The sequence below is a fragment of the Magallana gigas genome, chromosome 2 (assembly GCF_963853765.1).
Source record: "Magallana gigas chromosome 2, xbMagGiga1.1, whole genome shotgun sequence".
Lineage (NCBI taxonomy): Eukaryota > Metazoa > Mollusca > Bivalvia > Ostreida > Ostreidae > Magallana > Magallana gigas.
The window spans coordinates 56,114,995-56,176,575 of record NC_088854.1 but is presented as its reverse complement, the minus strand read 5'-3'; the positions used below and the strand labels follow the sequence as shown (position 1 = coordinate 56,176,575).

General features: G+C 34.1%; 2 protein-coding genes across 3 annotated transcripts; one reads left to right on the top strand and one right to left on the bottom strand.

Annotated features, from left to right (window-relative positions):
• The first annotated feature begins 12,530 nt into the window (after positions 1-12,530).
• LOC105326867 (uncharacterized) lies at positions 12,531-54,797 on the top strand. The gene is made up of 8 exons (XM_066077347.1): positions 12,531-12,627; positions 12,770-12,939; positions 45,698-45,886; positions 46,140-46,235; positions 48,390-48,549; positions 48,837-48,912; positions 49,264-49,411; positions 52,758-54,797. The coding sequence occupies exons 2-8, from the start codon at positions 12,790-12,792 to the stop codon at positions 53,499-53,501; spliced, it is 1,563 nt and encodes a 520-aa protein (XP_065933419.1). The 5' UTR covers positions 12,531-12,627; positions 12,770-12,789; the 3' UTR covers positions 53,502-54,797.
• LOC117682793 (brain acid soluble protein 1-like) lies at positions 32,294-35,467 on the bottom strand. 2 transcript variants are annotated; one of them, XM_066077345.1, is made up of 7 exons: positions 34,580-35,458; positions 34,271-34,372; positions 34,018-34,104; positions 33,755-33,835; positions 33,502-33,588; positions 33,238-33,318; positions 32,294-33,071 (listed from the first exon to the last, which is right to left on the bottom strand). In XM_066077345.1, exons 1-7 carry the CDS (start codon positions 34,712-34,714, stop codon positions 32,739-32,741), a joined length of 906 nt encoding a protein of 301 aa, XP_065933417.1. In that variant the 5' UTR covers positions 34,715-35,458; the 3' UTR covers positions 32,294-32,738. The 2 variants fall into 2 exon arrangements, with proteins under 2 accessions (XP_065933417.1, XP_065933418.1); XM_066077346.1 differs by lacking the exons at positions 33,238-33,318; positions 33,502-33,588 and having other exon boundaries at positions 34,580-35,467.
• Positions 54,798-61,581: the final 6,784 nt, after the last annotated feature.

Below are 61,581 nucleotides of genomic sequence, written 5' to 3'. Positions count from 1 at the left end.
TCTTATTCCTAAGGGAACAACATAATCTATGTCATTTTCAAAAGTAGACGTTTATTGTTTTGCTTGCTTACAAATGTGACAACCTCCAAAAGGTAATTGATTTAACTCTACCCCAGGTTTACAGTCATTACAAAGGTTAAAATCATCTGGAATTCTTGACAGGGCTTCTGCGTTTCCATGGTGTATACCTGGCCAATGTTTTTAAAATAATGTTATAATGAGACAATTCCTAAATCCAGCAAGCAAGTTGACCCTCAATATTTTTAAAGTTCAAACGCCAGATTAAACTATTGTGGTCAGTTCTTAAAATGAATGTATTTCCTAACAAAAATGTCTGAATTATTTTGTAAAGGTAATTATTGCTAGGAGTTCTTTCTGGTGGTACACTTTTTCTCTTGGCATATGTCAACAATTTACTTTACATAAAATTTGTTCTTTACCATTCTGAATTTGTGATAATTCCGCACCAACTGAATTTTTGGAGGCATCTGTATCTAAAACAAAAGTATCTTTTGAATTTGGATATGCTAATGTCAATGCGTCAATGAAGCATTGATTAATGATATCAATTGCAATATAATTTTCATCTGTCCACAAATATTTGACTTTTTATATGTTTTCACTAGTTGATACAGTGTATGTGTAATATTAGCAAAACCATTCACATGATTTCTATGGCAATTTGCAAATCCAAGAAAAGACTCCAATTGTTTTGTATCTTTTGGTCACTTCTTAATGAGGATTGACTGATATTAAGACTGACTAACTTCCCTAGAAATTTTATCTCTTTCTAATCAAGTTTTTATTAGAGCTTTTAATTTCAATTTGAACTTTTTCAAATCTAGAAATGACAGAAGATAAAGTTCTAGCATGAGAAAAATTGTCCCTACCGAGAATAATGACATCAACTAAGTAAGCCAAATATTCATTCCAAGTTATACTGCTTAGACCTCTTGATAAACTCTACTGAAAGTGGCTGGACTATTACATAGTCCAAATGGTAATCTAAAATGTACATATAAACAATATTTGGTGGTAAATGCAGTTTTGTGCCTATCTCTTTCAGCGACTTAAATTTGCAAATATCGCGAGGCCATATCCGATGAACTTAAAAATGTATTTTTCCGTACTGTTTCTATGCAATCCTGTATGATTGGAATGGGAATTGTATCTTTGTGTTTACTTTATCGAGGGCCCTATAATCAATACAAAATCTCATTTTAATATCTTTTTTCTCAGCGATACAGAAGAAGAAGTTAATTATGAAATTGAGGGTTGAATAATACCCTTTTCAAGCATTTAGTCAATGTAACTCTTTTTTTCTTTCTCAAAACCAATTGGTGTTATTCGAAGCTTTTGTTTGATAGGTCTTTCTTCATCAATGTCTATCTTATGAGTTATCTCCCCATTAAGTAGCCTGAAATCAAAGTCATCTTTGGCAAAACGTGTTGGAATCAATTAAACAATGAGAAAACTTCATGATAATTTTTCATCAGTGTGTATCTTATGAGTCTCCTCCCCCTCATTAAATAGCTCTAAATCAAAGTCATCTTTGGCAAAAACATGTTGGAATCTATTAAGCAAAGAGAAAAATTCAGGATAATCTTTCTTATCTAGATTGTTAATTGATCTCGCATATAAATCTTGCATGTGAAGAAATAATTGAGATCTTAAATTGTCTAATGATGGGATTTTAGCAGATTTATCTACCCAATTTTAGTGACAAAATAATTTTCCATAGAGATTAACTCATTTACTGTAGAAGCGCATATTTTCGTTTGGTCAAAGTTCGTTGTTTCTGAACCAAATAAAATACCGTTGGCATTTAATTTCGTCGTATCGTAATCTCTTTGTATTCATTAATACTTTCGTTAAAAATTCATCACGGATTTTATTTCGTTGATTTATACTGCCAACGAAAATAACGAAATTAAATCCTCAGCGAATATTTCTGTTTCCACAGTATCTTCATACCTAAACCTATATTCTTACCCTTTGAATGTTATGAACCTGGATTTTGTGGTTATAGCCCATTTGAAAATTTTTGTCTGTTTCAAAAAAAGCAAATCTGTGAAGGGTTTGTCAATCTAAACGGTGGAAAATTTAACTGAGTTAACTTGTGGTGGTATAACAGTTCTTTCTGCAACGATCAGGAAGATCGTGGAGGTTTGTGTGTGGGCGGCGCTTCTTCCCCATGACAACGGACCCCTGGTGTGTAAGGGATACATACTTGCGGAGGAGAGGAATCGCCATTGATAGAGATATAAAATGAAGTCTATATATACTTTTGATCGCTTTTATTAAATGGTCTCTTTAAGGTGGCTCTGTACACCCACAGTTTATTCCAATTTTCAATAGAAGACCACAAAATATATACTTATCAAATATTAAAATGATGATAGGGATACTATAAGTATTTTCAATGAATTTTAAACTGTTTTTTTGTGTTTTTGTAAAATATTTTTTAAAAAGTTAGCTATTAACAAATTGAGAGATATTTTTTGTCATATGATTGATATTTCCTTCGGACACATAAAAAAATATATCACTTCTTTACATTCAAAAATTTTATTTTTGCAATTTTTTTTTAGTATTTCCCCAAAATATAATTTTTCATATTTTCTTACTCTGTTGACAAATCATCTGAAAAAGTTGCTTGATGTTATAAGAAAATGTATTATAAAATGTGACATAAAAAATTGAATGAAAATCATTGCAAATAAACACAAAAAATATTTTAAATTTTATTTGGTATGAAAGTTCCTCAGGTAAGGGTTATCGTTCCTAAGTCCCAAGGCCCAAACACCTTGGGAACTTTTAATTTCTGAGTTGAAGAAAATTTCCTAAATATAATGTTGGAATGATAAATACATACATATTTCATTATAGGCCTTTATAACTGAATATATTCGCTTTAATGCAAAACTTAGTCAAATAAATAAAGGGGAAAATTGACTAGGCTAATAGGATTAATGTATCCCAACCTGAGAGAAATTCAAAACCACCCTCCAATCCCCTTGAGGTGGTAAAGAACATCTGTCGATATTAATGTGCATTAAAGTATATCATAATTGAAATACTTTCACCGGTTTAGAATTTTCTTTCAAAGTATTCAAACAAAAAATACTTCTTAGTAAATTTTGGAAAGTGAAAAAGTTTATTGTTCTCAACGGGAATCGAACTCATGACCTATAGGTTTGTAGTGAACCCACTAACCCGCGCTGCGGTGTAACATATCGATGATGGAAAAGAAACAATTTAAAAATTATACTTGATTTTATTGTTTATTTCGATAAATAAAACCACACAACGTGAAGGTGTCACATACCACATTACTTGAAAGTAATGAATTTTCCAATCTTCAAATTAAATCTATTCATTTAACAAGTTTTTCAAAAGAGCGGTCCCCATACATTTCGCCTCAGTTTAAATCAGCCAGTACCGGAATTGCATGCTTCCAGATTTACTTTTTTGCGTACTGCGTCATCAAAAGGTGGTGAATAGAGCCACCTTAAATTATTTGTTAAGCTATACACAATTATTGTAAGAAAACAGACAACGAAATTGACTGGGTTTTTTAATTTTTTGACTTTAAAACACAAGAAACTCCAACACCCTGATAAAAATTGACAAATCTGTAGTAGAATTGAGGCAAACTGGTGTCTATTCTTTGTTCAAGACAAGTGTCCCTTTTAAACTGCCATTACATTTCAACTAATGTAGAGTTTCGCTAATTCATTGTCACTGCCTTTACAAAATTTGATTTGATAGGGTACAAATAGTACATCTATCTGTAATAGAACGACAGATGAGATTCCATGGGTCTGCTTCACGGACAACGTTCAGATACGTAGAGTCAGACCTGGTGACAATAAAATATATCAGAGTTCTTAAATGAGAATTTGTGTTGGAAAAATAAACGACTTCTTAAATTTAATAATTACTTAAATTTAGTTCATGCTTTGCCTGACAAACGCATGACTTAATATAGAATAACATAAATTAAGATTTACATTTTCAGCGTATTTAATTGCTTGTGTTAAAATTACGAATCAATTTTGTAATGTACAGTGCAATAAATTAAAAAGAAATGAAAATCACTTAAATTTGTCAATAGTCAAATTTTAATCGTTTGATTGCTGAAAATAATATAAATTTAATTAATAAGGAATCATTTTTTGAATATCATCAGGTGAAAATCTCGGTCGGGGCATGATCAAATTTAATCTAAAACGTTCGGGCTTTATTGGATTTGATCATATTCCGACCACCTCATAATACTAAAAGAATGATTCCTTAGTTATAACACTCTAAATATTCACGCAAATGCTTGCAAGAAAATTTGACTGTACACACACCTGGTATAACAGGTTATTTACACCCCAGGTACAGCAACAGTTTTTCAGCAATGACTCTCTGTACGATTGATTTTATTAACAAGTAATCTATAGCTATGAGTAAACAAACACAGATAACATGCATTTGTAAAGAACATGTATATAAACAAGATAATAAATCGAAGCTCTTTCCTGATATTTGATCATAAGCATACGTCATGGTTAAATTAGCTATGGTCGTCAAAATTGTCCTAAGGTGTTTGAGAAATATAGAACGTGTACGATGGAATCGGAACGTGTACAACAGAGTATACACCCCGCATGTTGTGGTATACCTGGTGATAATGAAATTCACAAGTTACCGTGTTTGAACTATAAAAATTGTTCAATGCAAATTTTAAACAATAAAATGTGGCGACATTGCAGAAAAAATACACAACCCGCGTTAGCTTAACACAGATATCATAAATCCTACCTCACATAAGCCTATTGATCTAAAGAGAACACATACAAGACAAGTGGTGTACCCACATATCTTATTTTGACCTTTATTACGAAAACAAATCTTGTGATATCAGTGCTGGAGAACTTAACAATCATGAACACGTGACAAAAATACTCTCATGAACACTTACGCTTCTAGTGTTTATTTTAGATCCCGACCCCACTGTATAAATAATGTTAGCTTTTTAAACGGCTAAGAATGTCGGCCAGCGGAATGTCAATTTTAGGTCAAAAGTGAATATACAATCTTAAATATTAAAATACAAGATATACATTTTCCAGACCAATAATATTAATATGCGGGTGTACGTTTTGTTTGCACCTTTATGGATGTAAGCGAGAAGACAAGCGTGTATCGGTGTACATTCAGTGTATTTCTGCACACCTACATGTACTTATTACATGTACTTAAAATTGTAACTATGCAAAGATTGCTATCCATCCCTGCTAATGTTCTTGTCATTTAAATTTTAGACCGCGTGGTTTTGTTTGACCCCTTCAGTTTCGCAGTAAAAATCATGCCTCGTGTTTATAGTGTATTTCATAGAATCTAGGTATTTGTAATCAAATATAAAATCTAGAGGTTTATAGATTTAAAACTTTATCTTCATTAATTGGTGGATAAAATGAGTTCTAGAAATAAATGTGACAATACAAAAAAATATTTTTTGTTTGCTGTTGCAACAATTAACATGCTTAAGTAGAGATCCCTCATAGGATTAATTTTCGATCCGCGCCTGACCTAGTAATAGCATCAATAGTGAAACAGACTATACAAATTTATGCAGAATGTTCCTTGAAAATGACTCGATATACTAGGTTTTCATGCAAAAACATCAAACCAATGTTTATATTTTTTAGCCACTCTACACGTGGTTGAACACGAACGATAACTCTGTTCTGAGTATTATCGTTTTATATAAATAACCGCTAGACGGTGAAATAAGACATAAATCTTAAAAGATGTTCATGTTTTAACATCAATCAAAGTAGGATATGATATGAAAAACGACCAGTACGTACGTATTTTGAGAATATTATCCTAACACTTATACTTCCGCTCGAATTTTACAGGAACGGAACAAATCTCGGTGAAGTCTCGTGAACTTTCATTCGAGCACCTCTGGATATATTACATACTTAGCGACGATAAAGAAAACATTCCGAACAGATTCGCAGGGGTGTATCGGTACAATGAAAATAATAATGGGGACAATATTCACATTGTAGAGCTACAGCTGATATTCTAAAAGTTTCTATTAATATACCTTTGTTTAACATTTGCTCTTACAGTTTAATAAAGAGACTTTAATTTAATACTTTACAATTTTCCTCCAAGACCCTCCAATTGTTTAAATCTTGCATGCCACCTTGTGTTTTAAATTGGTACAATACAACCTCTTGACCAACTGACTGAAAAAAAAAACCCAGAGTCAAAATATTATTATTAAAGTCTACATAAAATAGGTATCACAACTTCTTTACATTTCAAAAAAATTTCATTAATAACACTATCTTTAGTATTTCACTTGTTACATTTCAGTTTCATAGGGGTTTTCTCAACTTCCTATTAAATGCACACATCCAACATAACATGGTAATATATCGTAACTTTCACTAGTGTTGTCATAATTAATATTTTCTAAAAGATTCTTAAAATGCTAAAAACCTCTTTTTCACAAACATCACAACTGAATGTTTTTAATATTCTTAAAAAAAACGAAAAAATACTGCCTTTGGTTACATATTCTTAGGTATTCCATTCTGTCTCCCTGCTATTGATCGTAGTTATGTTTAAACTTCTGGGCTTTTTATAAACCTTTTTCTTATCACAAAATATATTTCTATTTTTGTCTGACTTGTATGCATTTAAATTATGCATGGCATCTCTACAGTCATGGTATTTATCTTTACAAAAAACCAGTAACTAGTTTATCACTACAACGTTCTCTATCTTGTATTCAATTGCCAGACCAGTAGCGATAACACAATAAGGTTTCATTATTTTACAACGTGTCTTATTAAAACAATATGAGCTGTATTTTTTTTAGAATTTCATTTTGCTGCAAAAACCTGCTGGTATGATAAGTCTGCATGAAACTTAAACTCTTATGATAAATAAAATTTCAAAGAATCATTAATTTCGTCAGAATAAAGGAATATATAGCAGTTCAAATTTTGTACAGGACAGGACGACAGTAATTAAATTTTGCTTCAATTAAGGCTTATTTACAGCTTTTCCGAGAAAAAATACGGCTAACAGAACTTAAAAAACCATGATATTTTTGTCAATTAAGCAGAAATAAAATTTTTAAAAATCAGCATGAAAATTGCAGCTTATATTGCTTTAAATTTGCCACAAAATTATCAACTTCTCGTGTAGATAAACGACAATTGTTAGAAAGATGACACCCCCCCCCCCCAAAAGAAAAAATTCGAATACGAAATACGTTTAATTTTTTTTATCAATTCTATTATTTACCCATTAAATGTTTTAACTATAACGAAACTTTTAAAGATTTTGCACCGCATTTTGTGACAAGTTAAAGCCTCAACTTGTAATAAAATGACAAAAGCGTTTAAGGCGGCGAACCTGTAAGTGATACAATTTTGTAAAGACCTTGAAACAAATCCTAAGCGGCGTTTTACGTAAAGTGAATAAGTAGTCTATCAACATTGAAAATATTTGGACGAGAATGATGGAAATAAGTGAAAAAACCCCGACCGATAGAAATAGACGTCAAAATGCTTAACGACACATGTCAGTAAAAGGGACGTAGATAGCAGGTAATACAGGGCGAATTTGATTGGAACATATTTTTATTGTACAAAATTACAGCTGGGATTTGGGACAAGTCTGAAGATCAAAAACTTAGACCATCCTCTCCCTATTCAAGTATTTATTACAGTACAAATAATGTATACACAACATGTAAGGTCAACAGATCATATGACAGTTATATATAAATTTTCAATGGTGCCCATACATCAACTAAATCTTTCTTTGTCTTTGATATAACGATAAACTAAAGAAAATAAATGTTTGTTTTTGATGTCACTGATTTTGCTGTCGCTTCCAAGTAGGGCACGGGTATTAACAATATTTAGATTACCAATATTTGAAAATCTTATTAAAAAAACATCTCTGGCCTCTTTATATTTGTAACAAGTGAAAAAAAAAATGGTTAGTGTCTTCGAGCATCAACGTAACGACTGGATTGACGTCGCACATTGCGTCGCCTGGCAAAACTTGGTCATTGAAGAAAACATAAAAGTTTGTGCAACACTCGGCCTCTAAACTCCGATCTATAAAGTTAGCTTTAATAACGAAAGAAAGAGATGCATGATCAGAGAAAGAGCTGAAAATACTTGTAGAAAAAAAAGCAATATTGTCAAAATTGTGTACATCTGTAAGTAAATAACCTATCATGCTAATTCCATTAGCGTTATACAAAGTAATATCACCAATATATATATATATTTATATATATATATATAGAGAGAGAGAGAGAGAGAGAGAGAGAGAGAGAGAGAGAGAGAGAGAGAGAGAGAGAGAGAGAGAGAGAGAGAGAGAGAGAGAGAGAGAGAGAGTCATAGTCATTTTTGATATAAACAATTTTCAATCCTGTAGTTCTACACAAATTCATCAAGTTTTTACCAATGTTGTTAAATCCCTTGTTTGAATTATTCTACAGTATACATTGGAAATATTGTCATATTCTACAAAAGACAATAAATTGTTTTCAACTGATTTGTCATGCTTTTCATTGGAAATAAAATCATCTTAAGTTACACTGGGCATTAAAATCTCCTACCATTTATATATATATATATATAAATATATATAAATATATATATATATATATATATATATATATATATATATATATATATATATATATATATATATATATATATAAGAGAAAAATATAAGAAAATTATAATCATTTTATCAATGTAAAAGTAAACAATTATATTGATTTAACCAACATTCTGATAAAATATTTATAGCATACTTTATTATAAGTTCTACAAAGTCTTGCTTATCTAGTTTGATTTTTAGACCTTTCTGAACAATCCACGCGATGATAAACAAATCCTCGGTGCACCCCTACTCCCGAGCCCGTTCTATTGACCGGTTGAATACCCCGTGTACGCGGTAGAGGTGAACTGAACTGCACGCGGTCGTTGGGTGTGTAGTCTGTATATCAGGTCATCCTGCTGGTTCGTAAGATTGTCCTTGGGCTCTTGTTGAGCGAGTTCTGTGATGCGCGTGTGTAGCTGCATGTCATTGGTTTTCCAGTGTGGTGTTCCTCTCTACTTTCTAAGTCTTTATATAACTTTCCGTTCACAACCATCGATTTAAAACCCTTGAATATGTTCCATATACTTAATGATTTTATATTTATTTCAAAATGACTTTTGCGTATCCAATCATTTACATAGTATATTGTTTATAGAACTTTTATTTTATGGTGTGGGTTTAGACTATCTTTTCTTTCTAAATAAAGTGTAATGAAAAACAAACCGATTTCAATCAACAAAAACATGGAAAGATGACCCATTTTGTATTAAAAATATCATTTTCTATCCTAACACTAGATCGTTTTGTAAAAATAATACAAATTCATGGCCAAAGTAACATATAGCATTTAAACAAAGCACTGTGTTGTGACTGAAATGGCTCAACCCATCAGAACATCAGACAAAAGATATCCTTGTAGAACTGGGTTCTTTAGGTTGAGGAACTCAGTATAAAAATGTCTTTTTGCAAACTTATATTATAATATTATCAAATAGATTTATTTGAAAACAAATAAATTTAAAATTGTATTTTAAGACTTAACCAAATGGACATTTGCACTATCTAATTCACCTATCTTCTTTCAAACCATCAGTCAGCTAAAATGAATTAAATTACAAATGAGTGTAATAAATTAATTTTTCTTTAAAACTTAAAATCACTATCTACTTTTCAAAATGTCATTAAAGCCCCTTTCACAATTGGCGCACGAGCTCTTTACAACACTTTGCAATCGGAATTGTTTAGATTCGCACGAGCTCTCTCATTCGTTGCACGAGCTCTTGCATACGTTGCACGATGTCTCGCATTCGTTTCATGCGTTTTAGTGCTCGCATCAAGTCTCTCAAAGTAGTGGACATGCACACTGTTCAGACGCGACCGAATGCGATCCAAATCATCGCAGTGCAACGCGCAAACATTAGTACGAACGTTTTACAACGTTTTGTGTACTCGCAAGAGTGATGCGCGATTTTTAAAGGTCGTAAGATGCATTGCTGCTGTATATGCGTGTGATTTGCGACCATGAGACTGTTGTTCAACATGTCTCATGTAATCTTGCAACGTTTAACTTATCAGCCTCAATATGCCACTAGTATATATACCCTGTATAAGCATCTCTGTTTCAGACCAAAATTGACAATATACATTTATTGCATGATGGTGAGGGAAATATGAAAATTTATTACTCCAAGAAAAATCTTATTTATCGAGGGCTTCGCCATATGAACATTAATGCAATAAACGATTTATTATATCGAACAAAATATGATAAAACAAAATACGTTGATTTCTTAAAATTGGCTGACTTTTCAAGAGCAATAACGTCGTGATTGTTTGATTTCCTATTTTTCTGTCTCACTTTTCTTTTATAATCTCGAATCATAGATAGTTAAGTTAGTTTTGTGATATAACGAGAATCATAATAATTAAATTTTTTTGATTTAATCATGATTATCTACATCGTATGCTCATAGCGGCTTTTTCATTCCTATGGAATCGCCCTGTCACTTGACTTTCTAGACCAATCAGATGTAATAAAATAATCATATTGAGGTATATTAATAAATGCTGCTGCATCTCTGCTTCTTTTTGGGCTGCACGTTCTCTCGCTTTCAACTATGTCTTCTGAAGAGCATCAGAAACGGAGAGTCGCACGAACATTTGTACCATGGAACGCATGATCACACGTCCAACATTGGTGCACGTTCAATCGTCCGATCACCTGGTCTCTCGCGTGATCCTATCGCATTATCTTTCAACAGTCGCTTTCATTGTACAACAGCCCCATATGGACGCAAGATACATCGCAAGATTTAATGCGTTTACATTGCTCAACGCTCGCTTAGATCGTGCGAATTTCGTACGAATACTTATTTCAAATGCGATTATTTTGGCAAAAGTTTACGATTCATATCTAACTTTTTCGGTCGCACGAAAATTTTGTCGCTTCTGATCGTGCGCAAATTGTGAAAGGGGCTTAACGCACACCCCCCTTAAGTCAAGTTGGAAGTGGGATAGCTCCATAGGTTTGTAATGTAAACAGGTATATTTAAAAATTATATTAGACAAGCAAACTTGAATGCCAAAATATAAATGAGCTGATATATTTACAAGATCTATTTTATGTTTAAAATAAGTTTGAAAGAGAAATTTTAGTTAATTTGCTTCATCTGAGGTATTTCTCTTTTTAATCTTAATCACAGTTTGATAAAAAAAAAATAGTTGTTCATGCACTGATTAATTGAATATTTTTTCTGCTATAATTAGCTCGCTATTGCGTATTCAAGGTTTTTTTTTTAAATTTAAAAATATCTTTTAAATTTTATTGACACTACATGATTTTGATGAATAGCTGTTGTAAATAGAATTTGAGGGATAACTGAATCGACCAATTTCATAGAATCAAACAGGCAGTGTAAATAATTCATGCAGGGAATCATGCACAAGGCAACTAAAGCCTTAAAACTCAAAATGTTTAGAGCTTCCTACATTTGGTATGACCTTGGAACATTAAGTAAAATTAGGCACCTGACGAGGAAAAGACATGAAGATGCTAAGATGATCTATAACTAGATAAAGTTAAAAATAATCCTGTAACAAAGTGATATTATTATTAGGACCTGTAGGTTCACATATTTTTTTCTCAAAATATCTACAGTTCGTACTTGTGTTTTGTCATCATCTCTTTTGATTCTTATCTAGCCAAATATCTGTCAAAAGTCGTGGTCTTTTCAACCTCCAGCAGCAAGCCATGCTAAAGTATTTACAATCGATACACATGCGCTGTTGGACAAAAGTCTAAGCTAACTAACTATGGACCATCAATTTTTTTTTTTTTACAATAAATTGATAATTTTTAGTTTTTACAAAGCACACTTTTTGCCAAGTCCATACTTTAAACTCTGTAAAAAGAATTCAATCAAACGTGTTGTAGTTTCTCTTTAATATAAATACTTTTATATATATAATTTTTGGAAATTCTATCAAATATTTTTGATCACCGACAAGAATGACAATTATGCAGTACATTGAATTGTAAAAAAAATCTCCTGCCACCTTAAACCGGTATAAAACAGCTTTTTTTTAATTTAAAAAGCACTGTATATTAGAATATAGAGATGTTTGGGTTTTTAACTTCTCTTCATGTAAATGGTAGTTTATTGCCCTTGATATCATATAACAAAGTTTAATGCAGTTTAATGACCTAATGGTTAATTTGTTGACCATCCATCCTCCTTAATTCCAAAATGGTGTGAAATAATAAGAATTTTTTGTCTGCCAGGTACAAACTCCGGTTGGCTAACATGATGTTCCATAGTATTCGGGTCATGGAATGTGAGTTCGCATGTCAGTTTGCATATCCTTTCAAAGTAAAGGGAAATGACCTGATATTGAACCCAAGAAAATGTAGCCTTCGTTATTCTGTGTGTAAAGTTTTATCAGCAAGAGCAAGGAAACTGATCAGTTTGTAGAATTTTACAGGTGGGATCTTTTTTGCTTCCATGGTTTTGATTTTTATAATCATTTTGAGATTGATTTTGGTTATTATTTTGTATCTTTTGAATCAATTTATTTAGTCCATGATAACACCTGATGTTGGTTTAGCATTACATTTAAATTTCAGAGATTATTAATATATAAACGATGTATAGTGCAAGCAAAAGACTGCAAGCTGTTCGACGACAACTTTTGCATATGGATGAACAGTACAGGAATGGTTTAGACATCGATGAAGACAACTCGATGGTAGAGACCGAAAATTGTCAAGATGAACCAAAGGACTTGGTGGAAAAGGTAATATTTTGCTATAACGTATACATTTGCAGTTCTAATTTTTTTTTAAATTGATTAGTTGCCAATAAATTCTTAACTCTAAAGTGAAGTTAGTAAATTTTTATACCTATTATCGCTTATTTTTTATGTGCAGGACGTAGTAACACTGTTTCAACTCACTGATATATATCTTTTTAAATTTTTACATAATTATAAATGAGTTCCTAAGTCAACTGTTCCCTCCTCTTTTTGGTGGTTTTTTTCCTTCATTTTTAAACGATTTGTCTTAATGGAACTTAATTTGAAATTGATGACTTTGCTAATTTTAACTAATTTTAATTTTAAATACTTAAGGAATATATAAACACATTATTTATTTTGATATTTATCCAAAAATCTCGAGTCATCTTCGTCATTATAACGACTTTTCACTCAAATGCAAATTTGAACATGATTACAATAAAAGGACAATTTATCATGTTCTATTGTACAATGTTTACACCACGCTGTGAACTTTGGGAAAAAATGGGTTCTGTAGAGAGTGGAAATAAACATGTCCGCTAGAGATAAAGAATTTGACCTAGTTACTGTAATGTCAATATACTTTTGTCCTTGTACTATATTTCTGGCTAGTTTTTTTTTTCTAATCAAATGAGCAACTAATGAGTATGAAATACAAATAGCTAATAGAGGGTGCATATAGAAGTCTTAAAAATTAACAATGCGCCGGATAATTGTGTCAGTGTCAAATTGACAAGATACAGTTACGGGAGAAAAAAACATATTTCCTTTAAAAAATAATATCCCGTGGGCAAAAGTATCCACATGATCCAGGGAAGAAATATTTTTTGTCCAAATTTTAGAAAATTCCTTGTAAGGATAAATTGATGAAATAAGAGGCTATAATCTCTTTGAGCAATCATTTATCATGCCAAATTGGATATTATTTTGTAATCTGCATCTGAAGACTATATGCAAACTATATGCATAATACCACCTGACCCTGACATCATAATCCGGTGTAATGAAGAATAATGACCCCCGTAGAATAATGACCGGGGGTCATTTTTCGACGTAGAATTATGACCCCCCTAGCTGAAGAATAATTTAATTTTTCTGAAGAAAAATGACCCAGGGGTTATTTTTCTTCATGTTAAGGTCAGACGACACGTTCCTCAATTTTAGATAACTTTTTACAGGAATATGTTAATGGTCTATTACTACTTTGACGTGCCTTCTTGCAAAAAATTAGGGTACCTTACCAGGCATTTCTGCAAAATACTAGAGTATGCAATATCCTATATAATCTTCTTGAAAATACACTTGAATTGCTGATATAAAGATAAATACATCTACACCACAGCATAATTTACTATAATAGAACTATATCTCCGCCGGGGCGGGGCTTCGAACTCCCGACCTCTAGAACTTATACGCCTCTGGCAGTGAGCGGTCACGGTTCTAACCACTCGACCATCTAGACACATAACCACATCCAAGTAAATTTTAATCATTTTTAAAGTAATTATAAAATTAATTTTTTTATTGGAACTCTTTATTACGAGGAGATACAAAATAGATTCTCGAGGAGCGTGTCGTCTGACCTTAAACATAAAGAAAAATGACCCCCATAGAAAATGACCCCCCCCCCGTAAACATGAATAGAAATTGGTTACACCGTATCCAAGAAATGACTTTGAAATTTACTTAATTTTTCACTCTGTTCAACTGCTTTTGAAGTTATAAACACCGAATTTGTAAATAAATCGCTGTATAATAGTTTTTCATATCCGTAGCAGGCACACACAAAACACTCTTATATTGTCACAAATTGATTTTTAACAGTTACGTCACTTCTCTCGTAGACATACGGCGGGAAATGACGCAAATAAAGAAAGATTCATACACAATGAGGATATTGTGTGATAATTAACGAACAATAATCATGAAAGAATAATTGTTGTAATAATATAAGCAATATTCACTGGTGAATGAATTGTCAATCTTAGAATGATACATGTATATATCTTTATGGAAAAAGACTAAGGGGACAAGTAACGTAGGAATATGAATTCTTCTTATTTACATTTCTTGAGGAAAGTGATTTTTAAAAAATCATTTTGCGTTAGTTTTGTTTTCTTCTACGTGATACATGAACATCAATATTTTAAACATTTGTTGTAATTTTGTATTTGGGATCATGAATAGACATTATTCTTTTAGAGAAAATGTGTGAAGAGTACCTGACTATAGTAAATCTTAATACATAATAAACACTGATCGATTATAATAAGAAAAGATTGTTTCTAAAAGCGTTGATAAGAGGTTATGGCCCATGTTAGGGGTTTATATCCCCCCTTGATTTTCATCACACGATCTTTATTGTATCCAAAGTTACCAATGCTCATACAAACTATTGATGCATTAATCATCTTGATATTAACTAAACTTACTAAAGTAGGCCGACGATAAAGTAAAATATATTTTCTGTACGAGTACTCTCAGTGCTTTGACGATTTTCCTTATTGGCTATTAACATCTACTGGCGTAATGGCTGCTTTTAGTGCCCACTTACTTCAGCTTGGTTATAATGCCTACCAGTGGAGTAAACTTTTCATAATTTTGGTTTCATCATTAATTCCGCGTGATGCACTTGCATACCCAGCAGTTTGTAATAGTGGAAATCCTCAATGCAAGTATAATTCAGGAAGAATATAAAAGATGCGACGGCGAAGCGTGAAGATGCGAAGACGAAAGTGCCAAGTTGCGAAGGCGAAGAAGTGATACTACTATCGCTTCTTTGCCTTTGCAACTTCGCACTCTCGTCTTCGAATCTTCGCGCTTTCGCCTTTTTAGCTCACCGAGACGAAGGAAAGGGGAGCCCGGCGTTGGCGTCCGGAGCTGGTTAAAGTTTTTGGTGCAGGTGCTGTATCTAAGCTATTACTACTTCACCTAACCTGAATGGATGGTGAGTCTTATGATACAGATGCACCTGACAGGCATGGATGCTGAATCAGAGCCATAGGTTGGGGATGCTTGAGGAGGTAAAGGTTTTAATTGCTGGTGCCCTCTGATGATGATATCTTACTTATTACTGGTCCTAACTTCACCAAACTTTCATGGATGGTGCATCTTATGATACTGATGCACCTGACAGCTTGAATGCTGAATCTGAGCCCTAAGTTTATGATGCTTGATGAGGTTTAGTTTTTCGGAACAGGTCACATGTTTTATAGATGATAGCTTGCATAATTGATTTAACTATATTATAAATGAAACCCAGAGGTTGCTTCAGATGCAGAACCTGATCTCCATTATCAAGGATGCTAAAGAAATCTCCTACCTCACTCAAACCTGCTTGATAGATAGATGTAGTTGTTGTTAAATGATATAACATGATTCCTATGATAAAGTATTGTATGATATGAAACACTATTGTTTAATAGGATACAATATAATACCATATGTTATATTGTAAAACGTTATATGATACGATATAATATTGTATCATTTTTTTTATATTTTATGATATGATATTGTATCATGATATTGTTCTGTATAGTATTGTATATTATGATACAATATTGTATGATATTATATTATTTTATTTATTAATTATCAAATCACATTATACTATTACATATGAAATTGCAATATATAATATTGCATTCTATGCTATAATATTGTATATTCTATGATATTGTATCATACAGTATTGTATAATATGATATTGGTTTCTGTAATATAGAATTAGATCAAATGAAATTGTATATATGATAATGTAAAATTATAAAATATCGTATCATACGATATTGTAAAATATGATATTGGTTTATATGATATATTATCATATAACATGAAATTGTATTTTATGATGTTGAAATATATATTATTGTATCATAGGATACAATATGTATAATATAAGTGTATTATATAATATTTTATTTTATTCCATGATAGTGTATCATTTAATATGATACAAGGTTGTATCAAGTTATATTGTATCATATAATACAATATCATATTATTTATCAAATATGATACAGTATCATCCAATACAATATCATACTATATTATACAATATAATAACACATGTTTCAATGTTATGATGTTTTATTGCAATATGATATTGTTTCATATAATACTATATTGTTTCATATAATACTATATTGTATTATATTTTATGATCAAATACAATAATGTATAACACAATACAATGTCATATCATACGTTACAATATCATATCTCACAATTTTGTACGGTATTTTATGGTATTATATGATATATATTGTAAGTATGATAGGATGCAAATTTTTATTTTATATTATTGTATTGAATAACATATGATCATATGATTATCATACAATTTTTTAACAGATGATATACGATAATGTGTCAAAAGAGAATCCATGAATATCCAAGATCGTAAAGGATGGTTTTCATATAATATGATAAAGGTGGTCTCATAAAGGTGATGCCTCATAAAGGTGATGCCTCGTCTCGGTGAGCTTTGTAATCTGTAAATTACCTACGTTTTATAATTGCGGAGCTCTCTATCGTTTAAGTTCCGAGGCATATTTTGGAAATTTTATTTTTATAAAATTAATAAAATTAAATTATTCAGGGGGATAGGGTCCGGGCCCCCTCTCCCCTTTTACTGCGTGAAATTCTAAATATTGAATTTTCCCGGGGGACGGACCCCCTCTCCCCCCCTCTTGATCCATGCATGAGCAAGGAGTGTCGCATAATGAAATTAGAATGTTACTGTGTTTGGTTCACGGTAAACAGACGGCTGGTAAGTGATAGGAGTCTGGAAGTGCATACATGTATGTACACATTATGGTGGACATTAAATTTTGTGTGGAGTATATACTGATTAAGCATAGCCAACACTGTTAAACATATATATATCACATGTACACATTAAAATATTTATAAACATTCATAGTAAGCGGGATGGCCTAGCGCATGCGTACCAATAATAGCCTGGATCAATCGAAAAACCTTGGCGAGTACGGTGCTTGCATTAAATTCTATGTAATCGACCGAGACTTGCTGAATGCAATCAAAACGGCAAAGGCGAAAGTGCGAAGATGCGAAGGCCAGAGTTCGAAGTTGGGAAGATCCGCTAGTCGTATCGCTCCTTCGCCTTAGCACTTTAGGCATCACATTTTCGCGCTTCGTCGTCGAATCTTCGCACTTTTGCTTCTTCGCCTTTGCTCTATCGCCTTTGCAAATTTACTTCGCATCTTCGCCCTATATTAAGGTCTGAGTGGCCCTATCGGAACACCATAGATATATGTAAATGTAATTGTTAAAGGGGCATGGTCACGATTTTGGTCAAATTCTATTTTTCTGTTTTCATTATTTACAATGCTTAAGGAAAGCATTTCTACTGATCAAATGAAATTTGAGGGTCAGTTGTAAAGTTATAAGCAAGATACAGGGCTCACAATTCTTTGTCATGCAAACAAGGCTCGTGCCCTGTTGTTGTTTACATAGGTTCAATATACCAGTAAAAAATATTTTTCAAGCTGATTTGTCTATCTTCTTATTCATTTTAAGCATAAATAAACAGTTCCTTACGTAAACACATTCATTAGGTCTCAAATAAGAAATTTCACTTCAACATTCAAAATGTAACGAATGACAAATTCTCTAAATTTTGGTTGCCTATTAAAATTGCCTTACTAAAGCATTGTGAACATTAAGATCGGAAATTTTTTGGACTAAAATCGTGACCATGCCCCTTTAAGATGACAACCATACCCCGATGCAATACGTCAATGTCTTGTTATAACGGAAGGATTTTTATTTTCTAAGCTATACCCCTTCTTTCACTTTAAGTTGATTTGAATATGAACTAAAATTTCTGTTAATTTCTGTAAACTGCAGCAGTAAAAATTACAATAGTGTAAAGACTATTTCACAAATACTAAAAAATATACTGAAAAACTTTAATCTACAAGGGGGTCATTATTCTACAGGGGTCACTTTTCTTCATGTGGAGTGTGCTCATTTTTATGAAAATGACACTTATTCTTCAGGCAAAGGGGTCATTTTTCTACGTAGAATAATGACCGGGGGTCATTTTTCTGCGTAGAATAATGACCGGGGGGTCATTATTCTACGTCGAAAAATGACCCCCGTTCATTATTCTACGGGGGTCATTATTCTTCATTACACCGGCTGTGTTAGTTTTAAAACAATATGGTGACGCACAAGCCATTGCTTTACCAAAAACTGAATATTTATACGATTTTTCCATATTTAATATCTCATATCAAAATAAAAACTTCTAAAAATCAAGGTTCAAAAGAAAATAAATCCGGTTATAAAGGAAAAAATAAAATTATTCATTTGCGCAACACTTACATATTGAGTTTTTTTCTTTCCACTTCATCGAGAATGAAAATACAGCCTACTCCGGATATATTGAAATTCAGGGTACCATGCAAATTATTTCAATATATCCGTATTTCAATATAAGCGAAATTTACTGACATGAAGCCGCCATTTTTTGAAAGTTCAATCCTGATGTAAGCATAGAAAACGAAACCCGAACACATTATTTGGTCATCATATATCTATTATACAGTGAACAGATTACATGAAATATTAGTCCTTGAAAGTTTGATTAAAATTATATCTGCAAGTTTTGTAAGATTCATTGTGTTTACTATCTTAAACATCATCATAATCTCCGATCGCATTCTTTTATGTTTTCGAGAAAAATCACCAGACTCAAACGATTCAAATCAGTATTGCTAAACGATGCTTGTATATCATCATAAGTGTACTCGCGATAATCAACACCCTTAGCTATTTCGAATTTATGCTTTGTCCTTTTATTATTTTAGCCATAACTAGTTCGTATTTAGTGTCCGAAGATAAGGTTTTTCTTTTCCATGGAGTTTCCATATTGCGTCTAGCCTCAATACATCCGTATACGTAAAAACAAAAAATTCAACAGTGAATAAAATTTACTTTTTAAAAGAAGTATAAAAACACACATGATGAGAACTTATCAATTCACACCTTTGTATATCAACCGGTCAGTCTGGCATAATTACTGTCACCAACCGTGACGACAGCCGCCAGGGAGTACTTCAATATAACCGTTATAAAAACAACTAATTATCACCTATTGGGACCCATCAGTGGCTTCAATATAAGCGATATTTCAAAATAACCGATTTCATTATATCCGTAATATCAATGCAAATAAAATGAGAGGCAAAAACTGGGGATTTATTTCTATTCCAAAATAAGCGGAATTTCAAAATAAGCGATTTCAATATTAAGTGGAGTAAGCTGTAATAGAGTGCAGCATTCAGCATAAACAAGCGACCTCTCAATAAAACTTGATGTATTCAATATTAACTTAATTCTTTTTTTTTACCCAGCACATCGACTTTATTGTAACAATTTTACACAGCAACTTTTCCGTCCCGTTTTTATGTAGTAAATATCAACAAATTGCTTTTTCCCGTAATGTTTAATCACTGATTGATACATCTGATTTATATACAAGCTCACTTCACCAAAATTAGCATACGTTTCAAACAACTGAGGGTATTTAAAGGCCTATATATAATCTTAATCCGGAAAAATCGTACCTTATCTATTTAAATTGTGTCTATTTATAATAATCAGAGGGTGGGGGCATTTAAATCGGTGGATCGATTGGCGCGTTTGCTGAATATTATTTCATGCGTTATTATACGTCTGCGACCTTATTCATGAAGCATCCGTAAAATAAAGGGTCCGTTTACTCCTCCGCTAAATTTTCCGTTATACAGTCATATATATTGGTATTCCCGAAACATCCATTAAACCTTTCGCTATCGGTAAAACTTAACGGACGGGTTAGATGACCTGTTAAACGGGCACTGTGTGATAAGTAAATAGAAAATTGACTAAATAAAGTTTTAATTTTACATTCCCTTTAAGTTGGAAAATAAGCAATCACTCAATTTACTCAAAAGAGTGAATTTTAAAGAAATTTTGATTATTTTTTTATGCTTCCAATGATAAACTGATCAGAGTCCACTTTGCATGAGGAGCTCAGACTTGCTTTTTGGTTTTTTCTTTTCTTTTACAATTCATGTTGTTACATTTAATGCATTTAAACATCAAAAGTCTGTGATCAGTACAATTTAATATATGAATCCCATACTGCAACAATTTGTGAGGGGGTAATGCATGAGCCGTCAGTCAGTCAGTGCGTCATCCGTCAATAGTTGTTTTTTTTTTTGGGGGGGGGGGTGGGAGTTGTTACTAGTAATTTTTGTCAATTTATTTTTATAAAACGCAGTTGTTCTTAAATCACTGCATGGAATTTCACAAAACCTTTCGTGTATATTGCTAGAAATTTTGATTTCATATTTTTTGTTTTACAATTAAGGAAAAACTATACTCACTTTGCGGGTGTGTCCTGTATAAAGGCAAGGTACACAAATTGCTTGCATTATTTTCTTATATTGACAAAATAACAATCCAAATTTACTATGTGAATTTGAATCCCGCCTTTATCCAGGCATGTATGTACAGTTCCTTTTCTGAACATTAAGGAAACGGATTTAGTACTCAATGTAAGTACCATAAGCCATGCGTGTTTTTTTTTTTTTTTGGGGGGGGGGGGGGTTGGGGTTGGGAGAAGGGGGGGGGGGGGGTTTGGGTGTTTTAATTCAAACTAAATAAAATCACATAGTAAAGTTACTGAAAATAGGCCTTGGATCCCTCTTCCCTACAAGCAAATTCAAATATCATAAAATATCTCTCGTTGATATTTTTAAATACCTCAGGGTTCAAACGATGTTCATTTAGAAGTATGAAAAATTTCCAAGACTTCTCAGTCGAAACGCCCCTGTTAGCTTTTCAGGTTTCAATACAATGCTAAAAAATGTGATGTCTACGGGGATTTTGTATTGCAGCAAGCCCGGATAATAACGTTGAAAAATTGCGCGATGTATTCCGAGTGTATTCCAAATTGAGAAAAGATTCCCCATTATAAATCTCCGTAAGGAATCTGAATTTGTTCCTGTGAATTTTTCCGAGTGAAAGATGATAATGTGTCAATGAAATTATTTGAAAGTTATCCCTTTCAACTATTTCAAATGCTATTCTTTCACAGGTGTGTGTATTTTTATCAAAAATCGTCCAAATGTGCTGCATAAATATCTTGGGACAGACTATAGCCTAAAGAGAAAATGTATAAGTGGGTATATTCAATGAATCCATCAATGCTGTATCTTCCAAAAACATTCAAATACATGTAGATCTAGATCTACTGTTTGTGTGCTTATTTATATATATTCCAAAGTTCTATGACATGGTGTATATATCAGTTCCTCTTATTAGTCCCCTACCGGTTTTCAGCGTAAAGGACTATAGCTTTCCTCTGCGTCCGTCAGTACGTATGTCTGTCCGCCCGTCCGTCTGTCCCACTTCAGTTTTCCACACTTTTTTCTGTATGCGTTTGCGGAATAATATGAAATTTGCTGAACAGCTTAAAAATATCAAACTACAGTTCAAATTTACACTTTTGTAGCTTCTGTTTGACATATTTTCGAGAAAATAAATTCTTTATATTCCAATTTTTTTATGTTCGGGTTTGTTATCGGGCTCGGTGTGTATTAAATAAACGAGGAAAGTATGTAGTCAGTAATAATATCGTGCATACCAAAGTCAAGCTAGCACGCACTAACTTCAACGCACTAACTCCGTTCTAAATATGCTTATCGACTAGTTTTTCGATCCCGACGGGAAAATATCCCTCGGTAAATAGGCGCAAGGCGCCTAAACTAGGACTTGTGACAATTAGGTGACCCCGGATTCATGAGGGTGGGGGTCCTGCCCGGGGGTGACTGGTCTCAGAACCTTCAATAATTATGCCGTTCTTGGCGCCACGGCCCCCTGAATAATCGTTATAATAACTATATTATCATATTATATAGGGACATAAACAAGGCGCAGGGCGCCTAAACTAGGACTTGTGACAATTAGGTGACCCCGGATTCATGAGGGTGGGGGTCCTGCCCGGGGGTTACCGGTCTCAGAACCTTCAATAATTATGCCGTTCTTGGCGCCACGGCCCCCTGAATAATCGTTATAATAACTATATTATCATATTATATAGGGACATAAACAAGGCGCAGGGCGCCTAAACTAGGACTTGTGACAATTAGGTGACCCCGGATTCATGAGGGTGGGGGTCCTGCCCGGGGGTGACCGGTCTCAGAACCTTCAATAATTATGCCGTTCTTGGCGCCACGGCCCCCTGAATAATCGTTATAATAACTATATTATCATATTATATAGGGACATAAACAAGGCGCAGGGCGCCTAAACTAGGACTTGTGACAATTAGGTGACCCCGGATTCATGAGGGTGGGGGTCCTGCCCGGGGGTTACCGGTCTCAGAACCTTCAATAATTATGCCGTTCTTGGCGCCACGGCCCCCTGAATAATCGTTATAATAACTATATTATCATATTATATAGGGACATAAACAAGGCGCAGGGCGCCTAAACTAGGACTTGTGACAATTAGGTGACCCCGGATTCATGAGGGTGGGGGTCCTGCCCGGGGGTTACCGGTCTCAGAACCTTCAATAATTATGCCGTTCTTGGCGCCACGGCCCCCTGAATAATCGTTATAATAACTATATTATCATATTATATAGGGACATAAACAAGGCGCAGGGCGCCTAAACTAGGACTTGTGACAATTAGGTGACCCCGGATTCATGAGGGTGGGGGTCCTGCCCGGGGGTGACCGGTCTCAGAACCTTCAATAATTATGCCGTTCTTGGCGCCACGGCCCCCTGAATAATCGTTATAATAACTATATTATCATATTATATAGGGACATAAACAAGGCGCAGGGCGCCTAAACTAGGACTTGTGACAATTAGGTGACCCCGGATTCATGAGGGTGGGGGTCCTGCCCGGGGGTGACCGGTCTCAGAACCTTCAATAATTATGCCGTTCTTGGCGCCACGGCCCCCTGAATAATCGTTATAATAACTATATTATCATATTATATAGGGACATAAACAAGGCGCAGGGCGCCTAAACTAGGACTTGTGACAATTAGGTGACCCCGGATTCATGAGGGTGGGGGTCCTGCCCGGGGGTGACCGGTCTCAGAACCTTCAATAATTATGCCGTTCTTGGCGCCACGGCCCCCTGAATAATCGTTATAATAACTATATTATCATATTATATAGGGACATAAACAAGGCGCAGGGCGCCTAAACTAGGACTTGTGACAATTAGGTGACCCCGGATTCATGAGGGTGGGGGTCCTGCCCGGGGGTGACCGGTCTCAGAACCTTCAATAATTATGCCGTTCTTGGCGCCATGGCCCCCTGAATAATCGTTATAATAACTATATTATCATATTATATAGGGACATAAACAAGGCGCAGGGCGCCTAAACTAGGACTTGTGACAATTAGGTGACCCCGGATTCATGAGGGTGGGGGTCCTGCCCGGGGGTGACCGGTCTCAGAACCTTCAATAATTATGCCGTTCTTGGCGCCACGGCCCCCTGAATAATCGTTATAATAACTATATCATTTGTAAATACCAGGGTTCACGTCAAAACATGGCTGACGAAAAATAATCCCAGAGTTATTCCATTTACATCGGGTTATTTGCCGATGGCAGGGACTGAATTTTTTATGAGATAAAACTCAACACGTTAGAAGTCTGAGAGTCTGATACATTCTTAGTTTTTAGAAAAAAAAATCAAGATCACTAGAGGACGGTGTGGGGGAGGGGGTGGTAGTGAAAAGGCCCTGACTTGATTTCAAATTTGAAGGTGTGTGTGTTTCTTGCTACCAATGTTTTATTTATACAATGTAATTTTATTTGATAAACTGTTTACGGGAATATTTCAAAAACTTTGTTTTGATTTTACATGCAAATAAAGTTTTAAATATTTGGTAAAATTTTATATTTCATGCACTACAATATTTAATATTGTAGTGCTACCTCCAATCAAACTGTTTTATCCTTAACACTTATGATGTCTGTATATGAGATCATAACTTAAGTTATTTTTCATCTTTATGACAGAATCGTTTGTTAATTAGATGGTCATTTTATTTTTGGAAAGATTGTAAGCGCATATATATTTTCCTTTTGTGTGGTGTGAAATGGCTCGTTATCAAACACTGGTTGTAGGGTCATTCGAGTAGTCAGAAGGATCAATTCCATTCAATTCTTTATGTCTTTAAGCATTACAGCTTATCAGAGCAATACATGTATATATATATATATATATATATATATATATATATATATATATATATATATATATATATATATATATATATATATATATATATATATATGTCCAAATAAAATAAAGGACATACAGATTTTGTCAATGCATAAACATGATGACCTTTGCTCATCTCATTCCTCTCATTCACTTACACGCACACGTACACCCTCTCATGCATTAAAAATAAATGGTTAAGGTAAGGTTGTATATTAGAAAATAAAGGAAGACACATTAAAGAACATGTAGAACTGAGGGGGGGGGGGGTGTTATTAGTATACTCACAAAACAGACATCTTTGAATTGCATAACTTTTTTGTGGAGCTGTGTTAAAAATGCTTCCTTTTTTTTTACTAATAAAGAGACGTTAAATGTTAATCAATTTCTGGTATATTTAACTTGTTGTAAGAGCTACAAATTCACAGAAGAAAACAAATTGGCTTGTTGTAATGCATTGCTCTTCTACATGTAAGCTTTCAACAAGTTAAATCATACGGCAATCAGTTGCTTAAAATAGAAATATCCCTTTCAAAGTTTATATAAATTATTACGATTGAATCAGAATCCATTCGTTTATACATACAGTTGCAACTCCATACACCTAGGAAAAGTTCCTTTTTTTCCCCCAAATAATTTGCGTATGAAATACATTTATAAAAAACACGTGAAAAAGAGTTCATGGGAAATATAAAGAACATGTATGCACGTACATAAGTTTATACGTAAATCCGGCAATAACATCCGAGTATAAATCTGCAGGCAAAACTCATCAATGGCACTTAGCGGGATTCAAACCAGGGATGCACTCGGTCTGTTCAAAAGTCAAAACATGACCCACTCGGCCATTGAGAGAGATAACTGACGTTGCAAATTTTCGATATTGTTTCCTTTTGATAAAAATATTAACGAACTATAGCTTATGAAATACACGGAAAACCTGTAACACTTAATTTGTATCTTTAAAAAAAATATTTTTTTCTTTTCCAAATAGGCCCAAATAGGCCCCGTGGCACTGAACGTAGATATTCAAATAGGCCCAAATAGGCCCTGTGGCACATAAGTGGTTAAAATAAAAGAAATTAACAACACGATATATAAAACGTAAGCGCTTTCATTACATATACATATATATATATCCAAAATGTGCAGTCCTTGGTATAGGTAAATATAATTTAAATGAAAGTCGATGAAAACACGTTTTCAATCACTCTTTAACCACTTCTGTGCCACAGGGCCGATTTTGGGCCGATCACACAGTTGTCCAGAGTGCCACGGGGCCGATTTTAGGCCGATTTTAACTTTACACTTTTTCCATATGATTTATTAAATATACGTCAATAAATATAAAAGCATCGTATGTTATTATGAACAATAAAGTATCCAATTGTAATTTATTGACATATTAATTTATTATTTTGATTTTTAAAAGAGATTTATTGCGCTAGAATTAACGGATTTCTTGATACATAGTTACACAAACTAAGATCTTTTTATCTGCCATCAAAATTTGCATAATTATTATATCAATTGTTGAAATAAAAGTTAATGTGTTTTTTTTTATTGCTAAACATTACACTAAAACAGCATATGTTCATGTGCATTAATTTTATTAATTCATCGTAATTAACATATTGTTGCATAATTTTGTTCCGATTGTTTGTTTCTCAATAACTTCAAAAATTCAAGCAACAGATAATATTATTGCCCTAAATTATTTTTAAAATGTTTACGCAATGCATGCATGTATATTATTTTCGAAACATATAATTCTTAAAAATAATATCAACATTGAAAAGAATGACATAAATGACTTCCATAACGCGGTATTTTGTTTATAACGTCATTTTACGTAAATGACGTCATAATAACACGTGCGTTCTGCCTTGCGCCGTACAAGATGGCTGGAGTGTGGTTCCGTGTATTGCCGCCTGAACCGGTGCAAAATAAGCCATTCACTGGGAACCCAGGGCCAAAGAACATGCCGGCGAGAAATGCATCTCCGTTGGAATATTTTCTTTTATTCTTCAACCTAAACCTAATACGAGAAGCTGTGCGTCAAACTGATAGGTATCGTATCCCATAATTTTTATAAATGATTTGGTATTGCATGATGTAAGACTGTACAGGTCATATACTTCGTGTACAAAATTGTATAGGGCGTATACTTTGTGTGCATAATTTCGTGTATACATTGGACCATATATAACCGATGATACATTGTGTATACTTAGTGTAAACGGTCTATACGCTTTGTACATTGGGTATACGTCGTGCAAACGGCCTGTACAGGGCGTATACTTTGTGTGCACCATTTTGTGTATACATTGGACCATATATAACCGATGATACATTGTGTATACTTGATGTACAAGGCCTGTACGCTTGGTACGTTGGGCATACGCCCTGTATAGGACGTATACTTCGTGCAAAACATTTGGTGTATACATTGGACCATATATAACCGATGATACATTGTGTATACTTGGTGTAAACGGTCCGCTTTGTACATTGTGTATACTTGGTGTAAATGGTCTATACGCTTTGTACATTGTGTACACTTGGTGTAAAGGGTCTATACGCTTTGTACATTGGGTATACGTGGTGTAATCGGCCTGTACAGGGCGTATACTTTGTGTGCACAATTTCGTGTATACATTGGACCATATATAACAGATGATACATTGTGTCATTGTGTATACTTGGTGTACACGACCTATACGCTTGGTATTAGGCATACGCCCTGTACAGGACGTATACTTCGTGCACAAAATTTGGTGTATACATTGGACCATATATAACCGATGATACATTGTGTATACTTGGTGTAAACGGTCTATACGCTTTGTACATTGGGTATACGTGGTGTAAACGGCCTGTACAGGTCATATACTTCGTGTACAAAATTGTATAGGGCGTATACTTTGTGTGCACAATTTGATGTATACATTGGACCATATATAACCGATGATACATTGTGTATACTTGGTGTAAACGGTCTACACGCTTTGTACATCGTGTATACTTGGTGTAAATGGTCTATACGCTTTGTACATTGGGTATACGTGGTGTAAACTGCCTGTACAGGGCGTATACTTTGTGTGCACCATTTGGTGTATACATTGGACCATATATAACCGATGATACATTGTGTATACTTAGTGTAAACGGTCTATACGCTTTGTACATTGGGTATACGTCGTGCAAACGGCCTGTAAAGGGCGTATACTTTGTGTGCACCATTTTGCGTATACATTGGACCATATATAACCGATGATACATTGTGTATACTTGGTGTAAACGGTCTATACGCTTTGTACATTGGGTACACGTGGTGTAAACGGCCTGTACAGGTCATATACTTCGTGTACAAAATTGAATAGGGCGTATACTTTGTGTGCACAATTTGGTGTATACATTGGACCATATATAACCGATGATACATTGTGTATACTTAGTGTAAACGGTCTATACGCTTTGTACATTGGGTGTACGTCGTGCAAACGGCCTGTACAGGGCGTATACTTAATGTAAAAAGCGTATAGACCATTTACACCAAGTATACACAATGTACAAAGCGTATAGACCGTTTACACCAAGTATACACAATGTATCATCGGTTATATATGGTCCAATGTATACACCAATTTGTGCACACAAAGTATACGCCCTATCCAATTTGTACACGAAGTATATGACCTGTACAGGCCGTTTACACCACTTATACCCAATGTACAAAGCGTATAGACCGATTACACCAAGTATACACAATGTATCATCGGTTATATATGGTCCAATGTATACACCAAATTGTGCACACAAAGTATACGCCCTGTACAGGCCGTTTACACCACGTATACCCAATGTACAAAGCGTATAGACCGTTTACACCAAGTGTACACAATGTACAAAGCGTATAGACCATTTACACCAAGTATACACAATGTACAAAGCGTATAGACCGTTTACACCAAGTATACACAATGTATTATCGGTTATACATGGTCCAATGTATACACCAAATTGTGCACACAAAGTATACGCCCTGTACAGGCAGTTTACACCACGTATACCCAATGTACAAAGCGTATAGACCATTTACACCAAGTGTACACAATGTACAAAGCGTATAGACCGTTTACACCAAGTATACACAATGTACAAAGCGTATAGACAGTTTACACCAAGTATACACAATGTATCATCGGTTATATATGGTCCAATGTATACACCAAATTTGTGCACGAAGTATAGGTCCTATACAGGGCGTATGCCCAACGTACCAAGCGTACAGGCCGTGTACATCAAGTATACACAATGTATCATCGGTTATATATGGTCCAATGTATACACCAAATTGTGCACACAAAGTATACGCCCTGTACAGGCCGTTTGCACGACGTATACCCAATGTACAAAGCGTATAGACCGTTTACACTAAGTATTCACAATATATCATCGGAAAAATTTACAGTAGCTTGTCAGCTTTTATGTCAGATTTAAACAAAATGTATCAATTTGAATTTTGCTAGAATGTTAAATGTTGACACCAACTTGAAAATAACTGGCTTGCCATGAACATCTATGGAAAACCCTGACCATTGTTGTTTGTCAATCTTCTCATGTGAGAGCAAAGATGATCAAAGATACATCCAGCTTCAACAACTATATTGCTGTAGGATATATGGCATTCAGATAATATTCAGAATATTGTTCCGTCAGTCCTGTTGTGACAATCAATGAAAACATTCGATTTCAAATTTTGTGTAAATATTGAAGCTTGTAGAATTTTGCTAGATTTCAGTACTCATCTGCTTTTCGGATGAGGTGGGTAATACAATACACCATCTTGTTACAATTGTAATGACCAGATCATTGGGTATATTTGACCAAAATTTTCTGCATGAGTGGCTTTGTCTCTGCTGTATATTTGGATATTAGAAAGAGAACTTTGTAATACAAGGTTTAAATTGTATTTTGGTCACATTGACCTAGATTTACCTAGGTGGTCATTTCATCTATGCTTCAAAACTAAAAGAGGTAATTTTAGTTCACCTGATGTCTGCATGCAGTTAAGAAGAGAGCAAGCTTCAGATGTTGGCTGTGACCTACATTTCATAGTTTAGCGAATTATTAAGGGAGAATGGGTCAAGGCAATTTCTCAATTAACTGAACAAGTTGAACACCGAGTATTGGTGCCTCTAGGGATGCTGAGCAGGATGCAGGCTTTAGATACTGACTCTTGACCTACTTTTCACAGTTGATCAACTTTGATAGGAGGAATGGTTAAAGTCTATTTCTGGTACATAACTATATTGTTACATGAGATATGAACTACATGTATAAGATAAACTTGGATACAAGTTGTTTAAGCGAAAAGCGTAGTTCAAAGTGATCTAGTTTGACCTAGATGCTGATATACCACCCCTGATACATTCATATAACAATTTAACCATGTTTGATGATCCTACAATGTAAAGTTGTTAAGATATTAACTTGTAACATGAAAGTGGACACAGATGATGGGGGACGCTAATAGTTCTGGTGAACTAAAATTGTTAATAAGCTAGGCGACTCTGAACAACAAGGTGAAATCTGTAATCTTTAGATTATCTATGTTTTAATGGCAAGTTCACTTTGTTACCACTAAAGTCACCAACTTGATACAAATATTACTCAGTGGTACATAATTTTAGATGTATCCTATATTTTTACGGTTCGCTGACTTTGGGACTTTGTCAGAGCTAACAGATGACAGAGATTGAAATTGGCATGCTTCATATCACATCCACATGCAATTAGGAAGAATGCATGCTTCAGAGTTTGGCTGTGACCTACATTTCACATTTGAGGGACTCATTTAGGAAGAATGGTTTAAGTCCATTTCAATTACTGACAACTATATTGGTACCACCAGAAACATATAATAAAGAAATGGAGCTGTCGTCCACGACTGCAAACCCCCTCGCCCATTAACCTAAAATTTAACCTAAGTAGTAAGTAGCTCAGCGTAAAATGTAGGTCAAGTGGACCTAATTTTGGTACCAACATTTTTTTTTTCAAAGTATAAAAACTCATAAGATTATAATTGATCAGTATCTTAACTTTTTAATGTGGATACTTGTATATAGTTTGTAGCAGTAACTTACAAAATCTCAAATCAGTGGACCTACATTTTGGTACCGATATTAGTTACTACCCAAGATGTATCCACTGACCAAATATCATCCCTCTACCACTTGTAGTTACTGGAATATGCACCTTAACCGAAACTTTAAGTCGCTCAAGCGCAAATTGTAGGTCAAGGTGATCTAATTTGGGTTTGGATGTTGGTTACTGCTCAAGATGTATCCACTGACCAAATCCCTCTACCACTTGTAGTTGCCGAGATATGCACCTTAACCGAAACTTTAACCTAAGTTGCTCAAGCATAAAATGTAAGTCAAAGTGACCTAATTTCAGTACAGATGTTGGTTACTACCCAAGATGTATCGACTGACCAAATATCATCCCTCTACCACTTGTAGTTGCCGAGATATGCACCTTAACCAAAACTTTAATCTGACTATTACTTAAGTACGCATGTACGTACTAACGAACGAACCAAACGCTATATACCCTCTCTAACTCCGTTGGGCTCGTTGATAATAACCAATACCTAAGTTTTAATGGCAAGTTCACCTTGTTACTACAAAAGTCACCAACTGATACAATTATATGTAACGACCTCCCAAAGTTTCATAAAGATTCATTAAGGCATATAAAAGTTATGGACCAGACAGGAAAACTGCACAGACGGACAGACGGACAGACAAAGTGATTCCTATATACCCCCCCCCCCCCCAAACGTTTTGGGTGAATTTCCAAAGTTGATTCAACAACTTATTTAAACTTTGGGGGGGGAGGGGGAGATGAGCTAAAACTGTGGTGGTGTGATTTCCAGGTCCTCCTCACCAAATGATACCACATTATTGATATAGTCATTTCTCTCTATTATGTTTTATTAAGGCTTGTGCGCTAGCTAAAGGTCGAGGATTACAAGTGCACTTGGTATATCTTACAAAGTATTGGCCTAAAAACAATATTTGATTGAGTGCACACTTTTATTCTTCAACCCACATAGTTCTACAGTTTGACTCTCATACAAAATATACAGTAGTAAGAGATATTCTTCAACCCACATAGTTCTACAGTTTGACTCTCATACAAAATATACAGTAGTAAGAGATATTATTGCCAAGATACTTGCGAAACAGTAGAAACAAAGTAACTGGATATATCAAAATATAAGGACAAACAGCATTTACAAATAACATAGAATGCCAAAACATGTATTTATATGAAGTGCAATTGCAGCGTCAACAAGTTTCTGGGAAATCAAGATATATGGTTACTATAGGTAGAGCATACAAAATATAGTTGAACCCACTAGACAAGGGTGAATTTCCAAATTTGAATTTGGGGTGAATTTCCAAAGTTGATTCAACAACTTATTTAAACTTTGGGGGGGGGGGGGGGGGGGAGGTGAGCTAAAACTGTGGTGGTGTGAATTCCAGGTCCTCCTCACCAAATGATACCACATTATTGATATAGTGATTTCTCTCTATGTGTTTTATTAAGGCTTGTGCGCTAGTCAAAGGTCGATGATTACAAGAGCACTTGCACAGCACACCTGGATATTCTGTAAACATGCTTTTCAACCAGGTCCTCCAGGAACAGTCCAATAAATTTTTATTGCCAAATTTGCCGTCAGCACCTCTCCTCTGGTCCTTATTCCCTTTTGTTTTGTTCCCTTCTTCAATTTTTGCAGCAAGCAAGTCGATGTACCCGTCGAAACTCAATTTGTGGCTTTTCTGGGCTGCCTGCAAAAAAACATCTCCATTAGTCGAATGTTCAATAATCAAATATCCAAACACACTACTGATGATACACTGCGTTCTGGGCCGGTAAGGCCAACAAAAATAAATGTTGGTGTTATTAAAGGTTTCATAGCAACAAACAACCAAACAAATTAGGTTGGGTTTTTACCTTTCGTTTCTTCCTGGCCGAGTCCTTGGAGGAGGAGGCTGCGGGGGATTCCTTGGAGGCTGCGGCGGCTGCCTTGGCTGCCTGCAAAAAAAAACATCTCCATTAGTCGAATGTTCTAACATTACAAGAATTATACATGAACATTACAAAAATTATACAAGTGTATAGGCCGTGTACACCAAGTATACACAATGTATCATCGGTTATATATTGTCCAATGTATACACGAAATTGTGCACACAACAAATTAGGTTGGGTTCTTACCGTTCCTTTCTCAGAGGGTTGCCTGCCTGCCGAGTCCTCGGAGGAGGAGGATGCTGCGGGGGGTTCGAGTTCAGGGCTATTGGCCACCTGCAAAAAAACATCTCCATTAGTCGAATGTTCAATAATCAAATATCCAAACACACTACTGATGATACACTGCGTTCTGGGCCGGTAAGGCCAACAAAAATAAATGTTGGTGTTATTAAAGGTTTCATAGCAACAAACAACCAAACAGATTAGGTTGGGTTCTTACCTTTCGTTTCTTCCTGGCCGGTTCCTTGGAGGAGGAGGCTGCGGGGGATTCCTTGGAGGCTGCGGCGGCTGCCTTGGCTGCCTGCAAAAAAAACATCTCCATTAGTCGAATGTTCTAACATTACAAGAATTATACATGAACATTACAAAAATTATACAAGTGTATAGGCCGTGTACACCAAGTATACACAATGTATCATCGGTTATATATTGTCCAATGTATACACGAAATTGCGCACACAACAAATTAGGTTGGGTTCTTACCGTTCCTTTCTCAGAGGGTTGCCTGCCTGCCGAGTCCTCGGAGGAGGAGGATGCTGCGGGGGGTTCGAGTTCAGGGCTATTGGCCACCTGCAAAAAAACATCTCCATTAGTCGAATGTTCAATAATCAAATATCCAAACACACTACTGATGATACACTGCGTTCTGGGCCGGTAAGGCCAACAAAAATAAATGTTGGTGTTATTAAAGGTTTCATAGCAACAAACAACCAAACAAACTAGGTTGAGTTCTTACCTTTCGTTTCTTCCTGGCCGAGTCCTTGGAGGAGGAGGCTGCGGGGGATTCCTTGGAGGCTGCGGGGGATTCCTTGGAGGCTGCGGCGGCTGCCTTGGCTGCCTGCAAAAAAACACCTCCATTAGTCGAATGTTCTAACATTACAAGAATTATACATGAACATTACAAAAATTATACATGACCGAAGCTTGAAAAAATAGGACCAAGGGCCCAGCGCTTACCGGCAACCGGGCAAAGAATTTTTTTCCAAAACAGACATTTTAGACATACATTCTAAAACATTTCACCAATATATAGGTTTTGACGTACCCGAAAGGCGGTCTTCTTCCCACTTTTCCAAGACTTTGTTGCTGTACGGGGGAGTTCAGCCACAGTGCCCAGCTGGCACACTATTGTTTCTGATAGTGTCGGAAATAACCCCACCCGTACATGGCCATCAGGCATAATGGCGACGACCTGCAAATGAAATGAAAAATTTAACCAACGTACATCACCGGTGTAGATCTATTCATTTCCACATGTATCAGGGCTGTTTTACAGTATTTGCACACAAGGTGTCTCACAGAGCCTCGAAAATGAAGTTATTTTTATGTCCATTTTGCATGTTGATATCATTACATCGACTATTACGCATCACAAAATCCGTTTCAATTTGGAAAAAGCCTTCATTTACCTAAAAATGGCACCTATCAAAGCAAGTGATATTGAAAATATATATAAAATATATGTAAAAATGTCAATACCATGAAAACTCTAATAAAAGTTTAATTGTTGGTGTATAATACCACTCAACATGCTCAAATTACTATACCCACGCATATCATAGAAGAAAAAACCTAAAATTCAGCATTATATTTAAAATTATGCAATTTTTTTTTTTGTCTTTATACTGACATTTTTTTTTTCTGTTCAGCTGAAACTACATGTCTAAAATACCTAGCTATATAGATAAATGATCAGTTCTTTCAAGTCACAGAACCACATGTATGTCCTGTTTGCCATGCAGACTATTTTGTTCACTATTCATTCTACATAGGGGCTGTTTCAAAAAAAATGACCCCAACATTATTACCATACCCTATTACAAATCATGATGATAAATACTAAGTATTAGATAATTAAAAAATGTATCCCACCTGTGACTATAATCGTACAAATTTTCGTGATGATATCTTTGATAATAAAAAAATGCCGGCAAAAAATAGGGCCAAAAATGTCAGGAGTGTAACACTTTTAGTGTGACATTTTGAAAGAACGAAGTGCTTCAAAGAGCTGTCTTTAAAAAAAATAATGATGTCTAATATAAAATGATGGGTTTGTTGAAAACCTGTGTATATGCACTAAATTTTCTCATATGAAGTAATACATATTTTGTAATTACAATGGTAAAATAAGGTCTGTCAAATTTCCTAATGAGGGAAAAAAATGAAAAGGAAAAAACTTAATTCTTAATTCTAAATGATGATAATTCAAAGTTCCGAAAGATTTTGGACATTTTAATATTTCTTATACTTTACCACAATATTCTAGATCAAATTAAAAGTATTTGTAGATATCTGTGACATGTTTCTGGTGCACTTGATCTCATAGAACCACACCTGCTGATGTAGGTCAGGAGTGTAACATTTAAGTTTGCAATGTCATATTTTTGAAACACTGTTAGTAATTGTCATAATTATTGTTTTAAATTGACCAGCAGGTGCAGCAGTTACTATGAGATGCAAACATGACTGCCTAAATTTGATTAGTCCTTTTTTATGGCCTTGAAATAGGTGTCAGGAGTGTAACACTAAAATTCTGTGAAATGCTAGGTTTTCCACTTTTAGTTTCTGTTTACTTACAGGATAGGATCTGATCATTAGTGTTTATTTGAGGCATTGTAACACAATTCTGATACTTTCACAACAGTTTTATATAGTGTAATTGTTTTAAATGTCCTTTTAGTATTTATCGCACTTATTTTTAATATTCAAACACTGTATCAAAAGCAAATAATATATTCCAATCTTTAAATTTGACCTTATTGAAAATTTTTGAGCAAATTAAGTGTAAAAAATCTCTTCCAGTTAAGTTTAGAATTTTTTTAAACTAAATAAAAACTTTATCATTAAAGAATGGATAAATGTTACACTCCTGACATAATTTTCATTCATTATGCCATCACATGCCATCCTCCGCGTCAAAGTCTGCTATCACTTCAGATAAGGTCAGATTAATGGTTAAAGTTATTTTCATACAGAAAATTTTTATTTTGCCAATTTATCGTAATATATAGGGGGTTCTAATCCCGTATCACGTTAAGTTCTTTTGACAATTCCCATGTTAGGTGTACCAGTTCATGATTTCCCGCTTCCCAAATTTTGGTTCATTTTCTGTACATAAAAATTGCATGAGACATGTAACAATATGCACAAAGTTGATAATCTAAAAAAATACAAGTTTTTGAGACAATAATGATTGTTACATACGAAAGCCTGCTATCAAAATTTTAAGGAAAAAATATTTTTCAATTTCTTGCTTAAGAACATTAATATTTTCCCAAATTCCCAAATCAATTTTGAGTTATTCCCAAATCCTTGTCTAATAAATTTTTGTTTTCTCGACAAACAATTAGCGACATCCCAGATAAAAAAAACCCCACTCAATCCCATGTCCTGCTTAGATCCCATTGAGACCTACTATATATGTAATCACACCCCCCTTTTTCCCTTTTTTTTTAATAAGCAATTTACTCTGAGTGTGGTCATATTTCAATAGCTAATCCTTTATTGGATTGAAAAATAGCTGATACCAATCTTTAGTGAACCTCAAATCAATCCTTAACTCAGGTGATGAAAAGAAGTAGCTGGACATTTAAATCTAAGGGCTATCAGTTTTTTTTACCTATAGACAAATCTCAAGTAAAAAATAAAAGGCTACGCTGAGCGCAGCAGATACGACCGCAGCATGTCGACCACTGAAATTCGAACAAGTGTAATATGAAGTGAATGTGGACACAGTAAAGAGGTTGACACAATAATTAGATGGACACGATAAAGAACTTGACACAGAGGCACACAGAATCTGCTGACTCCCAACTAAAAGCTTGCATCTAGAGGAATACATAAGATGAATGTAAAGATACAAATCATGAATACTACTGAAGCGCAATTATATAAGCAACAAAATAAAAGAAACCCCATTAAAATTCAATAAAAAATAAACATTTGGCAACTATATTTGCGAAAAACACCCAAAGTGGCCCTTTTTGGTATTTTTTTCTGAAATGGGTGAGGCCATAAATTCCTTATTTCTTATACAGCTTTGTTTTATGCCATGGTACATTGTGTGAAAATTTCATGTTGATCCCTCCACTAAAACAAAAGTTATTCCACAAAAACGAATGTGCACGGACGACGACGACTGCGCCATACCATAATTTTTGCGGTCGTATAAAAATCAGTAGTCACCTGTACAGCTGGAGATTTAAATGTCCAAGTACTAATGAAGTTAGAGTTGACAACAGCTTTTATTAGGATAGATTCAGGCAACTTTTAAATTTGATAGTGGAAAAGCTTTTAAATCATAATGACCACAGTAGATCCACCTTAAGGTTCCTCCACACCCCGTGACTTTTCCAATTTCCTTTACAATTTTAACGAAAACCGGAAGTTTCGTTTTGGCTGCGAACTAAATAATATAGGGCTGAAAATATGGTACCAATTTATGCAAAATACGATTATCTATAAATGCATATCAAGGACGACCAAATAGACGTCCTAATTTTTTTGGAAAAAAATATTTATGAAAATGAAAAATAAAGAATTATAACGATTATAAAAAAATATTTATGAAAATGAAAAATAAAGAATTATAACGATTATTCAGGGGGCCGTGGCGCCAAGAACGGCATAATTATTGAAGGTTCTGAGACCGGTCACCCCCGGGCAGGACCCCCACCCTCATGAATCCGGGGTCACCTAATTGTCACAAGTCCTAGTTTAGGCGCCCTGCGCCTTGTTTATGTCCCTATATAATATGATAATATAGTTATTATAACGATTATTCAGGGGGCCGTGGCGCCAAGAACGGCATAATTATTGAAGGTTCTGAGACCGGTCACCCCCGGGCAGGACCCCCACCCTCATGAATCCGGGGTCACCTAATTGTCACAAGTCCTAGTTTAGGCGCCCTGCGCCTTGTTTATGTCCCTATATAATATGATAATATAGTTATTATAACGATTATTCAGGGGGCCGTGGCGCCAAGAACGGCATAATTATTGAAGGTTCTGAGACCGGTCACCCCCGGGCAGGACCCCCACCCTCATGAATCCGGGGTCACCTAATTGTCACAAGTCCTAGTTTAGGCGCCCTGCGCCTTGTTTATGTCCCTATATAATATGATAATATAGTTATTATAACGATTATTCAGGGGGCCGTGGCGCCAAGAACGGCATAATTATTGAAGGTTCTGAGACCGGTCACCCCCGGGCAGGACCCCCACCCTCATGAATCCGGGGTCACCTAATTGTCACAAGTCCTAGTTTAGGCGCCCTGCGCCTTGTTTATGTCCCTATAAAATATGATAATATAGTTATTATAACGATTATTCAGGGGGCCGTGGCGCCAAGAACGGCATAATTATTGAAGGTTCTGAGACCGGTCACCCCCGGGCAGGACCCCCACCCTCAGGAATCCGGGGTCACCTAATTGTCACAAGTCCTAGTTTAGGCGCCCTGCGCCTTGTTTATGTCCCTATATAATATGATAATATAGTTATTATAACGATTATTCAGGGGGCCGTGGCGCCAAGAACGGCATAATTATTGAAGGTTCTGAGACCGGTCACCCCCGGGCAGGACCCCCACCCTCAGGAATCCGGGGTCACCTAATTGTCACAAGTCCTAGTTTAGGCGCCTTGCGCCTATTTACCGAGGGATATTTTCCCGTCGGGATCGAAAAACTAGTCGATAAGCATATTTAGAACGGAGTTAGTGCGTTGAAGTTAGTGCGTGCTAGCTTGACTTTGGTTATCGTGCATTACTTGGACCTTCTAACAAACAAATAAGTTCTGCGAAATAGTGACAAGCATTGTGTTGTAATCGACAGGGTTTTTTGTATTATTATAATCGGGTTCGTTATTGGATTGGTCTGTTGATTCGGGGTACAGAAGACGGTAAGAAATAATATTCTGCATAACAGTGCATTCTTTTCACAAATTTCTACAAACCGGTAGGGGAAGCGTATTGCTTATGCAATACTCTCAGGATGCTTGTTTTAAGAAATGATAGTTCACAATCTAAATGTTTATTGTTGAGTTTAAAGAGGAGACGACAGCAGGATGATTTTTAAGAGATGTCGTAGATTGGGACTCTTCAAGAAACTCTCTTATAACACTCAAACTTTCATTAAGTTGATATATTTTAATTACGGGTCATGATGATCATACTGTTAAATTCTATTCAAATTTAAATCATGCATATTTTTTTTAGAATTGGGCAAGTGCTGTAAATTTTCGTCTTGAAAAAGAATTAACGTACGCTAGTTTTACATAATATTATATCAGGAATTATCTTAGGTTCCCAGTATTAATTCATTTCAGTATCTTTAAGGAACGAAAAGGTTTCCTGTATAAAAGGCAGCACAGAAAAATAAAGAAAACTTCGATATTTAAGGAATTAAATCACGATACCCTTTCGACCTCTACTGCACGTTTCTTGGTAATTATTTTCAATTCAATTCAATTCAATTTATTTTCACTCAAACCGTCAACATGACGGTACATGAGGTACACATATATATATATAAATATTTACAAATGTATGTATAGAGTCAGAGGTACATGTACAGTACAAATTAGGGAGAAAAAAAAATATGAGAAAAAAGTACAAATGTTCAAGGAGGACAGACTGATTCAAAAATTTCATTTATAAATAAACAGAGTCTTTTGAGTTTTTTAAATTTTAAAGTAGACAATAATTCACAAAATTTAAAAGTGTTTGGTCTTACACAAAATCTAGGTTCCAAGTATTTTTGTCTAATACATGAAAGAGCATTACATTCTAATATAAAGTGCATTTCATCGGCTATTTGATTTTTATTACATAATGTGCAACATCTTTCATTAAGAGGAATGCCTAACCATCTACCAGTTTCTACAGGAAGTCGGTGATTCGACGTACGGAATTTAACAAGAATTTTTTGAAGTTTTGATGGCAGAATACTCAAATATTTTTCATATCCAAAAATAAATTTGAAAGTTCTATATATATGACCTTTTGAAGAATTTGCAATATCAGCCGACCATTTCTGCACAAACTGATCTTTAAGCCTTTGCTTGACAGCATTTGTAATCCAATTAACATTTACAGTACATTGTTCATTCCAAATGTTTGAAAAACCACACTTATTAAAAATAGAATGTATACAATCAATCCATGGGTTTTTAGAAAAGTCATTATTATATTGATTCAATAAGTATTTGTAAAGTATATGAACAATTTTATTTTCTGGCCCGGTGAACAATTTTGCCCAGTATGAAACCATACTAGTATATATATTAACAGATAACGGAAACCTTCCGGTTTCTCCATAAACCATGTATGATGGGTTACAGCTTTTTAAATTCAGTATATGTTTCAAAAGTTTCAAATGAATACGTTCTATAGTTTCTATATTTTCAAAGCCCCATACTTCACATCCGTATAATAATACCGGCATTACTACTTTATCGAAAAGGTCTAACTGACACTCGACAGGTAAATTAAATTGCCTTATTTTCCTAATGACCCCATACATAGCCTTCTGTGCCTGTTCACAGAGATGTGTTTTTGCTTTTCTGAAAGACCCTGAACGTGAAAAAACAATTCCAAGGTATTTAAACTCTTTCACATTTTCAATTATTTCATTTCTAAAGTAAAATTCCCTTTTTATCATTGGACCTTTAGAAAATACCATTATTTTTGTCTTATTTATATTAACCGTTAACTTCCATTGCTCACAGTATAAATGAAACTCGTTCAGAGCATTTTGTAAATCATCAGGCGTTTCAGCAAGAATTACAGTGTCGTCAGCATAAAAAAGAATACATAGTTTAAAATACATAAACAGTTCATCCTCTAAAGGTTTGGTAACACTCTGTAACCCAATTATATTTTTATCAATCATGAACTTTTCTAAGTCATTAATATATAACGAAAATAAAAATGGCGACAAATTTTCACCTTGGCGTACTCCAACATTACAGCTGAAAAATTCGGAAGATAAGCCATTCATACTAATTTTTGACTTAACTTCCATGTACATGTTTTTGATATAATTAAAACATTTCCCATTTATTCCATTTTTGATTAACTTACTCCAAAGACCATTTCTCCAGACAGTGTCGAAAGCCTGTTTAAAATCAACAAAAGCACAAAAAAGTTTTTTCTTCATGGACATAAGAGTATGGGATAAAAACTGTAGTGTTATTATATGGTCTAGAGTTGAATAGTTTTTTCTAAATCCTGCCTGGCTTTCGCTGATAACGTCAATCTCTGATGCATATATCTCTAATCTATTGCTTAATATACAAGTAAAAAGTTTTCCTAGGCAACTTAATAATGTAATCGGTCTATAGTTCTCAGGATGTGTTGGGTCGCCTTTGTTTTTATACATGGGTTTCACAATACCTACAAGCCATTCATCAGGAATAAAACCATTGTCAAAAATAATATTAAACAACTTGTTATATAAAGGTAGAAATAAAGAAACTGTTGCCGAAATGTGTTCATTAAGCACCTCATCATACCCAGCGGCTTTATTATTTTTGAGTTTCTTTACGGCTTCTAATATTTCTTCATCTCCTATGGTACTGTTAAGAATAGCATCAGACATTTCGATTTCAGCATTTGATAAAAAATCACTATATTCTATATTGGGTTCATCGTCATTTTCACAATCATTAATACCTCTTAAGTAATCAAACATATTATTAATATCAACAGCACACTTATTCGATGATTTTGATGTATTTAAGATTTTCCAATATTCCTTGGAGTTTGTAGAGCGCAAGTTCTTAAGTTTTCTAGTTAAATCCGTTTTGTAACCTTTGATGTATTTATCTATTGTGTGCTTGTATTTTTTACTCATTTCTTTAAGGTTGTCTTTGTTTTCAGATGACTGACATTTTTTATGAATACGTTTAGCCAAATGAAAGTTCTTCCTTGCTGCTCTACATTCTCCATTGAACCATGGTTTCTTGTTCATTGTATTTGTATTATCCGACGAAAAGTTTTTATTATTTTTTAAGCCAAATGTTATTCTAGCTGCTCCGGAAAAAACGTCACATAATTCTCTGGTAATATTGGTAATATGTCTTCGGCTAATGTTCTCGCCAAGCATTGACAAATCGTGTAATTTGTTATCAATAGATATTACAGCTGATCTATCGATATTGTTACAAAAGTCGTCCGCTTTACCTGGACACCATAATTTTACACTTGGGTGATTTTCGCCTATACAACTGTGGGTTGGTTCCTTATTACAATATGAAAAAAAAGAAAACGATATAGGATTGTGTACATCTGAATGAAAATTGCAAAAATCAGTGACATCAAAGTTCTGTAAAATTCTAAATACATTCGTAGTAGCTAGAACATAGTCCACAGTACTACTGTTTTTACAAGTTGTCCCGCCTATATTTTTATCACTGCCAAATCGGCTATTAACAATGTAGACTTCATTATTTTTACAAAATTCAATTAACTTATATCCATAATTATTCACAATGGTATCTTGAACAATTCTCTTAAGCGGTATATTATAGCTTTCAAAGACCAATGCCCGTTCAACAATATCGGGTTGAAAAATATCTGTGCATCCATTTAGATGCGCTAGAAAATCATCAGAAATAAAGAAATCATTCAAATGACCAACTCTGGCATTAAAGTCGCCCATAAGACAAAAACATTTAGATTCATTTGTAATATTAATTAACTCTTGTTCTATTTCTATAAAACAGTCGGGTGATGCATATCTACTACCTTCAGGCGGTATGTAAACAACGCCGCATAATAAGTCGTCAGTGGAGTTTAGTAACATTTTGTCTAATTTAAACCAAAACACATATTTACAGTCTGTGTTAATTATTTTTATATACTTAACAATGTTATCCCTGACCGCCAAGATGATTCCACCAGAGCGGGTATTTGTAAGTTTACGTCTGTTTCATGAATGTTACATATCCTGGTATTTGAATATTATCACAGTCGTCGGTTTTGGTTTCAGTGAAACCTACCACATCATAATTCGTAATAAAGTCTGTGAATTCTTGATAATTTAACTTATTTTTTACACCACATACGTTTAAGGAAAGAAACTTAAGATCACTCGTCGCAGTCCGTTCTCCCGCGGGTCCCTATTTACCAGAAGGAGTTGATCCTTGGCGTTGTCTTTTGTTTGGCTGTCGGTCACTTCGGGGTGTCTGTTGACTCGCATGGCTTGGTCCAGTCTGTCGCGTAGATGCAGTTTGACGGGCGGATTCCATAGGTAGAGTGTAAATCTCTCCCTCAATGTACAGGACATCGCGGACCAGCTTAGCGCGTTTTTTCTCTTTCTTGGCCTGACGCATACACAGGGTAGAGCTTTTTTCTCCTCTCTTCAATTTCCGGGGGATATTGTTCATTCACCCAGACATTTGATCCTTTCAGCTTCTGTGCCGCATGTGTTCGGATGAACTCCCTATCCTTGTAATATGTAAATTTGGCCACAATATTTCGTGGGTGTTCATTAAATTCGTTCCATCTGCCCATTCTGTGAACACGTTCAAAAGAGATTTCACATCGTCCCATTTTTTCTTTATCTCCGCTAATGTCCTCGGCACAACCGACGTGGCGTTTTCTGTACCTCCATCCAGACCATTTTCTTTTTTTTTGTTTGAGATACTGTCGCTAAAAATAAAGAACAATACCCGCATGAATCATTAAAGAAAGCATATGCACCTTTCTTTAAAGAAATCAATAAACTGATCTTAAAAGTAAGAAAGATTAAGTAAATTATTGTTCGTGTATGTTAGGACGTTAAATAAAAGAAATAGCCAAATCGTCCTCTTTAGGATATTTATGATTATTTTGTGCATTCCGTGATTTTCCTTTGGTTGCTGTAGATTTCGACCAACCGATTAAAGGAGTGTGCATCGGTAACCGTCTGTCTTCCATCAGTGTCTGTTAATTTTTTGAAAGTCTTCCATCATTGTCTGTTAAATTTTTAAAAGATGCTGTAGATTTTGTTCTAATCTGGTATATTACGTATTTTAACATGGTTTTAACAATCGGTTGTTCGTTTTGCATTAAAATCTTTTCTCCGCTTTCTGCCGCCTATAAGATGAAAAAATCAGCTTGGAAATGAACGCTTATCGGTATATTGAATTAATGTAAACATAAAATATTACACGATCCTTGTTTCCATAACAAAGAATTGTGAGCTCTGTAATTTGCTTTTAACTGTTCGAGTGACACTTAAAGTTTAGTTGATCATATTAGAAAATAATGCATTACTGAAGCATTGTTAACAATAAAAAATAAAAGATAAATGATTTTTAAAAATTATAATAAAAGAAAACATAGTTCAGTTGTTCAAAAGAACATATTTAATAGTTTAAGGTTGTTGGTTACCTTTTATTCCTGTCTGGGTCTCAGGCTTTATCGTTAGAATTGCTGGTCACATTTTATACCGGTCTGAATCGCAGTATTTACTGTTACCGGCCTGAGTGTCAGACTTTACCGTTATAATTGTTTGTATCCTTTTTTCTAGGTCTATGTCTCAGGCTTTACTGTTACATGTGGAATTTCTGGTCCCATTTTATACCATCTTGATCAACAGCTTTACCGTTATAATTGTTGGTTACCTTGTATTCTGGTCTATGTCTCAAGCTTTTCGTTAGAATTTTGGGTCCCATTTTATACCGATCTAGATCAACAGCTTAACCGTTATAATTGTTGGTCACCTTTTTTTTTACCGGTCTTGGTCTCAAGCTTTACCGTTAGAATTTTATACCGGTCTGAATCGCAGGCTTAACTGTTACCGGTGTGAGTCTCAGGCTTTACCGTTATAATTTTTGATAATACCCAAGCTTTACCGACGGAAATTGATTTTTATTTGAGTTCCAGTTCGGAGGTACAACCCCCTTATTTGCACTGCTTCAATATAGAGTGAGAACCTAACTTCAAAGGAATTTTACTTTGAATTTGTTTCCACAAAAAACTTTTTTGCCTTATCATAGATCGAAATAGCAAACTTGACTTTAAACTATAGGCCATGAAATTCATATCAAAATATTTACGTTTCAGATCGAGAAGCCCTTGGAAAACAGTCAATTTTTTTTCTATATTAAAATAGCATAGAAGTATATTTTGTCAAATCTGTACTGCAGGTCCCTTGACAGTCTCAATATTTTGGTCATTTGTAGAATCTCTCTAAAGGTTTCATCAATTCTTCGGCGTCAGCTACTGCCCACGATCAACAAAACTGTGGCAGCGTGGACATCGAAAATGTTTTAGGATCAATTGTAGACTGCGGTTCTAGCGAAGATATTGACAATATTCCTCTTTCGGAAGAGCTACGGAGCGCCATTTCCAACATGGAAGATCTGGATGATGTAAGATTCATTGAGATTTGGTTTGAATCCTTGGATTACAAACCAATCTTACCGACAGACTGACTATTGGCCATAAACTGACCAATACACGGAATCAGGAGATTTGAATCTTTCAATTTTAATTCAATGCCTCCAAAACGATAATATTATGCCAAATAAGGTTGTTTGAAACTATCAATTTGAATTCAATGCCTTTAAAACAACTGAATATGATGAAAAATTCAGCTTATGACCAGTGTGTTTTAAACTGTAGGTGGACTGCCTGATAGGAAATGTAATAAACGCAGTACAAGTGGACGCCTCCTTTGACCAAGATTTAGAAACGCTGGAACAATCTGTCTCATCACCCGTAAGTGTTCAGTTTTCAGCAAATACATGTACATGTACATTGTTGAGCCTTATTCATTTTTTAAACGTTGTAAAATAAAAAAAATCAACAATGTATTTATACGGTTAAGTTCAATGAACAAAAAAGTCGATGTATTCAATTTCACTGCATTCCGCTGAACAAGTTTAGAAAGAAGATGGGGGAATAAGATGGCGCAAATGGCCATTCGGTTTAGTAGTGAAATACAATTTTAAATTTATTTTTCCCCAATTAAATCAATTCAGATATATTATAATACAACTTTGCAAAAGCAAAATTTCTAACTTTAGTCAGTTTTTAATATATTTAACCAAAAAAAAAAAGAAAAAAAAATATTGTCGGAAATTTTGCTGGTATCGAACCCGTAACATAAAAACCCTAGATTTCAGGGTGTCCGGTCAAGTCGTACACAGACCAACTCGTATACAGGTCAACTCGTATACAAAATTTCCGCATAAAAAACGCAAGTCAACTCGTATGCAAAAAGATTCCCGTATACCTAACCGAAAGTCAACTCGTATACAAAAAAATCCCGTTACAAAACAGAAAGTCAACTCGTATACAAAAAATCACCATAATTTGAAAGTCAACTCGTATACAAAAAGTTAGAAACAAAACGTAAAAGTAATTTAAAAGTAACTTAAAACACTTGGTTTCTTGTTCTTGTAATAAAATTTCTTTATATATTGCTTCCGTAATTCAGCGTAAATAGGACATATAAGAATAAAATGGATGTTATCAACTTTTACAAAGATTGCAAAATTCATACATGTATAATTGTGCATTATCATTATTAAGGTATCCGATCCATAATAGCCTCAGATTCAATGAATCTGGGTGCATAACAGATATGTATGGGCTTAATACTCAGTATACTTGGACATAATTTTCCTATTTAAGTATTCATATGTAAGAGTGGAATGTGTGCTAATTAATGACCTTTTCCTTTTTTGGGAGAGTTGTCCCCCTTTGCTTTTATTCTATAAAAATTAATTCTAAAAAAAAATACACGGTATATTAAAAATTTATTTTTATTAGTGTTTGTATTCCTAATGATAAAATACATCTTTCCACCAAAGCATTTTTTGATATTCGTAGTAATTACTTTTTTATTTTAAAAAATGTGCTTGTCTCCATAGACCTTAATGCAATCTTCATTAATTAATTACTGCTTAGTTAATAATATTTTTGAAAATTTCTCTCGGTAAATCTTTTTCTACTCTTAAATGCTTTCTTTAAATATCAAAGTATTAAATACATGATGAATATTCAAGGTTGGAAAAATTTGGTCCTAATATGGATCGGATACCTTAAACTCAGTAACGATGTGAAATTACAAAATAATTAACGATAAAAATTTGTGTCAATCCAATCATTATTATTTGGTAATTATTTCTACACATCAAAGCAATAATTGTTAAAACAACAAGCACGGTGTTTCTTGTTTCTCCAAACGGATGACTTCTCAAAGACTAATTAAGATACTCCTCATTATTTTGTTTGGGAAAAAAAAATCCAACTTTCCGCTTTTATATATCATTTCCCAAACTTCTTCCAACATGGTACGACACCTGTGTGTTTCCTGTCGACGAACTGTAAGTAATATACCGTTGATTTATAAGTTAAAAATTTGTTTATCCATATAATGAGTGAAAAAAGAAAAGTGAATATAAAAGTCACATTATAATATATTTTGTAGTATTCGATAAAAACATATTTAAAATTAAATAGACAGATATACGGCTAGCAATCTATTGCCTACTTAAAAAAGACATACTGGTTAATTAAACTAATTAATATTGGAGCTGAATTTTAATTTTTCATATCAATATTTCATTGTATATGAATGTAATAAATCCAGTAATATATTTTAGTCTTAATGATTTAGCTACAGCACCTACACATGTTCACAATTACATTTAATGTTCATAACTAATTTTTTGTATACGAGTTGACTTTCGGTTTAGCATACCTATTTTATATGCGGAATTTTTTGCATACGAGTTGACTTTCAGTTTTTTATGCGGAATTTTTTGTATACGAGTTGACTTTCGTTTTTTATGCGGAAAATTTTGTATACGAGTTGACCTGTATACGAGTTGGTCTGTGTACGACTTGACTGTAAATCTATTTCAGGACAGTCCTTTGGGAAGGCTGGCGAATTATCGACAAACATCGTCAATAGCCAGTGGGAGTGGCCAGAGTTCACTAAAGGGCAGTGCCCAGCAGTCCATGACATGGGACCAAGAGGAAAGCTGGAGAAAAGACAGGAGAAAAAAAGATAACCACAATATAAGTGAGTACTCATTTCATTTATGAATTATTGGGTTCTTTTTATTTGGGGGGAGGGTGGGCTTTTTGTCATATTTAAACAAACAATATGTCATAACAAACAACACATCATATCATACCAAACAGAATAAATTAAAAAAGCTTGCACAGAACGCAATTTTTATCGGGAGGGGGCACAGCAAAATCTTTGTTTGCAATGGAGCGAAGCGATTACATTTCTTTACATTTCACTTATAAAATTTAACATTCAACATTTAATTGGTGTTTTTTTTGTTTTGGGTTTATTTTCAGTCGAGCGACGCAGACGATATAACATTAATGACAGGATTAAAGAAATAGGCACACTTCTACCTTCCAGTATCCCACCGTAAGAAAATAGTTTATATGTTTTTAAATTGTTTATGATGATTTCCAAGGCACCTCTATCACGATTGAGGGCAACAAATCTAATTTATATACCAAAAAGAATAATTTTACAGATCACACCAGATACATTAAACATGTGCTTTTCCGCCAAGAAGATTTACTCGATCGTCGTAACCAATCCTACCCCAACCTCCCCTTAACCCCTCCCCAAAAATCTTCTCTCTGCCCCTTGTTCTTTTCCTATGGAATCTCGCTAATTTCACTAGTATGTTAACAAAGTCATTTTTAAGATACATGTACATGTAACAGCGTGTATGGTGTTATATGGGTACAGTAAATTTCATTTTTACAGTGACCTAAAAAAAAACAAAGGCTCTATCTTAAAGGCGGCCGTGGAATTCATTAAGGAGCTGAAGAGAGACAATTGCAAGGTGCACAAACTGGAGGAGAAGCTGCGAGTTATGAACTCCAAACATCAAAAACAATTGTTCAGAATTTTTGTAAGTACATGCATGAAATGCGATGATAACGAACAGAAGTCAAAACCAAAAGTAAAAAAAAAAATACAAAACAGTCGGAGAACAATCATGGACCTCTACAAAAATTAAAAGTTAGATCAGGTGCCTTGGAAAAGTAGGCATCCTCCGCTGACCAGTCACACCAAGAGTCAAACCAAAGTCAAAACCAAAAGTAAAAAAAAAAAATACAAAACAGTCGGAGAACAATCATGGACCTCTACAAAAATTAAAAGTTAGATCAGGTGCCTTGGAAAAGTAGGCATCCTCCGCTGACCAGTCACACCAAGAGTCAAACCAACCGTGTGCTCTTTGTCGTAATCCGGAAAACGGAAAATCGGTAGACAATTCGGTGGATAATAATGAACTAACAATAAGTAAGCATTCGACCTAGCCGAAGATTATATTTGCTATTCTATTGTATCGACTATAGAACTTACGAAATAATGACTTCATATCAATTGTTATTAAATGACTATTAGTATTTTGAAAGCATTCATACTGATCATGAAATAAATGTCAGTTACCTAAAGGCTATAAATGTATTCAAACCAGGCACGTAGCATCGTTTTTGAAAGTGGGGCGGAGGGAGGGGCAAACTGATTTGTATTCAAAATCTGTAACGCTCTTATATCATTTTTAGCTAACCTGAGCTGAAAGCTCAAGTGAGCTATTCTGATCGCATTTTGTCCGTCTGTCCGTCCGTCCGTCCGTCTGTCCGTCTGTAAACTTTTTTACATTTTGAATTTCTTCTCTAAAACCACTTATCCAATTTCAACCAAATTTGGCACAAAGCATCCTTATGGTAAGGCAAATATAATTTGCAGAAATGAAAGACCTATCTTTATTCAAAGCTGAGAAAACCTCGAAACTGTAGAAAAAGGGGGGTGCATTTTTAAAAATCTTCTTCTCAAACTACTGAGGCAAATTCAACGTAATTTAGCATGAATAATCCTAATGGGAAGGAAAATATAAATTGCAAAAATTATGGGCTAATTCTGTTTCAAATCTGAGTTATTACGAAAATAAGAAGGAAAAGGCGTGTTTCAAGCAATTTATAGCATCCATGAGTTTTGGTAAAATGGGTAGGCATGACCGGGCCAGGGCAAAACAAAAGATTCACAGTTATTAATCTGCCAATCTCATTAAAATTTCAAGATATTTACTGACCAGTATATTTGTATTCACTGTAAATATTGCTGCAAAATGATGCGTAATTGGAATTGACGATTGCCGATCTGCCCCGGCTTTTTATTATGCCCCAGCCCGGGTTTGCTTACCCATTTTACCAAGACTCGTACTCCATAATTCTAAAACGAGGTTCTTTGTTTAAAGCAGCCATGACACTATATGATAAACGGGTCGATCTGACAATGAAGAATTTGTTTGTTGTGCAACAGTTCGTGTACGAAGGGAATCTTTGAAACATGCAAAATACATTGGTACCGATTTTGTGAAGTAAATTGAGGCTAAATATTTCAATGCGTTGACAGTTTTCACATATGACGGTGGTGTTAGCTTGTTGTGATTTTCGTTTCGTTTTCATTTATGCTTTGCGTTAACCTGGGAACTGTCGCTTGTATTTCCTGATTTACTGTTTACCTGCGCAAATTAAGCATTTATGTATTAATAAAGAACTAAAATGCAATTCATTCAGGCTATCGGTAATTCGGTATCATCTTTTGCGTAATGGTAGAATAATGCAATATGTTTTGTTGTGATGGTCGGCATTTTCTCGAGTTTATTCTGTTTAAATAGAGTTTAATATCGCTGACGGAAATATGTAGGTATATACATGTACATGATTCATTTTGAAAAATAAATTGTGCTCTTTATTTGCTATAGTGCATGTTTCTTGTGTTTAATTCTTTACAATCTTACAATTAAAATTATCCTGGTTTGTAGCCATTTGTTATTTTTGAAAAAAAAATGAAAAATAATGGGTAGGCCATAGTAAATTAGAGTGATGTGCCTGTCAATACGGTAACATTGATTTTTATAGCTCTTTAACATGTCACGTGACAAAATTTTCATTCCAGTGTATTCATCAATCAAGTGTGAGTAAAGTTATAAAAGTCACGAGTTTACGCGAGGTAAACAAAAGTCATTTAATTATAATGGACAAGACAAATTAAATTGTTGAATATTTTTAATTTGAGAAATTGAGCGCATTGAGGTGCAATTTTCTTCTTCACATATATACATGTAGGATTTTTTTGATAAAATACAATAACTATTATATTTTTAAAAAAAATTACAATAACTAGTAAGTAGTTGAAGAAAATGTACCTATATGCTCTCATATATTTTGATCGCTTTATTAAGTGGGGAGGGGGCAGAACGAAAATACAGGGAATTAAAAGTTATATATAACAGTGTACCCCTACCAAATATTTAGTTCTATATTTTGCGTAGGATTTTCTTATTCTGTGTAAAAACAGTATTTCATGAAGGTACAATGTCAAAGATTACGTGTATGCAAAAATAAGTGTTAAATTCGAATACTTTACAATATTTATTTTTTTTGTTATTCTACCGAGGGCCACATGGCACAATATCTTTAGAACACCCATTGCTGCTCAGGTGAGCGATGTGGCCCCATGAGCCTCTTGTTTCCCATTTGCTATCGATAGAAGAAATGAATTTCACCTAGAGCACGTTCGCAGTTTGAAGCTTAAGTATCCATGCTTTAGATCTGCACATTCATTTTGCAAATATGTTGACCGTTTAAATCTTGCACTAGTACTGTAGTTCAAAAATCACGAATCTTTCATTTCTCAGACACTTTCCCCCAATAAAGCGCACTAAACAAAGTTTATGGCCGTTCAGGTTTATATCATTTGCCGGTTAAAGAGCTTTGATATTGATAAATAAACAACTTGTACAAATTAACATTAGACTTGAAAAAAAAATAGACGATGAATTCCCTTTTTTTTTGGATCCCGTGATTTCTTTGACACATATCACCATATAAAATTGATGTGCTATTTCAAAATTCTGTGTTTTGAAATATTTTGATAAAGCATGAAGAGCTTACATAGGAATGCTTACATCAATGAAAGATAATATGGTAAACAGACATTAAGTTAGATCAATGTTCAACGACGGCAAAGTGGGGCCACAGTCCAATTTAAAGTTCAATATAAGAAACAAAGAAAATGATTTTAAAAATTAGATCAACATGGACTCATTTTGAAATATGACATCTTTATGTATAGATAAAATCCAATTTACAAAGTGTAAGCTTAAAGGACACCTGACTATCAACAATTGTAATAATTAGCAAACTTTTATCCTTACATGTGAAAAAGGTATTCATTTATATTTACAGCAACTGGAACTAAAAATCAAACTATACGGTTTAACAGAAGATATGGATGACGTCAAAACCAGGAAAAAGAAGCCCAAACGACGGTTGTCAGAAATAAATGCCATGGTAGAGGGGTTTTGCAAGCAAAGTACAATGTCCCTCCTGCAACAAACCGAAGAAAAAGAATTACCAAGCTGCAAAAAGAATAAATTATCTAAATTTCGCGAACAAAAATGCAACCCAAACCTCAAACAAGGATTACGACAATACCTTAGTAAAAAGATGGCCGCAGGAATGCAAGCAGACGACAAACAATTTGAAAAGCTCGATTTTTTTCATGCCGAAAATCAATTTGAGGTTCAAGAGAAAACATCGCATATGATGATCAACAAGAAAAATGAGCAAGCTACAAAAGGTATCTCAAAAAGTCACCCGAAAGAAAATATTTCTCTTGGAACAGATAAGAATAGTAGTGTTGTTGCGCAGAACATGGAAGAGGTCATAGAGCTGACAACGGAGCAATGCAACATTTTGCTGGATTTGTTTGAGAACCAAGGTAGTGTTAATGAAATCTTGATCAACAGCGAGGATATGATACAACAGGGAAGCTCCGCACCTGTGAGGGAGTGTTCGGCAGAACAAGACTGCTTGTCCCCAGTAACCAGCACAAGCAACATGCTCGAGAAGTTGCTGCGCAGGTCAGGAAGTAGTTCTGACTCATCTGGTTTAGAAGACTCAACAGAAAGTACAACGGGTCTACAATAAATGGTAGATAAAATGCGGTTATTTGTTTCAAATTGTTACGCACTTTTTTTTTTTATAGAAAATTACATAGACTCTAAGAATCTCCTGAACCTGTATTTGATTTGTAAATTTCTGCTCTTTGTATCTTTGTATCTTTCTACTTTTTATAAATATGTAGTTCTTAGTGTCGGTATTGGTACTTCTTTATTGTTTGTGGCTAGTAATTTCCAATTTTAGATATTGTTGAAATTAACGTGCAAGTATCAATTACTAGTATTGCCGAGTACCCATTATTACCGATTGTTATAAAAACAACAAGATTTCTGCTATTTACATGTATTCGTTGTTTTTAGCTACAAACCAAAAAAAATAAGAAATAGACTTTTAAAGACACTATAAGAGTTGGGAATGAAGAAAATTTACATCAAACATCTCGGAACTCACTTTAAGTTAACAAAAGTAAGCCTACGATAACGGTAGTATCCGTTTGTATCCGTACGATGACTCATGCTACTGAAAGTTTGACTTGTAATCCACTTTGATGACAGGGCACTTTTTGTTTAGGTTCAAATTCGAAGAATATTTACCTCCGCGTTATGATATTTGACAAAAATAAACAAGATACCATTTCTACTACACAATATTTAAGAAAGAAAACCGAGCGTCTGCTTGCTTGTAAGTAGCCATTTTGTTTCCAACCTGAGGCAGATCAAATCCGCACGCACCTGCGGTGTAAATCAGAGGCATTGCTATTAACTTTCACACACATTATTTCTTTTACTGGACACACTAAAACTTATTTTTAAAAAGCTTTTAAATAAATAAACAATCCATTTATTTAATTTTTTAATTATGATAATTCTAATTAAGACATGCGAAGCACATTCTCCTCCGTTTGTGTGCAAGTGGCCGCAAGGACATCAAAAAGAATATTGCTTATAATATAATTTAATTGCGTTTATTATATTATTTTTTATGTTATATTCTAACATTTTATCTTATATTGCTACATTCTTTCAAAATCTTAACTTTTAACCGATGAATTACTGGAAAATAACGAAAAAATATGAGGGGCAATAATGGGTACCCGAACTTCCTGTAAATCGAAGGTCATGGACAGTGTTTGATTTTAGCCAAAAAGTGTCAATATTGATGAGAATAAAATAAAAATCATTCCTCAAATTAAATAAATGAACAGTGCAGAGATTTGCCTAGAAATTTTTACATGACAGCGTACAGGAAGAGAGTAATAGTGTATTTTTCGGCAATAATAAGTACTCGCACGTTACAAGTTATAATTACATGTAATCGGAAGCAGTTTCCTGTATTCATAATAAATGGAATTTTGTATTATTCTATTGTAATAGTGTTTCAGTTTTCTTTTAAAAATGTTTCCGTTCATGATAATTCTTTAAAATTCAACGTTTGTTTTTCTAAACTGCCAAAATTAACATTTAAATTACTGTATTAGATCTCGCTAATTATTATTTATTTTGATTCCTCAATACACAGACGTTAGCGAATTATAACCATACCCAGGACCATGAGGAGTGTTCGTGATCAAGTATCCATAAAAAGGGGGCAACTTCTGATCTGCCTTCCTTTCTTTTGCTTCCTTTCTCCTGTCTCCCGAGTTGTTTTTACTTGTCTGACGTTCAATGTTTATTAACGTACGGTTTTGGAGTTTTTTTTAAATATTTCGGCAGATGACACGGTACTTTGAATACTGTGGCTAATCTCACTGTTGCTCTTCATTTAAAGAAATGGTATTAATTTCTGTTTATTCATTGAATGAGGCTGCAATGGAATGAAATAATAATGTTGAAAGTAAATAGATAGACGGATATTCTTACGCTGGACAACCTGTGATTAAAAAAGAGCATGACTCTCAAAAAGCAAATAGCAGTGTACAAATTACAACATTGTGCGTTTTAATTTTTTAATTACATTCTCATAGCTGGGGTCTTCGAGTATTTTAAAACTGGAATCAAAATTACATGAATATCAAGTCAAAACTTTCATTTTATCTTAATTCATGTAAGTTTGAGAAGTCAACAACAAAGATAATAGATTATAATTGCTCATACATTTATATTTATTCATGCTTTCAACAATTAAGTTTAAAGTTTTTAATCAGAACAGATTGTAACACAAAAAATTAGTTACGATGTTATTTTAAAATGTATATAACTACTAAGTTGTTGACCTCCTTATCGTTTGTGGTTGAGAAACATGTATTCCAGAGCGCCAGCTTTGGGGCCTTGTAAAAATCCAAAAACAAAGAACCCTGTCGACATTTTTGGACGGCCGGACATTTTATTGTCAATTCAAATCAGACTGGATGAGAATAAGTTCAAACTAGGGCCACATACAGTATAGCGTGTGCACTGTGTTCCCTTCATTAACATTGTCAAAACATAGATATAGTCCAATATCACATGGCAATAATACTTCTATTACAAATAAAATGCATCAGAATTTTTTTCTGAAGTCGAAATGACAAATAATTGTTAACACGAGTACAAAACATAATAATTTGAGCAAGCTGATTGAGGCCTAAGGCATCAAGAAAAGAAACAGTGCAGTTCGATCTCGTAACGAAATGCGTAGGTGGACTTTGGTTATAATTAACAGTGCAAGACGCGCAGTTTGAAAATCTAATGCAAAGCCTTCTGAAGCAGAAAGAGGTTTTTTAGGTTTAAATTCGTTGATGACGTCAAACACAATCTAACTTAGCCATGAAGCAACGCAGTTAAACGCATTGCCAGTTAGAAAAGGGAATGTTTACCGTCAAATCTTTTTATATGTACGCCTTTATTGTGTTTAAAGTTAAAATGCACATTTTAACGGTATATTATATATTATTAAATAATAGTCAAATAATGCTTAAAAATATATTAAAGTTTACAAAGCGTTTGTTGTTCCACACTTTGTCGCGTGTGCCCTAAACGTGAACATGTCTCAATTCCACCAAATAGTTAAAGACTCTCTTAATTTTATACGACTAGAACGAACAGAAAACAATGCATTATTAGAAATGTGAAACATTCAGCATTATACAACTTTTGTATTGTTTGTATTCTATTTTTCTTAAAGTTAACTGAAAAAAATAAATGCTTGTTTGGCTATTCTGAGATGATCTTGCGCATTATAATATACATGCATTTCGTTTAAAGTAAACTTAGGTCAATCTACTCAGGGCGGTACATATTCGCAAATTACGAAGTCTGTACCAGTTCACCCAGACTTGCCTTAATCTTTATATTTGTTGTTTAAGTGTTCTCATTTTGATGCATTTAAATAAGAGAGTAGGAATCAACATTTCTGAAGCATAGTAAATTTTGCAAGAAAACATAAAAAAACAACATGGAGACTTGAACGAGTCTACGGTGCACCGAACGAGCGGATCTAAATACCGGTAAAATTAAAGTTAGGGCATGAAAAACTTCATTTATCAAACTGAAGAGTGTGAAAATGTTGAAAAAAAACCCGGACTAGATCATTAATCAACGACGACTTTGGATGAAAGATAACGGATTTCCCATTCTCACAAACAAAACAGCATGTATCAACTGTAAGAGGCATGTAAACATGCAGAGATGATGGAGATATCGTTATTTTGCGTTGTTGTATTAAACAACAACGCATATTCTAATAATTCCAAATTTTACTGCCTTTTTTAAAATCAAAAACTTTCTCTTCTCTCTCTCTCTCTCTCTCTCTCTCTCTCTCTCTCTCTCTCTCTCTCTCTCTGAAAGTTGTATTTTTAAAATACATTCCGAAACCCCTGTATTTAATTTTGAGTGTACGTTAGATAAAAAATCCAGTATCAATTTTATTGTTTTCATGGAGCTCATAAATTAACAGTACGTTTGAATTACAAAAACATATGATATTTTCCTACGCTAGGGTTCCGCAAAAATATAGCCCTTGTTTTGATGCACATTTCATCATATGTACTTTTATTATTTTGACTAGCCGAAATCAATACAAGACTCCTTCCTTATTCAGGAAATGACTTTTACATATGTATAAGTTGAACTATTTTCCTATTTTAGTAGTGAGGAAAATCCGCAAAACGTTCTTGCTCTTCCAACAGTCAATTCCTTACCGTATGTGTCATTTGTGTTTACAAAAAGAACCACCCAGAGACTCATCACTTTACTATAAATATTATCATGTTCTACTTGGCTTACTATGAATTTAACAAAATCGTATAAGTGTTCTTTCTAATCAACTGAAGACTTAAAAAGTATGAAGAAAATGATTTGAAATTTTCGAAACAGGTATTTATTCTTAACTATAAAATATTTTAATTGAACTTTCTTAAATCGAAAACTTTAGTCACCTCTCTCTCTCTCTCTCTCTCTCTCTCTCTCTCTCTCTCATATGAGTGTGTGGGTGTTTCACTCTGCACTGGAGTGTGTATGTAAAAAACTATGCATGAGCACATATAAATTTCTTATTTCGATTTATTTTCATTCTTAAATTGCATGCATAGGACTAACGATAAAACATCTTGTTATCTGTTAGCCTAACCATCAGATGAATTGATTATTTTTTGTAACCTATTGATAAATGATAATTTTATTATCAACGATTTTGAAAATACATGTTTTACAATGTTGAAAACAATTCTAGAAGTCCTACAATTTTCATTAAATAATGAACACGTGCGTTTTACTCACTGTCTTGTGCTCTTTAATTTTCAAATCTAAGCCTTAAATCTTTATAAAGTACACAAAAAACCTAATTCATTCGATGAAATTATTACTATATAAAAATCGAATGGTAAATCAAACACTTTCGTTAATCTTACTTTTCTTAAAGAACTAAATAGTCAATAGGTTTGAAATAAAAGAAACCTAATTTTAAAAATAATGAGAAAATTAAAAAATCTCAAAATAATCTTAGAGGTAAAAAGTATTGAATTTCCTTAAAGTAGATATGGGTACCATTTTAACAGTTATATAAGATGCAGAAAATTGAAATTGTTAAAAAAATTCATAATGGCAGAAAAGGGGGATAATTCCTATCAAAATATCTCCCATGCAAGTTACGAAATTAGTCATGAAAATGAACCATGTTGTAGTGGACATCTTATTGTAAATGTGTTTAAAAATAATAATAATTTTAACTTTCTCCTAACAAATCTGATAAATCGTTGAAAGTAAAAAAAAACTTGCAATGATTTTGAATAAAACTATCCAGATAATACCGTGATGTTAAAACTGTTATGCGAAGTGTTTCCAAAAACCTCCAAATGGAAAGAAATATGTCAGATACTACCACTACGATTTCTTATAAGGGGGTTTTCATTAGTGAAGCTATCAAGCATCTTAATATTCATGTTCATTTTTTTTTTCGAAACACTGAAAATCGTGATGCCGAAACACTGCAAAATATGTGCTCAATGTTTTAAATTGTCTTGAAAAACAACTCTATATCTTGCGTTTCTAACAAATATCAAAGACTTACTTTACGCAAAATTTTAAAACAACCAAAGAAAATGTTTTTCTATGTATGGCCTAATTGCGTGCGAAGATTGTGAGTACTACAATATGTAAGTGTTAAGGAACAGTAGCATGCTTACCGGAATAAAGTCTTCGAGCGGTGAATCGGGTGTAAAATAATGGACAAATGGGAAAAATGTGATAAAGAAATCGAAGGTAATTGTCATAATTCAAAGATATTGTCATGATAAATAAATAGCACATTTCTTATTCTCTAAATATAAAACTGATTTCCATCCAGCTATTAATAAAACCCTTTTAATATGAAACCAATCAAACAGATGTGTGAACGTTATAATCCTTTCCTTAGCCATGCTTTGTGAGGTTCAGTTCTTTATTATATATGTAATGATTCAGGAACTTTCGATGAGTATCAGACATATACTCGGAAACCATATTATGTCTTACGAAAAACATGTGTAAGCAACTTATAATTTAAGAATATTTCAGATTTTCTCTGTATATTTCTATGTAAAAATTCATTCCCCCCATTTGGCCCCACCCTTCACCCGGGGACCATGAACTTAGCAAACATGAATCTAAACTACCTGAGAATGCTTCCACCCAGGTTTAAGTTTTAATGGCAAAATAGTTTTTAAGAAGAAGATTTTTAAAGATTTTCACAATATGTTCCTATGCAAAAGTTCGACCACAATTGTGGCCTCATGCACCCTACCCCCCGGGGACCATGATTTGAACGAACTTGAATTTACACTACATGAGGACGCTTTCACACACGTTTTAGCTTCTCTAGCTTAATAGTTTTTGAGAAGATTTTAAAAGATTTTCACAATATATATTCCTTAGTAAAAATCCATTCCCAAAATTGTGGCCCCCTACCCCCCCCCCCCCCCACCACACCCCCTTGGTCCATGATTTGAAAAAAAAAACTCGAATGTTCTTTACCTGAGGATAATTCCACAAAGTTTACACTTTTCTGGCCAAATAGTTTTTGAGTATAATATTTCTAAAGATTGTCTCTTTGTATTCACATGTAAATTCTATCCCTCAATTTTGGCCCAACCCTTCCCACGGGAACCATAATTTGAACAAACTTGAATCTATACTACCTGAGGATGCTACAACACTAGTTTATACTTTTCATGTCCATAAAGTTTTCAAGAAGATTTTTAATTATTTCTCTATATATCCCCATTGTGACCCCACCCTACCCCCAAGGACAATTATTTGAACAAACTTGAATTTACACTACATGAATTTACACTACATGTACCAGTGGAGGCTTCCATACAAGCTACAGTTTTCCTTACCTAATACTTTTTGGAGAAAATGATTTTGAAAAAATTCCGACAATTTTTTAATAATTCTAGTTTAACTCCCCTTTAAGGAGTTATGGCTCTTTATTTGTACAAACTTTGATTAACCTACTGATGCTTTGTGCCAAGTTTGGTTGAAATCAGCCCAGTGGTTCTTAAGAAGGAGATCAAAATGTGAAAAATTTACGCCAACGACAATGACGACAGAAAACGGACAAATGTTGATCAGAAAACTTACCTAAGCATTCAGCTCAGGTAAGCTACATGTAAAAAATGTAATTGCGTATTTGATTAACAATTTCATTAAAATACTTTTGTATTTCTAGTAGCAACTTGATAGGTTTTTACAACATGGATTATATACTTTATTATTTACAGTTTTTATATATATGTTCTCAGATTGTTTCAACGTTACTGTTTTTACTACTTCGTTTACATTATAGGTTGAATTTAAGTTTTTTGTGTTAACATTTAAAACATTGCATGTATATAGGGATTTGGATGGATTTTATGCAGTTTGTTAAAGTATGTCCTTCGTATTAAATATTGACATATAGTAAAACTCTTTCATTCATAAAATGTAACCCAATAGATAGAACCACGTTTTCGTGTAAAGTTTTTTTAGAAAGCGGTTCTGTTTTTGTCAAAAGCAAAGGAAACAACTCAATGGCATACGTTATTTCATGTAATTAAAATTTAGGTTTTGTAATTTTTTTTTATGATCATCGTAGAATAGAAGCAGTTCTGTCCTATGAAGGATTCAGTTATTTTTTTAACGCAAGTATATTTTTGCACTACATTGCTGAATTTGTCAGTTGTTCCGGAGAAACAGTCAAAAATGTACATCAAAACAGACAGGAACATTTGCAGAAAAATATGCGACTGAATTTAGATGATCAGGAAAACTTAATAAATATCAAAGTACTGAAGTACTGACGGGAGTTTATTGTATCGATTATCATTTATTTTAAAATCAACTTATCTTGCATGGCAATTAGTTTCTAGTCTGTATATGAATTACGCAATTTTTATTATATAAATTTTAGACTTTTCCGACAAGAATTTCGAGAAACCCCATATGAATCATGTTGTGTAATATTTAAAGATAGATTTCAAACTATGTATAAGTAATCGAAGCAATTCTAAAAAAAAATTATGGATCCAAGCACTATATCAATATCGAACTCTAGTCTCGCTCAACCAGACGCTCGGCTGTCTCCGTGAATCTCCGACAAGCAAGAGTGCATTTCTGCTTGTTGAAGATCGACGGAGACAGCCGAGCGTTTGGTTGAACGAGGCTATATTAAACTC

What these genes read in the sequence shown, in the direction of transcription:
- LOC105326867 (XM_066077347.1), top strand. Translation starts at nt 12,790, where the DNA reads ATGTATAGTGCAAGCAAAAGACTGCAAGCTGTTCGACGACAACTTTTG. An exon ending in CAAAGGACTTGGTGGAAAAG is followed by an intron (nt 12,940 to 45,697) that starts GTAATATTTTGC and finishes GGTCATTTGTAG; the next exon opens with AATCTCTCTAAAGGTTTCAT. An exon ending in AACAATTGTTCAGAATTTTT is followed by an intron (nt 49,412 to 52,757) that starts GTAAGTACATGC and finishes TTATATTTACAG; the next exon opens with CAACTGGAACTAAAAATCAA.
- LOC117682793 (XM_066077345.1), bottom strand. Translation starts at nt 34,714, where the DNA reads ATGCCTGATGGCCATGTACGGGTGGGGTTATTTCCGACACTATCAGAA. An exon ending in AACCCTCTGAGAAAGGAACG is followed by an intron (nt 33,319 to 33,501) that starts GTAAGAACCCAA and finishes TTTTTTTTGCAG; the next exon opens with GCAGCCAAGGCAGCCGCCGC. An exon ending in CGGCCAGGAAGAAACGAAAG is followed by an intron (nt 33,072 to 33,237) that starts GTAAAAACCCAA and finishes GTTTTTTTGCAG; the next exon opens with GCAGCCCAGAAAAGCCACAA.